The 60948-nt window shown below is 48.8% G+C and overlaps 2 protein-coding genes across 2 annotated transcripts; both read right to left on the bottom strand.

Annotated features, from left to right (window-relative positions):
• Nucleotides 1-24471: 24471 nt before the first annotated feature.
• DCANP1 (dendritic cell associated nuclear protein) lies at nucleotides 24472-25440 on the bottom strand. Its single transcript, XM_032626517.1, is given in 7 exon segments — nucleotides 24472-24566; nucleotides 24569-24639; nucleotides 24641-24779; nucleotides 24782-24898; nucleotides 24901-25066; nucleotides 25069-25180; nucleotides 25304-25440. Coding segments are annotated over 7 exon segments (837 nt in total).
• A 2111-nt stretch (nucleotides 25441-27551) lies between these two features.
• TIFAB (TIFA inhibitor) lies at nucleotides 27552-28145 on the bottom strand. The gene has a single exon (XM_032626516.1). It carries the CDS (start codon nucleotides 28143-28145, stop codon nucleotides 27552-27554), a length of 594 nt encoding a protein of 197 aa, XP_032482407.1.
• Between the last annotated feature and the right edge of the window lie 32803 nt (nucleotides 28146-60948).

Genomic DNA, 60948 nt, shown 5'->3' with positions numbered 1-60948 from the left:
CCATAACAAAATTCTATAGCCTGGATGGCTTAAACAACAAACTTTTATTTCTCATAATTCTGGAGACTGAAAATTCCAAGATCAAGGTGTCAACAGATTTAACACCTGGTGAGGGCCCTTTTCCTGGTCTGCACACCTACTTGCTGTATCCTCACATGGTGAAAACAGAGAAGGTTCTTGTCTCTTCCTCTTCTCCTATGGGTACCAATCTCACCATGGGAGCTCCATTCATGTCACCTCGTCTAAACCTAATTACCTCCCAAAGGCCCTACCTCCGATACCATCACACTGGGGAATAGGGCTTCAATACATGCATCAGGAGGAGACACAAACATTCAGTCCACAGCTCACAAGTTTTCGTATGTTGTATTTTCATTATTATTCAGATAGTTTCTCCTCTCTATTGTGATATTCTTTGAGCCATGATTTATTTAGAAGTATATTGCTTAATTTCCAAACATTTGAGTATTTTCTAGTTTGTTGTTATTGATTTTTAGCTTAATTCTACTGTGGTTAGAGAATATCTTCTGTATGATTTCAGTTCTTTGAAATTTGCTTTATGTCTCAACACATGCTCAATTTTGGCAAGTGTTCATATACACTTGAAAAGAAGGTACAGTCAACCCTTGAACAACCAAGGGGTTAGGAGCACCCACTCCGCATGCAGTCAAAAATCCAAGTATAACCTTACAGTCAGCCCTCCATATTCACAGTTCCACATCCTTGGATTCAACCAACCATGAATTGTGTAGTACTGTACTATACAGTAGGTGAAAAAAATCCACATATAAGTGGACCCAAGCAGTTCAAACTATGTTGTTCAAGGGTCAATTGTGTACTCAATCTCTCACTGTTTAGAGGTGGTAGTATGTATGTTATAGGTCAACTTTTTTTTTTTTTTTTTTTGCTGTACGTGGGCCTCTCACTGTTGTGGCCTCTCCCGTTGCGGAGCACAGGCTCCGGACGCGCAGGCTTAGTGGCCACGGCTCATGGGCCCAGCCGCTCCGCGGCATGTGGGATCTTCCCGGACCGGGGCACAAACCCATGTCCCCTGCATCGGCAGGCGGACTCTCAACCACTGTGCCACCAGGGAAGCCCAACATTTTTTATTTTATAGCTCGATTCTTTTAAATCCTGATTTTTTTCCTGCTTGTTCTATCAGTTGCTGAGAGAAGTGTATTTAATTCCCCTACTGTAGTTATAGATCTGTCTTTTTCCTTTTTAGTTTTATCTAATTTTGCTTTTTATATTTTGAGCCTCTGTTATGAAGTGCATACAAATTTGGAATTGTTATATATTTCTGGTGGATTGACCCTTTTAATATACATAATCCCTCTTTATCTCCAATAATACTTTGTTTTGAAGTCTACTTAGCTACACCAGTTTTCTTTTAGTTACTGTTTGAATTGAATGTCTTTTTCCATCTCCATGTTTTAATAATTTTGTATGCTTATAATTAAAGTATATTATTTAAAGAAACATTTGCTTAATGTTGTTGTTTCTAAACCTCCTCTAACTTAGACTTTTAATTGGAGCATTTTCTTCATTCATATTTAATGTTATAACTGATACTTAGGTTTCAGCATTACAACTTACTATTTATTTTCTATTTGTCCTACCTCTTTTATGTTCCATTTCCTTTCTTACTCTTTCATATTAAATATTTTTATTATTCTATTTTTCTTCTCTGTTGGTTGCTAAGTTACACATTCAGTTTCTATCATGTTGGTGATGAAACTAGAGATTCAACATGCATTTTTGATTTACTAAAATCTAATATAAATGAATATTTTAACAATTTCCCAGACAATACAAGGATTTTAGAACATCTTAACTCCATGTATCCCCATCCTTCTGCCTTTGAGCTATTGCTGTGTGTTTTAATTATGTACATGTTTTAATTATGTATGTAATCTAATTATATGTGTTTATGTTTATTAATATTTAATATGTATATGATTTAATTATAAGTGATGTTAAATACACGTTTATAATCCCACAAGACGTTATTATTATTCACGTTTTCACCAGAGAAAATTCATTTGGTTTAACCTATCTGTTTACTCTTTTCTTTTTAATAAAATTGTATTTTAGAATAGTTTTAGATTTACAGAAAAGTTGCAAAGATAGTACAGAGAGTTCCATATACCGTGCACCCACTTTTCCCTATTGGTAACAATTTACATTACTAAGGTACATTTGTAACAATTAAGGAGCCAACATTGGTACATAACTATTAACTAAACTGCATACTTTATTTGGTTTCCATTAGTTTTTCCCTAATGTTCCTCTTCTGTTCCAGGATACCACTCATATTTAGTCATCACGTCTCATCTGGTCTGTGATAGTAACAGATTTTCCTTGTTTTTGAAGACCTTGAGGGTTTTGAGAACTGGTGTTTTGTAGAGTTCAGTACACCCTCCCTTACACACGTTCTCCCTTCTGCTCTGCCCCACTCCCTTTCTTCCTCACTCCAGCTTCCCTGCAAGTGTGTTTCCTGGCAAAGTGGCAGCATGCAAGCTTTTGCCTCTGGCTCTGTCTTCTAGGAAATCTGGCCTAAGACCCTCTTATTCTAGGTAGTAGATCTTTTGAGATGCCCACTGAAAACCTGGGCCGTTCATCGTATCCTCTCCTGATTGGCAGGTCTCAGACTCCAATTTTTGTTCCTGCAACCTGGTGAGAGGCTGTCAAGAGTTCTTACTCAGCTTCTCAGCTGCCACTTTCTGATCAGCGCTTCAATCAAAAAGTCCAGGGACTTCCCCGGCAGTCCAGTGGTTAAGACTCTGTGCTCCCAATACAGGGGGCACAGGTTCGATCCCTGGTCAGGGAACTAAGATCCCACACACTGCATGGTACGGCAAAAAAAAAAAAAAAAAAAAGTCCAAACTTCTCAAGGAAAAGAGGGATGCCAAATATTGGGCTTAGATTCCTGGTTGCCCCTTCTCTCTGAGATCTTGCTTCTATAAATCTTTGGTTGCTCTTTAATGCCATTGAACAGTTTAAAAGATATATATATATATATATATATATATATATATATATATATTTCTGTCTTCTTTTCTAGTTATTTTCAGCTAGAAGCTTGGTCTGGAAAAAAGTTAGACCCCACCTCATCCCCCACCCATTCCAGGAAGCAGAACTCACAACCTTGGGTTTTAATAAGAAACCGCAGGGTATTGCTACAGAAACTGCTGTTTCCTTATAAACTCTTGCAGGCCCCAGGCCCAAGAGAAAACAAAATGGGACTCTGTCTCCTCATGTGCTTCTCCTTTTATATCTGTTTTTTTCCCTCAATGCCTCTTTTCTAACAGCTCTGCACATTTGTATGTTTTGGTGGAAGGTAGCTTCAGCACAGTTTTTCCTTACCTCGTGCAACAGGATATTTCAGCTAGAGAATTTTCAGACATGCAGGAAAATTACAGGCAGAGTTCGTCCTTAGAACAATTGCAAAGGAGATGGAGGTGGGGGACACATATCTGGAAGAAACTTTCCTCACTGTCCCCCACTACATCACGCAGAGACCTTCCACAATCCTGGTGTCAGCCTCCTGCCCCTTTCCATAGTTACTGACTCCATTTCTCCCTTTCATGAGGATTCAGTTATCATATGTGTATCAGCCATTATATAGTATTGCCCTCTGGTGGTACAGGACTGTTAGCCCTGTATTGAATGTGTCCGGAATGCTGCTGTTCTGAGCACTTTGTTAACAAAGAAGGAGACAGAACAATTAAAAAAAAAAAAAAAAAAAAAAAAAAAAGACTGACAACTCTCATATCTTATAATGAGTCTCCCCACCTTGACCTCTTGCCCTAACTCACCTGGGAAGCTGGTAAATGGTACCTATTACAACTGTTTCTGAATTAAAAGTCAATCGGTAACAGGCAAGAGGCCACTTTGGCTTCTCAGATTTTAAAAATTCTTTGGGGCTGGCTCTACATTGGGAAAATAGGGGTGATTTGGAGACCAGGATTTGCCTAATTTCAAAATGGTTCTTGTATTATTCAGGGTAGGCTGACTGCTGTAACAAACAAGCTATGCATTTCAATCCTTTACACAATACAGTTTATTTCTTGCTTGTGCAATGTCCCATCATAGGTTTTCCTGATGAGGCAACTTTTCTGCATGGCTCTCCTCCACATGATGTCACAGGGACCTGGGCTCCTTCTGTCTTACAGCTCTGCCCTCTTCTAGGACCCCAGAGAACTCTCCAGTTAGCCAGTAGATAGGAAAAGGTAATCAAGGGTTGTTCATGGGAGGGTTTATGGGCCAAACATGGAATCTGTATCCATTACTTCTACCCACTCTGGGTATTCCTTTGGCCAGAATCCAGTCACATGGCTGCCCCTATCTGCAAGGGAGGCTGGGAAGTATAGCCCAGTGCTTGCCCAGGAGGAAGAGGTAAATAATTTGTGAACAGCTACAAGTCTCTGTCACAAGTCTCATTTGTACGTGTATGTGTGTTTCTGCCTTCTGAAGAAAAAGTAAGAGGAATGTCTGTGCTTTTGCCAAAGAGCCCCTAAACCTTCTTGACTATTTCACTCCTCAGTTTTCTCAAACCCTGAGTTGACAGCAGCACTGGATATGGTTTGTTCAGGCTCTTAAGACTAGAAGGAAAATACTTTTCAGGGAAAACATGGACTATTTTCCTGGTACTGAGGGAAGTCTAATCAGCCACCATTGTTTTTATTTATTTCTTATTGAGGTAACATTGGTTTATAACATAATTTTCAGGTGTACAACACTGTATTCTACTTCTGTGTACCCTACAGTGTACTTACCACCAAAAATTTAGTTTCCATCCATCACCAAACAGTTGATCCCCTTTACTGATTTCCCCTCCTTCCTCCGTACCTGTTCTTCTGGTAACCACTACTCTATTCTCTGTATCCACGTTTTTTGTTTGTTTGTTTTTTTAGATTCCACCTATAAGTGAAATCATACAGTATTTGTCTTTCTCCATCTGACTTATTTCACTAAGCATAATACTCTCTAGGTTTATCCATGTTGTTGCAAATCAGCCCACATTATTTTTAAGTAAGCTTTTTATTGAAATTTGACGTAATATAAAAAATGACAGAAAAACCCATAAGTAATCAGCTCAATGAATTTTCACAGGGTCAATACAGCCATATGACTATCACCCAGATCAAGAAATAAAACATGAACATGACCACTATCTCAGAAGCTAACAAGTAAGGGTTCGGGGGGATTTCTTAGTGATGAAGGAATTCTAGGGGCACTAAGTTTGGGCTATGACACCTCCTCCTTTAAATGTAAGCTCCAAAGTTGAGGAGAAGATGAAGCAGCCTGGGTTCTGCCCCTACCCCCTTGATTCCAGCCATCTAAATTACCTTTGGCAGGTCACTTCCTCTCTCACAATCTCTTTCTCTATGCATACAACGCAAGGTTTAACTACCAAGCCATGAAGGTCTCTCAAGCTGGAACAATGAGGTTTTAGGACTTGCCAAAAATCCCAAGGGATGGGGTATGGTGGGGGAAATGCATGATGGACCTGGAAAGAATCCCTGGAGTAGAGAGATGCCCTACAAGCTGTCCCCAGGCCTGCTGGAAGCCCCTCCACTGAATTCTCCAGACTGGCGTCCTGGGAGCTGGTCACCACTGCTCTGTTACAGGCAGTGTCCACCCAGCTGGTATTCAATCTTTTTGCCTTAATCCAGCTGTGTGTATGCTGTGAGGGGCTGCCAGACCTTGGAGGGTCAGGGAGGTGTACACATAGCCAGGGGCTAAGGATTTCAGAATACGGACTTAGACAGACTTGGGTGCCAACTCTGACTTTACCACAGACTGACTGTGTGACCTCGGATGAGGCATTTAACCTCCCTGAGACTCAATCTCCTTATCTATGAAATTCAAAGGAGACACTCACCTACCTCAAAAGTTATTGTGTGGATGAAACGAGCTAATCTTTGTAAATATGCTTGGCATCATGCCTGGCATCTACGTGCTAGCATTAGTTGTGAGAACTGCCCTTCCATGCTAACCCTTCAACAAGGGTGCTGTAAATCTCCCCAGGCTGCAATGGCAGGGACTGAGGAACCTGTAGCCTGGAACAGAGATCTAGGAGGATATAGGTTTGCTCTGCAGCTAAGTCCAGACTAGTCACATTTACTTTCTCTTAACCACTTCCTCTGAACGCTCTCTCCACTGATACTTGAACAATTCATTTCTCATGACTGCCAGAGTAATTTTATCCGTAATAGTCTCCTGGCAATTTAATCTGAGATCTATAATAACCACCAATGTAATTATAATTAATAGGAACGCTTAGAATATGTAGAGTGCTTTTTCTCCTATATTCCCCAGAAAGCAGTGGGTAAGAACAGGCTTCATAGTCCTGCAATTTTAGGCTTAAGTAATGGCTCCACTACCTACTAGCTGTGTGACCTTGTACAACTGGCTTAACCTCTCTGGACACAACTGAAAAATGAGGAGGTGAGGCACCCTTATTCTCAATTCAACCCTCCTTCCTTGGAGAGCCTGGAAAGCTCCCCAGATACCCTTGCAACTAGAGTTTTGGATGGGAAGTAAGTCCCACTAGCTGGTGGTTCTCACGGGAGGTTTGGAGCTGAGGGAGGCCTCTTCCTCCTGCTGAGGCAAGCTTGGCTGTTGTGAGTTTAGAGGTGTTCAAGAAAGAGGGTCACCAGCTTCAGGCTGGGAGAGGTCATGTCACAGTAGCCATGGTGGCAGCTATAGCAGCTTCCTGATGTCTCAGCCATGTAATGGGTCCTTATAAACATCAGCTTATTATCACCCCTTTGCATAGGCAGCTCCTACCACAATCTGGTTGGCATTTGATTCCCAATACAAAAATCCCCTTTTGCTCGAAATACCTAGAAAAACCTGTTTCTTACACTGAACCTGGGATGATGATACTGTTTAGCTGTTAAAATTTGGGGGAAATCAGTTCTGTAAATTGCATCTTGCTGCCCACTGGTGTTAGAAGGATTCCCCGCCCTCCCCCCACTTCTTTTTCCAAGCAGTCAGCAGGCATCTATAACAAGAGGAAAAGGATCCTTGGCTAATGTCGCTTTCCCCTTATGTTCTTGCCAACAATTCATGTTGCCTTAAGAGATCAGGCCTTTTTATTGCTTGCCTCATTGCCCTGCTGTCTGCACCAAAGTTATGTCTTGGCTGGCTGGGCGTGTCCTTCTGATGGAGTCCAGGCCTGCTGCAAAGAGAGCAAGGGGGTTATTTGATCTCCTGACTGTGGCTCTTACAAGTCCCATTGAGAGTGTGCTTACCCACAGAGCTCTGCTATGCTAATTGGCCCAGTGTAGCCCAAGAAGCAGAATTCCACCTAAAGCAGTGAGTGTTTTTTCTGGCAGGATGTGGCATTTGTGAGAGGGCAGCCTCTATGGGGCTCAGGGGTCAGCACTTCCCAGACACTCAGAACCCCCACTGGGCAGCAGCTTCTCAATGAGGGTGATGGCTGGGGGCGGTATTGAGGGGCATCCCCTGACTCCAGAGAGATTTTCACACAGCCTGGACTAAAGTCCTAGAAAACAAGAAAACCTCTCTGATCGGATATGTCTCAAGATGGATCCAGAGCCTGATATCTTGCCCACTGAGCACTGTTGCACAGATACTGCTGGTGGGAACACAGAGGAGTTAGTCTCTCCACCCATGACTCACATGTTTTTCTTTATTAAAAAGCTGGATGGCGCTTTTCCCACTGTTCAGTCTCATTACAGCTCTTCCTAAAAGGCACAGTTATCCTACAAAGTCAACACATGAAATCACTAGACCCTGGAGAGAGGCTCAGACGCAATCCCTTCCACTGCTACGAGCTTCATGAGAGTGGGGGACTTCAGGTTTCCACGGCTCCATCGTCACTAATCCCGCACCTCTGCCCCCAGCTCAGTCACTATCTGCGCAGTCTTCTTAGATCTCAACCCCGCCCTCCCAACTCCCAAACTCTTCAAACTTGCTTCAGGACTATAAGGTGCTCTTGATGGGCCACTGAATTCAGCACTAGGAACCAGTGTTTGTTTAAAACAACAAAAAAGAAAAAAATTCTTTTTCTTTGAAAAATGACAAAAATCCCCTTCCCTTTACCTGAGTCCTTATCTCTCTGTTGAAAGTTCTGTCTTCTTTTTATTTAATTGAATTAAATTAATTAATTAATTTATTTTGTGGTACGCGGGCCTCTCACTGGTGTGGCCTCTCCTGTTGCGGAGCACAGGCTCCGGACGCGCAGGCTCAGCGGCCATGGCTCACGGGCCCAGCCGCTCCGCGGCATGTGGGATCTTCCCGGACCGGGGCACGAACCCGTGTCCCCTTCATCGGCAGGCGGACTCTCAACCACTGCGCCACCAGGGAAGCCCCTGTCTCCTTTTTAAACAGTACAGTTCTCCAGCTTTAGTATGCATGAGAATTACCAGAAGAAAACCACATGAGATACCAATTCGCATCTACTAGGATGGTATAATAAAAAAAAAAAAAAAAAGGAAAATAACAAGTGTTGTTGAGAATGGGAATGGAACACTCATGCATGGGAATGTAAAATGGAGCAGCTGGTGGAAAACACTTCGGCATTCCTCAGAAAGTTCAACATAAAGTTATCTTATGACCCAGCAATTCCACTACTAAGTATATACACCAAAAATTGAAAACAGGGACTTGAACAGATACTCAAAGACCAATGTTCACAGCAGCATTATTCACAAAAGCCAAAAGGTGGAGAATGAGTGGGTAAACAACATGTGATATATAACATATATAACATATATATAACATGTGATATATAAACATATATAAACAACATGTAAACAACATGTGATATATCGATGCAATGGAATATTATTCAGCCATAAAAATGAAGTTATGGTACATGCTACAACATGGATGAAACCGGAAGATATTTACTCTAAGTGAAACAAGCCAAACACAGAAGGACACATATTGTATGATTTCACTTACATGAACTACCTAGATTAGGCTAATTCATAGAGACAGGGAGTGGATTAGAGGTTACCAGAAGCTGGCGGAAATGGGGAATTATTGCTTAATGGGTACAGAGCTTCCGTTTGGGGGTGATAGAAAAATTCTGGAAACAGATAGTGGTGATGATTGCTTGTGATGTTGTGTTGATGTGATTAATGCCTGCCACTTTATTATACATTTAAAAATTATTTTGTTATATATATTTTACCACAGTTAAAAAAAAAAAAAAAAAAAAGAATTACCTGAAGAGCTTGCTGAGATGCAGATTCCTGAAATCCACTCCCAGAATTGACTCAATAAGTCCAGGTTGGGCCCCAAGATGTGCCTTCTTAACCGCGTCCTCTCTTCGGAGAACCTTAACCACATCTTGTATCTTTGCCGTAAACTCTTTCCCGCAAGCAGTTTTACCGCACCGCTTGGCCGTAAGGCACCTCTGCCGTAAAAGATAAAGTAACTGGGTGACGGTTTGGTTTCAAGGCCATAAAAGATAGTATAAAAGAGGCAGCTAGTGATTCACAGCACTCTTCGAGAGCATTAATTATCAATTCTTTGGCTAATTTAGATCCAAATTGTTCTCTAATGCCATCTTTACCAAATTTATCATTGCAATATTAGAAGTTGGAGGCAAAAGAAGAATCAGCACTTCCTATCCCCCCCTCCCTCGGCCAAATAAATGGTTACATGATTCCTGATGAGTATAAGTTTCTTGAAAACGGTGAAAAAAATTTTGCAATTTGATAGTGGGTAACATGATGGAGACAGAATTTTGGTATTTGGCACAGAATTTGGCTTAGATGATTTGGTGAAATTTTAAAACTGGGCATGTGGTGGAGCATTTAAATGTAGTCCAGATGTGTACTACCAGTTATATGGGCTACATATATTGGTAAGAAATATCAGCTTTACTTCCAGGGAACTCTGAAGAGACTTACAGCAGAGTTTTCTTTAGTATTGTAAAGAACTCACATACGCCTGACATTAGATCCTAAACCCTTAATGATCGACTTTGAGAAAGGACGATCTCTAAGATACATCCAGATACAATTGTAATCATGAATCTACACACATTTTTTTTTTTTTTTGCGGTACGCGGGCCTCTCACTGTTGCGGCCTCTCCCGTTGCGGAGCACAGGCTCCGGACGCGCAGGCCCAGGCCATGGCTCACGGGCCTAGCCGCTCCACGGCACGTGGGATCTTCCCGGACCGGGGCACGAACCCGTGTCCCCTGCATCGGCAGGCGGACTCCCAACCGCTGCGCCACCAGGGAAGCCCTCTACACACATTTTAAATGTATTCAAATAGTTTCTGCATTTTCATTTTCCACAATAAATTTTTAAAATTTTTAATTAATTTTCATGTTTCATTATGTCCTTTTTAATGTCCTCTTTTATTTTCACTATTTTATCTTTTATGTTATTTCAATTGGTCTTATGGCCAATTTGTTGTGTGGCGAAACGGCCAGCAGCAAAGATTTTTAGGAATTCTTAGGTGAAAGAAGACAGCATGACCAACTACAGGAGGGGATTGGAACCCAAATCACCCCCTGCTCCTGGCTTTTGCCAGACCGAGCAGAAGAGTCTGTCTGGGGAAGTGCAGGCTGGAGAAGGATGCAAGACAAGGCTCTAAGTGCTTGTGTGACACCTTTAAGCATGGACTATTTCTAGGCAGTAGGGAATACCAGAATATTTTGCAGTGTTGTTTGCAGTGTTTTCAGATTTGCAGTGTTGTTTTTTTTTTTAATGTATGAAAAATTTTGTAAAAAGTGGAGAGAATAGTATTATGAACTTCCCATGAACCCATACTGAAACTGAACATTTTTTTACACAACTACAGTGCCATTATCACATCTCACATAGCTTCTTAATATCTGATACCAAGTTCATATTCAAATTTCCAAGATTGTCCCCAAAATATTTTTGTTTTAAGGTTGATTTGTGTGAGTCAGGATTCAAATCAAGTCTACCATATTGCATTTGTGATTTTGTTTCAGAAAGATCACCAAAGAAGGTGAACTGTGGAAGGCTCAAGTGTCCTGGCTTGGGAGAAAGGCCAAGCTGCCTTGTTTTGGTTGAAAATATAGGTCTGGAGTTCAGGAGAGCAGGCCGGGCTGGGATCATCTCTGTGCTTGTGGGTGAGAAAAGGTGGGGTCCAAGCCCTGTGGAGGACCAGCCCTAAGGGGTGGCAGGTGCGAGAGTCTTAGGCAATCTTCTAAGAGAGATGGGGGAGGGGTGCCTGTGGCCAATGTGTCTGAGGGTCAGGTGACCCAGCACTGAAAAACAACTTTGATGTTTGGTTCAAGGGGGGCCTGTAGTAACTCTGAGGATAGTCTCAGTGGAATGGTGGGGGTGGGAGTCCTTCTGTGGTGCCCAGAGCAGTGGGTGGAGAGAAGGACGAGGGATGTGGACACCTCTTTCAGGAAGCTCTGCTGACAAAGCACGAGAAAATGGGCCACAGTGAGAGAGGGAGTCTTGGGCAAAGAAGATATCTTTAGGAATGGGAGGTCCATGAGTCTCTAAAGGTTGAGGCCAGAGCTTGTCACTAGAGAAGGAAGGATCGGGATGGTGTGGGTAAACAGAAACCACTTTCTGAAAGACAGACTAGCAATACATATCAAGCTCTTCAAAGTGGCCATAACATGGAGCTTGCCCACAGAAACTGATACAAAGGACATAATCAGAGGTGCACAGCATGATTTATCTAGGAAGTTTGCTGTTGCCTTATTAATAACATTAATTATTATTATTATTAATTATTTACAGGGAGTCTCAGCCTCAGCACTGTTGACGTTTGAGGTCAAATCATTCTTTGCTATAGGGGCTGTCCTCTCTAACAGCATCCCTGACCTACTAGATGCCAGCAGCCACCACGCCTCCCAAGTTGTGACAACCGAAAACGTCTTCACACATTGCAAAATGCTCCCTGAAGAGGGGCAAAATCAACTGAGGTTGAGAACCACTAGGTTAAAGCATGGTATGTTCCTACGGTGGCATGTTACAGTGTCATAAGGATAGTTTTCAAGAGGCATTAAGGACGTGTGCACAAATCCTTACAATATCGTATTGAGACAACAAAAGTCACACAGGCACTTTTAAGTTCAAAAATATGACTGAATGTATAAAATACACACACATCATACATGGCAAAAGGTGGGAAGGAAATAGACTAAAAAATAAAAAGAGGTAACTTAGGATGGTAGGATGAGGGATCTGTTTCCAAGTTTCTACATTAAAAAAACCATTTTCTACACTGAGCATGAATGTTTTATATTTGTTTTTAACACGGTGTTGCCAAGGACCTGGAAATTGATTTTAAGGAAATTTATTGTGAACTATAACAAAAGACACAGAAAAGCGCCGGAATCGTGAGTGTACAGCTCAGTGGATTGTCGCTGAGTGGACATACCTGTGTAACCAGTCCCCAGATCAAGAAACAGGACATCCGTCAGCAGCCCTTCGGAAGTTCCCCTGTCTTCCCTTCCAGTCACTACCACCCTCAAGGATGACCTGCTTCTGAGTTAAACACCACAGATTACATTTCCTATTTTAAAACCTTATACAAATGGAATCATGCAGTGTGAACTCTTTTTCTGTCGAGTTGCTTTTGCTCAACGTTGTTGATGCGATGCACCCACATTATGGTGTGTAGTCGTAGTATATTATAATAAGCATATATAGTTTTTAAATCATAAAACTATTTTTAAAAATATGGCGGATGGCAGCTGTCAAAAACCTGGATGTTTTCCACTTCCCAATGAGGGCTCTACAGTGCTTCTGCTAGGGAGTTGGTTATGGCCTCCTGCTCCCAGCCCTCTGTCCTGAAGTTTCTGTCTCCCAGTTGCTTCTCCAGGTCTCGGATGGATCTGTGCCAATCTCACCATCCCTTGGCTCACCTGCCATCACCAATGACACATATTGGTGTTTGAACCCCTCAAAGAAGAAACCAGTCAGACAGGGTGGGAAGGGGGCATGTGCATCTTGCACAAGGCTGAACGAGACCGGAAGTGGGGATGTGGGTGTCTAGGATGGGGTCAAGTCCTCCTGAAGGGCGAGTCTTCACCTCCGTTCCTATGGTGACCATGGTTGACATGCCACTGACAGAAAATCAGAAGTTTCCTGGCCAAAGCAGCCTCATCTGGTCTCCTGGCTTGTCACATTCCTCAGCATAAAGCACCTCATGGACATTCTTTTATTTCTCACACCAACCTTATAAAGGTGGGGCTATCATGATTTCCCATTTTATCAACCATGAGACTGAAACTGAGAGAATTTAGCTTGTGTAAGAGCACAATCTGGGCTTTGAGCCCAGGTCTGTTGTGAACCCCAGGATCACCCCCACAAGGCCGCTTCCCTGCCCTTTTCATGGCTGGCTGAGACGGGAAGATGGGAGTCACGACTCAGTCTTCAGTGATGGACTCAGTCTGGTGGCCTGGTCCCAGCCAGCTGTATGGTCAGGCAAGCCACTGTCTCTGACGATGATTTGGTTGGTTTAACCATACAACAGGTAGCTCAATATCTCTTCTCTTGTTCCAAGCCCTGCCTCCTCCAGCCGGTAGGAATCTCTGGAAAAATATTCTGGAAAAATGGAGGCATTTTTACAACTCTCTCCTCACCTAAACCTGCTGGGCCAGGACAGAGCACAGAGCCTTGGGCCCTGACCATTATCCTACACTTTGGATCCGGGCTGCCCCCGGCTTTGATGTTGTCTTGGTAAATGTCCCTGAATCACCGGTGGGATCTGATCTCTCCAGCACCTAATAATTCAAACAGCCTGGGGCAGTGAGCAGCTAATCAGCTGGGCAGCCCTTGCAGCTGCACAATGAGGTGGAGGGAAAAGGGAGTGCTTTCATTCTTAGGGTCTCATTCCATGACCTGATGGCCAAGGCAGACACCCCTGTCCGCTAGCCCAGGGGTGAGGTTAATTCCCGCAAGGACCCGGGCGGGGATCTGCCTGGCCGTGGTGGCGGTTACATGGTTTGAATCATGGCTGTCCTGGCCAGGCCATCGGGTGGGAATTAAAATTTAATTTAGAGAGTCCTGTCTCTGCGGCCCTGGTGGCCGTCGTCTGGGTGACTGACTGGCTGGTTTCTTTCACCTTTGCACGCCTTGGGTTTTTACTGGCGGAGGAAATGAAGGCTGAACTGGGGCAGGAAATTCCATGTACACAGGTGTTTCTGGTTAGCCCCATGCACCCCGCCCAGGGGCACAACTGGGGGCCAGAGATGCCTGTGTGAGCCTGGCGCCTCGGTGGCCCGGCAGCTGCGACAGCTTTGCATCTAGAGAAGGCTGGGCAGGCGCTCAGGCTGCCGCAGGGCAGAGAGAGGTGCCCGCGAATGGTCCCCTGCCAGGTCCTGGGAGCCCAATGACCGCCTGCCAGTGATGTGAGATCATACAGGCAACTGGGTGAGAGCCACCCAGGCCTCTGTGCCTGCAGTGGGCGGCTGGTGGCACCAGGCCCTGACCTGGGAGATTAGCAGCGCTCTGAGGTGGTGTTTACACATTGCGGCCAGCACTTCATGTGGCTGACCTGCCCCCATTTTCACATCTTCTGAAGGGCTTAGAGATCCAAAAAGCATGCCCTTCCTGGCTTAAAGGGTCCTTGGAGGGACTGAGCAGGGCAGTCTTGGGCTTGGCCAGAGACAGCCATCTGCAGGCTTCTTTCAGAGGTTGAAGAATCGACCTTCTTCATCCTATAATTATCTCCGTGCTGCCATCCGGGCATTTCCACTGTTACTCATTTACAGCCTTGGGCAAAGACACTCAGGTCTCCTTTTAAACCCAGGGTGCATCGTGAGGGGGGATGTCACATGCCAAGAAATAGCACAGGGAGATACCCACTCCACCTACCTCAGTTTTCTCATCTTAAAAATGGGAATCAGGAATGCACTATGCTGGGTTGGCACGTGGATAAGTGAGAGGCCATTCATAGAATATCAAGCCCACAGAGAATCTTCACACAGCTCTCAACTGGGCATCCAGCTCCTGGGAACATCTCCAGGGGAATAACTCAAAAGGAAAATTATTTTATAAATAGTTTAGGGTGTTACTTTGAACACAGTAAAAAAAAAAAAATGTAACCAATGAAAATGCTGCCCATAGATTGGTTATACACTGAGGTGTGTCATTGATGCCATTAGTGAATAGCCAATAAGATCAATATGACAAGTATGAAGCCATGTCAAATGCCCAGGAAATAACTGAAGAAAGCAAGTGTACGCACCCTGATTATGACTGTGGGAAAATGCATACCCTGAAAAAGAAAGACTGGAGGGAGATGTAATTGCTTATTTAAATATATTTAAGTCATTCAATATTTAAATGCATAATAAAAATGAAAATTAAATGAGAACAGAGATTGATATGAATGTGTCTAAGTTATCAAGTTCCTGCTAGGATGAGAGTCCATGTCATCAGTCCAGGACAAGATGTATGTGGTCACAAGGGCTGGAGAAAAGCCTGCAGCTGGGGCCCTGCCCACGCAGAGACTGTAGAAGCAGAGTCATCAGAATGCATGTGGACACCTGCATGAAGTTCCAAGGTTGGGCAGGGTGTCCTGGGGGAAATGGGGCTGAGCCCCCATCACAGTCAGCTTCCTTTCACAGCCCAGGACTCCACATACACCCCCTGCCCCTGTCAGTTGGAGAGGGACCTTGGCCCCTGAGGAGGGCTGGGAGTGTCCTCAGGGCTCTGACCGGCGCACGGCTTCCCCTAGCGGTAGGGTGAGGGAACTGCGTTTTCGTTGCCATTAAGAGTTCCAAAGCTGGGCAGCACTGCGGAGGGGACCTCCTGTTCTGAGTGAAGCAGAAATGAATGGCTGTTGTGTGTGACCGAGTGCATTGGAAGATGGAGGGAGCCTAAACCGAGACCCCTGAGAGCAGGCTTCCTTATCTTCGGACCCCTGCCTGGTGAGCCGCAAGACATAGATTGTGGGTGTCTCTCTCCCTCAACAGACTTCTCATCGTTCAAGGCACAGCTTTGTCCTCCTCCTACCGGAATCCTCTTCTGACCAGCCCAGCACTTGCCGCCTGAGCTCAGAGCCCTTCTAGAATCTGGATGTAGTCTTGGGTCCCTCACCCTTTCTCTGCTGCGCCTCCCTCTCCCCCCAGGCTTTCAGAACGGACCTCAATTCCTTCTTACTGAATTGCCACAGATGCAAAATAAGGGTTGGAATAGCAGCAATGATTTGTGAATTTCAATTCCTCTCCTAAAACCACTTGTAGATAGTTTTGCAGTTTGTCCCCTCCCCCTCCCTCCCTCCTCTTCCTCCCCACCCCACCCCTCAGACAGGAATTATGAGACAGTAACTCATATCCCCTCCCTTTGCATCTCCTGTTCCTCCTGTGGTTATCAGGATGGTTACTGCAGGGAGCAAGCCTGGCTGTGATCTACCTCCCCAGTGTCAGACCCCACAAGCACCATCAGATAGGGGTCTTGTCCTCTTGGAAGGAAGGGCAAAAAAGATAACTTCCAAATGTTGAGCCCTTGCTGTAGGTCAAGCCTTGTACTAAGGGCTACACGTGCATCAGCCCATTTCAACCTCCCAAACACCCTAGGAGACATGCATTTCTGCTTTACAGATGGAAGAAACTGAGGCTGGGAGAGGGAGTAAGTGATAGAGCTGGGATCCAGACGTTGACTGTCTGACTCCAAAGCCTAGGCTTTTCTTTGTTCTAAATCCCTCCACTGAACTTCTCTTTTGTGTGTGGAATTCTAGGAAGTGTCGGTTCTGTTTCTCATCAGCGGGGCTTCCTGCTCCCCACGGAGCAGGGCCTCTGGGCATTTGCACATCATCCCTAGTGGGGAACCTTGGGTGTGCAGAGCCTCATCTCAGGGTCCAGGATGTCCAGAACCAGCTGGAATCAGAGGCCTTCTGGCTCCTTTCCCCGCCACATGGAAATGTCATTTATAGTCAGCCGGCTGTAGTTGGAGAACTGCCTTTTAGGTGCAGAGTCAAAGGACCACATGGAAACACTTTAGCCTGAGCCGGCACTGGAGAAGCCCTGGCTCAAAGCCATGAATGGCGGCAGGTCCAATAATGCTGAGCTCCAGGCGTGCATGTTGCCAAGAAGCCAGAGAGGTCTGGAGACTGACCAGCTCCCTCAGCTCACGCCAAGGCCCTGCACAGTGCTGAACTTGTGGATGCTCAGGAAAGTAGCTTCCGGTTCTCTGTGAGAGAAGGGCCTCAGTCCTGTGGGCTGAGTGTCTTGATGATGAAATGCTCTGTTCTAGAGCCATCTTGGGGGGAAGGGGGTCTAAATCAGGGGACCATGAGGTTGTATGGAGGTTTATGCATGTTCCTGTGTCTGAAGAGGAGCCACAGCTTTCTTGGCATTTTCGGAGGCATCCAAGACGCACAAGAGGCCGAAGATCACACTATCCAAGAGACTGTAGCAGGAACAAGGGGATTACGCCATTCAGCACGCCCAAACATACAAGCCCACCCCTGGGGCTGCTGGTGGGGGGTGATATGCCAAGCTGGTGCAAGTATGTGAGGATGGGGAATGGCTACCCAGGTCAGGTTGGCTCTGAGCAGAATGGAGCTCCTCATGACTCCCTTCCCACTCAGACCACACAGGCTGCAGAGAGCATCCCCCGCTCCCACCCCCGGCCTTTGGGGAAGATGGCCTCCCCCACCATCATCTGTGAACCTCATCTCCAAGCTTAGGGCTTCCTCCCCAGGTGGTGTTGCCCCCTCTCTGAGCTCTGATTTCCCCATCAGCCTGGGGCCGTATATCTTCTCCTCCTTTCTCCTGGCTGCTATAGCTTGCTGGAAACACCTTCCTTTAGCACTTCGAAATGTATCACTTGAAAGCATCTTAATGTTAACCAACGTGATTCTTTTTTAATTTGAAGGGGCTTATTTCTCCGAATGGCTTTCCTGATCATATAGGAGGGCATGCTCCTTAATATTAAACTTTTTCTTCATAAAGAGCAAAAAATGACTCACATCTGTTTAATATTTAATTCAAATTGAATGGCAGGACAGGAACAAAATTACACTGCAAAAGGCCATAAAGCATGATGTTTAAAAGAGCCAAGCATACAAAATCTACATGTCAGAAAATTTGAAATGACACGGGATTGAGGGGACACGGCCTGGGCAATGAGGTGTCTCCTACCCAAAAACCAGAGGAGTAGTAGCCAAGTTGGGAGAAGGTGAGAGGTAGGAGAGGGGCTCACTTTGCTCTGGAGGAGGGATGGGTTTCTGCCACATGTGAGTTTGGGGTCTGGGATCCAAGCCTCAAGTGGGGGTCTTGGTGCCTTCTGGAATTCAATGCCAGTTGCTCTGGGTGGGGGGGGTAGCCTGTCTGGAGCCTCCCAAGGGGCTGCTGGGTAATGCTCACACACTGCCTGGGTGGCCAACCAGACATTGCCCTGCTGTCAGTGTCCAGCAGGCCTTGGGGTTTGGCTACAGTTCAGAGACTGAGTTGAAAGCCCCTCTGCTTCCTGCTGATCAGTAAACCAGAGACTCCAATATCCTTTGTCTAAGAGGGATGAGAGGTGGGGTGAGGCCCAGAGAGCTGCGCTTTCCTTCCTCTAACCGCCAGGCAATCTGTCACTGCCCCGAACTCTAAAAGAGTTCCCAGGAAAGAAGGGAGTGTGGTCTCTTACTTAACACCCCCGTTGCATGTTTTAAGCCAGAGGACTGATTCCAGGGCCCTAGCACAAGCACTGCCACTGTAAACCATATCTGGTGACATCTGCTAGACGGGCATTGACAATGTGACTCTGCAACCCAAGCTCGACCAGAGCTGATCAGCTGCCCTTCACCGAGTGTGCATGGAGCGAAGGGGGGGAGAAGAGCAAGGATCTAGAAGAAATCAGATACTGGCCCTCCCACTGACCTGCTGAGAGAATTGGGGCATTCATCCCCTCTCTGAGCCTTAGTTTCTTCTTCTGTTGCATGGGATGGTTTAAGATCTTCATAAGGTTATTTTGAATATCCACACATTCACTTTTAAGTAGCAAAGCATTATACAAGTTTCTTAGGATAGTTACTCTGACCCCTCTAGAGCTTCTGTGTACTAGCATCTTTATTTCCAAGGCATTTTCGCATTGGTTATTTTGTGTCTCTGGCCCACAGTTGAGCACGAGGGGCAGGCACTGTTTCCATACAGTGGCGTCCTGGAGCTGTCTCATGCTGTCTTGTAAGAGACGACTGTTAAGGCACTATTAAAAATTAAATTGTATGAACTCACAGTTAAACAAACTATATTAAATACAAAGTTAATAAATAATCAAAACACAGCTTCCTAATTATTTCACTGTATTTTACTGTATCTATGCTCTTGTAAATTGTGTCTGTATGGCAGAAATGCTATGAAAAGCTGTGCTCCCTCTGCATCTCTTTCCAAATCCAAGTTCAGTGATGTCATCTTGATAGGTTGAAATTGACCACAGTTGGAGAATTTACACCATGGAAATCGGAGATGGGTAACACTACAACCAGACTTCACGCACCACCCAGAGAGCCTGTTGTTAAACATTAACCAGCACGTCCCTGATTGTTGAGGCTGGCAAAGCGAGGCATGCGGAGCTTTTGGTGACTTTCTCAGTCTCACGGCCATGATGAATGTCTTTCTCTCAACCCGCTGCTCTCTCCATCAGAGTTAGCTGTTCAGCATTCCCAGGACCTCATGTCCAGGGTGTACAGCATTTCGTAACCCAGAACACTCTGGCCTGTTCTGAATGCCCCCTACCACTCCTCTAATGAGATCTCCTTGGCTTCTGTTTTTTCCTCTGAGCTGAGCCAAAATATTCACTCTGGTTTGTAAAGCATGCTGAGAATCTCAAGTGGAGGTATCTTCTCTCTAACTTTAACTTTTGCTCTTAAGGAGCAAAACTCACAGCTCATCATTACCCCATGGTTTTCTAACCAACACTTTACCTGGGGTGCTTGACAAAGCCCAGAGGCAGGCGTGTGCGTGTGCGTGTTGGGGAAGAAGTCAGACCGCGTGAGGCTTTCCTGATGCTGCAGCTTGAAGTCTGCACAGCAACCGCAGGCCCCGGGGAAGAGGAATGTAAAACCGAAAGACGAAAGACGGAGGCCCCTGATGATTAGCTTCCCTCTCTGGCCTCCAGCGAGTGCCACAGGGGACTATGTGCTCCTCAGTAATGAGGCCCAGCACTGGTGCTGGAAGCCTCCGACGTCAGGCGTCCAGCCTGCCTGCTTCCAGGGCTCTCGGGCCAGAGCTCCAGCGTGGGAGCCCTGCGCCTCGTGCGTGTGTTTCCAAGAGGTGAAGGGCTGGGTGGTTGTGTTGCACCACGGAGACGGGACTCATCTAGAAACAGAAAAACCTGCTGGCCTCTTCTCATTCCGATCAATTAGTTTTTTAAAGCGCACGTTAACCTTTTAACCAGCATCCTTGTTGTGGTGTGATGTGCTTCTCAAAGCCTCATTCCCCGAAGGTCTGCTTTCCCCCCCTCCAAATTCTTCCTCACAGTCAATAGACACTTACTGAGGACCTACTGTGTGTCAGGGGTTGTTCGATCTGCAGACAGTTTCCACCACCCCCAGGGCTCTGCTGGGGGGGAGTGCCGGCGTGATGCAGAGCACACGGCAAGTACCCATATGCCCAGCTGAGGAAATACCTTTTGTTCCATGGATCATGACTGAAAATCCGCTCTGAGTGTCCCAACACTGGTTTGGAGGTAGGAAGGAGCTGGCTTTTTGCGGGAAAAAGTCAAGGAAGCTTTCTGGAGGGAAGAGCATTTGGGGATGGGTGGGTGGTTCATGTTCAATAAGAAATGGATGGCATTTTTTGAGCATTTCCAAGGTAGGTGCTGAGATCCCGTACAGGTTGTGTGTTTCAGTCTTCACAGAGGTGGGGTAGGTACTAATAGTATCCCCACTTTATACACGAAGAAAAGAGGCTTGGAAAATGAAGTTTCAGGGTCAGGAAGTGAAGGGCAGGGGGGATTTGGACCCTGTTCTTCTGCCCTGCCTCTCAGGCGGGAGGGGAGGGCTGCAGAATCAAAGCAGACATCCTTGCAGGACTGTGTGGGCCAGGCCAGGCCACATCTGTACCTCACTGTCCTGCACTTGTCCTTTGTGCCCTCTCCCTTCCTTTCTTACAGATGCTGAAGGTCATACAGGCTGGGATGACAGTGGTAGAAGGGGATTTGTGTTTGCCTGTGGCTTCAGGAGGCCCCTGAGCAGCGGAGCCCTCTGTGCTGTGCATCCCCCTCCCATCTCTGCTCCATTTTTGGCGGCCACCCCAGGGCTTCAGGCTGGGACTGAGGGCACTGAGGTGGGCACACTCCCTGTGCTGGGTTTGACAGTTTGCCCTCAGAGCCCTCGCTCCCCCTTCCCTCCTCGGCTCTGTACTTCGGGGAGTCATCCCTGCAGGCTGCGTTTCCTAGGCTGCTCATCAGACGCCTTGGGCCGGCTTCGGCCACTGGGGGCCAGGAAAGGGGAGAAGCCAGGATATTTTGCCCTCTCTCTCAGCACCTTGGGGAGGGTCTGACAGCAGCTGCACCTCTTCTGTGGCTCCAGCTCCTGCTGGATGGCCTCTGCCTCCAAGGTCCCAGCTTCACGGGTAGTTCTAGCTCTGTGCCGCCCAGCACCCGCTCTGGTCACACGGTCTCCGCAGGTGCCCCTGCAGCCCCAGGGGAGGGAGCTAGCCGTGGTAGCGCTTCTTGTGCTTGCCGAACTCTGAATTGCATTGCCCGTGTGGCTTTTCGGCAACTCTATCACCTGTATACCCAATTCACTGAACCAAATTTTTGAAATACTTAGAGTGGTTTTTTTTTCCTGACTGGATCCTGACTGATATACTCCGGGCCACCGTCACCCCACCCGCCCCACAGGCAAGGTGACCTAATAGGGTCCATCTTCCTAGCCCATCTGCAGCAAGCTGCAGGTGAATGAAAGAGTGGTATCACGGCATCCCCATCCCTCAGAGAAGCAATTATGGAAACCCCATGTCTGGCTGCCTGGCTGAGCTCTCCCTCCAAAGGCCCCCGTCTCTGCTTTATTCTGAAGACTCCCCACCCCCTCCCCCCGGCGTGCACATCTTTAAAGGAAAGTGAGGCAGACATCCCAGCTGGGGCTCCTTCCAGCAGTTAAAGTGCTTGGCTCAGAGCCTGGGGCGTCCTGATGGCTTTGCCTAGTACCTGCTCTATGTAAGCTCTGTGTTAGGTAACGCAGAGAGGATCGGAGAACAGGGGGGAAGGAAAGCCCCCTCCAGAACCCCAGACCCCACGGTTTCTCCCTCCTCCCTGGACTGTGATTTGGTTTTGATTCACATCTGCCCTTTCTCAGACTCCTTGTTTCTTGTTCCCAAATGTCTGGAGCTGCGCACTCTGGTGATGGTGCCCCTTAAAGAAGTGGGTGTCACGGGGAGGTGGAAGCAGAGATAGGAACAGCTCAAGGATGCTGACATTACTGCGGGACACACATTTTTGTGGTGCAAGGCCCCTGCCAAATGGCACCTAAAGCCCTTTCAACTCATGCTCCTAAAGAAGGAAATAATGAAACTCTTCTGTTGAGGATCACCTGGCTCCCCACATCCACTCACTTAGGCTGTTTTGTTCCCACTGGAGCGTATGATTGGAAAACAAAGGTAAATGAGAGCAATTTATTCCCGGATCATTTTTTTCCCCCAGCAGCATTAAAGCTGCCTCTGGTCTAAAGAGTTTACAAACTCTAAAGAGAGATGACTTCCCTTCTCACGGCCCGGTCATGGGGAGGTAATGCATGTTTCCAATCAGCTGAGAATGTAACTCAAATGGTAGATTTTATTTCACTTTAATCCGCCTGTGAGTTCACTTTCAAGGTAAGAGGGAGCACAACCTGCAACGTGAATAGAGTTGATTAACCCCAAAATCTCCTCCTAAAGGTGGAGGAGCTGGCCTAGCTCCTCCTTGCCTGGCTTCGGGGCCTGGTGTGGTAGTGCGTGACTGGGGCACGGGGTGCAGGGAGAGCTGCCTCAGTGAGGGGAAGCTGCCTCAGTGATTCAGAGACCCACTCACCTGATGGAGGCACCAGTACCAGCAGATGCCATGGAGTGGAAGCAGAGGAAGCAGAGGACACAGAGCAAAGCTGGACAGCCAGACTCACGTAGCAGATACAGCAGGAGGCGGGTCTCCCGGCCCAGTCCGGCGGTGGGAGGAGGTTATGGAGGCAGCAACGAACCATTCACCTGGCATGGGGGCTCCCTTGCTTTTGCACATCTCTTTGCTGACTGCAGCCTGGCCACTCAGTGGACTGCTGGGAAAGAATCCCTTCTCAGTTCGTGTCTCAGCTGTCTTTGGTCACAGGGCAACCTTGAGCTAGCCCCTTAACTCTGTCTTATTCACGTTTACGAAGTAACCTCGATTTGAGGGGAAAAGGAAAATGTTTCCTTTATCAGCCTATGGTGAAAACTTCAATGTCGCTCTTTCCACTGGGTAGGCATTGCCTTCTCCAATCCTTTCTTTGAAAACGCAGATGCCTCTAGCAGGGCCAGATCTTAGCATCCTATACCACAGGAAATCTCTTTAAGAGACAGTCTTGTTTCAGGGAGGCTGTGTGCTCCTAGTGTATGTTTGCGGTAGGTGGTCTCTGTGGCCCACAGGCCTAGACTCAATCCAGCCAGCCCAAGCCCTGATTGCTGTGGCTGGGAGCCCTCCCAGGGTCTCCCGGGGACACCGACGTGCCTCTGTTTGGGGCAGGAAGTGACTGCTTCCCTGACCACGCGTGCCTGTCTGTCCGTCCCGGCTCTGCCCAGCTCTGTGATGGCCGTCAGGAATACAACAGCAAACCACCCAGGGTCCTTGTCTGTGTGGATCTTGGTGTCTCACAGGGAGAGAGACATGGAAACCGTGGGCTCAGCGTCCCGGTGCCGGGAGGGAACGGCCGTGCACGGCTGTGGCCAGGACTGCGCTGCCTGACGAGTCTGCCGCCGCGACCTGACGGCGTTTCTTTGTGCCTCAGAGCCCCACGCTGGGGTTGTTGATGGAGCTTTCTCGAGTCTCCCTCAGCACGGGGCTCAAGCGAATGCAGTGACTCACAGACAGGTCGGGGGGACTCCCATTCTTAGAAGAGCAGAGGAATGTGGGGTTATAATGCCTGAAAGGGCACAGGGAATGATTTCTAAATTTCCAGATGTCCTCTCAGAGAGTTGTAGCGCTCTGGGGTATGCCTGAATATAATTGATGTAGCTCTTTGTAGCAGATGTGTGTGTGTGTGTGTGTGTGTGTGTGTGTGTGTAAGCTGAGTCCATGTGTCTATATGCATTCAATTCATTCCACTAAATCAAACAATGAAAGCAACCCTATTGAGCACTTCCTGTGTGCCAGACACTGCACCAGGTTCTTTATATGCAGTGCCTTATTTTACCTTCTCAAAGCTGTTATTTTCCCCATTTCCCAGAAGAAGAAACTGAGGTACAGGGAATTTCAGTCACTTGTCCAAGATCCCCGAACTTGTAAGTGTGGAGCAAGAATTCTAACCCAGGCAGCAGCCCGACTGCAGAGCCCCTGCTTGGAGCCACGACAGCGTGTGTGCGCGTGTGTGCGTGTACACCCCTCAGCCACATAGGCTGCCCTGTGTATGCGAGCTGAGGGAATGCAGAGGACATTGTTGAGAGGGACTCACTGCCCTGCTCAGTCTGTCTGAGCAGCAAAGGAAAGGGGTATCAAGTTCATGGACCAGGGCCTGAAGCCAACCTGATAATTCTAACTTCTGGGCGAGAATTGGAGGGTGGGTGTTGGGGTCTGGTGATTTAAATGGTTTTCTACCGAAGAAAAATGGAGCCTTGCATGGAGTGGAGCTTTGCTGTTTAGGAAACATGTATGAGGCAGGCGGTGAGTTTCCGGAGGGGACTTTATGAACAGGTAGAGTCTGAAACAACAAGCTGGGTGTTTCCTGGCTCCCTTCTGCCCTGTCTCTGGTTTGCCCTCCTCCCGCGTGCTGCACAGTCCATCCTGGGGCCCAGAGGGCCTCCCAGACTTCACCCCGAGTCAGAGACACCCCCAGGGAGGAGGTGGGCTGCTCCCTCTCATAGGCCCCCAGCTAGGTTGGGTTTGCCCCTTCCTGGAAGGAAGAGGACTCTCGGTCTATGGCAAAGGTTCCCTGGTGGAGCAGGGGAGCTGCACCCTGGGGGCTCTGGGGGGCCACCAGCCAGCTTCCTCTCTCCAGCCTTTGACGTTCAGGTTTAGTCTTCAGGCAGCGGCTTTTCCGTTCTGCGTGCAAAGGGCTGCTGCTCCCTAATGCATAGTTTGGGGAGCACTTCGGTCTGTGGAGGGATCATTGTGTGAAAAATAAAGGCAGTCCCGAAACAGTGGGCCTCATCAGACCACAGCACACATGGCTTCTGCGGCTCACCCGCCCTTGACCGTGTGTCTCTCATTCTACAAACCCTGAATATTGGGCCTTCTGGTGCCAACGTTCACAATAATAAACCCCCTCCTGACTGCCCACCAGGTCCATGGCTAAGACAAAATTCTTCATCAGGGAATCACAGAGTGTGGCTGAGCCCTCAGGCTCCAGAGCCATCCCGCCAGGCTCCCAACCTTCTCTCACTCCATATTCCTGTCTAAGGTGAGCCCTTGGGTCAGGACCTATATGTTTCCCTCTCTCAGGTCTCGCGATAGTAGCTGATACTTACTGAGTGGCTGCTGCACGCCAGGTGCTGCACTAAGTGCTTTATATGTGCCACCTCCTAAAACCCTCACAGCCCACTGGCTGGCTCCAGTGGGGAGCCCAGCGGGCTCCAGCAGGGAGGTGCTATCATCTTGCCCATTTTCCAGAAGGAGAAATAGAGACCAAAGCAGCCTAAGTCACTTGCCCAAGATCACACAGCTAGTGAGTGGCGTGACGTCGGGCAAGATACTTCACTTTTCTGAGCCTCAATTTCCTCGTCTGTACAATGTGGTTAATACCGTTGTCTATCTGGGCATTGTGGAGATTAAATGGGGGAATGTACACAGCACCTAGCAGAGCGTGGAGTACATGGTCAGCACTCACCAGACACGGCCACTTAATAGTAGAGCTGAGGTTAACACCAGCATGAAGAGAGAGAAAACACAATGTCTCTAGCACTGCCCACAGTGATCATCTCCTGAATGCATGTCTTTCCTGAGTCCCAAGTAAGCTCCCTGAGAACAGGGCCTTAGTCAACCTGTTCACTGCTGGTTCCCCGGGCTTTGCACAGCATCTGGTACAAGGTGGGTGCTTGGTGAAAGTTGAGTGAAGGACTGCTTTGGTGGCCCCATGGGCCATTCACAGCTTTGGACAGCCCCTTCTTCTCACATCCCTTGCCCTCCTCTGCTTTGTGGCTGTGACCTGAGTGTATCTGCCTCGTTCCCTATCGGATGGAATCTTCCCAAGTCTGGGCAGTCTGGGTCCCGCCCACTGCTATCTTCCCCAAGGAGAAGATGCTCAGGCCTGGCAGTGCGGTTGAACTTCCTTGCAGCCTACCCTGGGTGCAAAAGGATCTCTCTTCTTGGGCGGGAAGTGAGGGGTGTTGAAAGCCTTGTTGGAGGTGGTTACAGACCTTGAGATGTGAGCCAGCTAGTGGGCAGCTTCAGTGCCTTGGATATCGTACAGCACGTTCAAGGCTGGTGGCAACCGTCCGGGTCTGAGGTCCCTCCCTTCATTACACAGGTGAACATGGTTTCTAGACCACACTCCCCCTCTCTGGGGTGGCATGGAGCGTGGCTGCTTGGGCTCAGCTCCCCAGCACATACCTCCCAACATGCACCGAGAAAATGAGCGCACGCTCGATCCCCCACTAGTCCACCCCCATTGGCACACGACCCACCCTTGAGTGAAATAACTGCTGAACTATATTCTGTCACAACCTCCCAGCCCGCCCTCTCATAGAATTAGTCCTGGAAGAGCCCATTGCTCTGGGAAGCTACCTTCCCCTGAAGACCTTTGCCCTCTGGTCAGCCGAGGCTTTGATCCAGAAGTGAGAGTGGGGGAGCATGAGGATGAAGAGAATGGCAGTGACGATGAATTTCTGGGCAGGCCCAGCCCCCAGCTCCCCATCCCCAGGAAGCCCTCAGCTCTACCTCCATCCTTTTCAGAACCGTGAGCCCCCGCCTTGCCAATTTCCTCTTACGCCTCTTCTCTATTTCCCGCCCCTGCCTCTGCATGACGATGTGGCATACAGGCGGCCCATCTGGGGATCAGGGGATCCTGCTGGGTATGCCAGCTTAATGAAATGCTTGCAGTTTATTAAACACAGGCTTCCCTAAGCCCCGAGTGCCTGTGGGTATTTGAAAGCCCAAGGTAACCCCAAGCTACCACAAACGTAATTGCTACATGTGTCCATGCATTCCTGGTGCAACCTCAAACTCCAGCTCTTAAGCGGCACACAAAATTAGCAACATAAAGTAACTCCTAGTCAGACGAGAGGGGGAAATGTGGGGAAACACTGAGAGAGGCTCCCAGAACCCCTCAGGGCCTCTAAAAGTATATGAAGTTCCTGTTACCTTGCATAGCTGTGGATGTGGAGGGCACTCCCCTCACCCCTGGTGGTTCACGCTTGCAGAATAGGTTCATTATTACGCCGCAGGCCTGGCTTGTCAAACTTGCATGATGTAGCTTGACTATTTCAAGCCCCATTTCAGCTAAGGCTTGCTCCGGGGTGGCCGGCGGGGCTAGCAGAGCGCACCATCTGGGGGCTCCCTCTGGAGCTGTATTTCTGGTGCTCCTCCAGGCCTGGGCTGGGAAGGGCTGTCAAGAAACCCCAGGTGACCCGGAGCCTGCTTCCCTGAACCTGAGGGAGGCTGCTTCTGGGGGATGATTTCCCATTCGTCGGTCTCCTCAGCCTGGAGCCTGTAAATCAGGGGCGAGGGGCTGAGTTGGAAGCAGCAGACAAAGGCCTCCAGGGAGGTGCCTCCCTCGATGTGGACCACCATCTGCATGCCAGAGAAGGCGACCCTGTTAACGGTGCTCAGGGGCATCTGCTCCAGGAACCTCAGCGTCAGCCCGTTGACCCACACGCAGCCCTTGCGGCTCAGAACCTTCAAGTTGAAGGCCAGCCGGGCACCGCCCTTCTCCAGGTAGGGTTCCAGTGACAAGTGCCGGCGGGAGAGGCGAGGGAGCTGCAGCCGGAGGTGGGCATCCGGGCCCCGGCCCACCAGCAGTGGGCTGGTGTCGTGCTCTAGCTGCGGAGGGACATTGGCGAAGGTGGCAGGGCCTGGCGTGGGGTGGTGCAGGCTCACCCGCAGGACGGTGAGGGGCCTCTCCATGGATGATAGCCTAAGAAAGACGGAGCACAGACACACAGGCGTGGGTGGAGGCAGACACTCCTCTGTGATTGCCTGAGCCCAGACATTCTTGCCCACCTCAGGGGCTCCCAGCCACCTCTGGCCAAGCAGGGCCGGGCACTGAACGTCCATGCAGTCATTCTGCTCCAGCCGGGCTGCAGCCACGGCCAGAGCTGGTGTGGAAGCTCAGGCCCGCTGCTTCTAGCCTCAGCTTCATCCCTAACACACCCTGAGTGAGGCAAGCTACTCACTTTCCAAATTTTAGTTCTCTCTTCCGTGACGTAGGAATGTTGATCCTTGTCTGTGCGTAGGCCCAAGGCGCACCAGCCTGTGTGGTGGGGTTTGGGTGGCCTGTTGGCATTTGGGGACAATTTGCCCTGCCTCATGGAAAGGGAAGGATGGAAGGTAGGATCCACCTTCCCTGTATCCGACAGTCACACAACAATTGCCTGCCAAGCCCTCTGCTGAGCCAGGCGCTGACCAGTGGCTGGGGACGAGCTGATCAACAGGGACGCCCAGCTGGGAAAGGAGAAGGGGTTTCTAGCTCCCGGCGTTGTGGAGTGACACAGAAGAGGGGACCCCCGCCTGCTCCTGGGGGATCAGAAAGGCTGCCTGGAGACCCCAAGGAAGAACAAAAACATCTAGCACATTCTAAGTGCTCCTATGCACGCGAATGCCACAAGCATCCCCTCCTCACTGTCTGGGGCAGAAGGCAGATGCCGGTGATGAACTTGGAAAGAGTTGAGATCTCTCAGAACTGATGGGGCTCCATGGAGGCCAACAGGCCATACATATCTGCCAGTATGCAATGCACATGTCACTTGCCTCTGTAACTCCATCTCTAGAAATTTGTCCTTTAGAATCTCACTGGCACGTGCAGGAAGGCTCTGTTCCTGCATGGATTTGAGGAACATAAACTCTCTGGCACATGTACCAACCCCATATGGCCCAGGACATGCCAACACCTTCTACAGGAACCAAGGACTGAGTGGGTCTGAAGAGCTAAATGTACACTTTCCCAGCACCAGGCTTTTGCTTACAGTATTTTCTCTCCTGAGAATGCATCTTCTATCCCAAACTGCTCAAGGCCCGGTTCAAAGGTGACCTCTTCCATGAAGCTCTTTTCCTCTCTCTGCGCCCAGACCCTCACAACAAGGAGGCTCCCCCCACCCCGGGGCTGTTCCATTCAGTCCCTTTTCCATTATGTGTCAGTTATGTGGGTCCTTGCCCCATCTTCCCTGGGCTCTTCTCCTCCTCTCTTCCCTGAGGCCTCCCGACGGCACAGCTGCCTCGATACCCTGTGTCCCACTGCCCGGTCCAGACGGGGCCTGGCCACAGCAAGTGTCTGGGGGGCACACCTGCCAAATGGCTAAATGAGAAGAGGCTCACACATGTGAAAATCATGGGAAATCAAGTCCAGAGAGACCCCACATGAGAGTCCGGTCCTTAAAGGCTGTGGGACAGGCTCCAAGTCCCTCCAGACCCTGGACTCCCTATCTTTTGGGTGAAGTAATGGTGAGAACCTCCCAATCTGATCGTGAGCGCAGAGCCCTTAGGGCACGCCCTTTTCTCTCGAGCACACACGCAGCCCCACACAGACACACCACAACCGCACCCCGCTTCTTGCCCCAGCCTGCAGAAAGCCTCTCCCTGAGGTGTGTGTAAACTAGGCCCAGGACAGCTGAGCTGGACAGCCAAGTCCTCAGGCCTGGCCAGGAGCTCAGAGTTCACTTCCAGGAACCAATCCCATGGCCCAGGGACCCTAAGAGAATCCCTCAGAAAAGAAGGGTTCAACACTGCTCCCGTGACCTTACTCTCTGCTCTGCTGAGTCCTCCAGAGCTGATAGAAATCCCCCTGCTGGCGCAGAGCCCCTGCAGAGGCCTTCTCTTTGCTCCAGGACCCCAGTTGTTCCAGGGAAGCGGAAACTCAGAGGAAGACTCTCTGGGGTATGTGCCTGGTGAGGAGCCAGCAGGGGCCCCCTCCCAGTCCCATCAGGCCTTCTCCCCTCACTGTGAGTTCCAGTCTCTGACCTCCACCTACCTTATTTCCAGGGTCACATCTGACTCCGGCACTGCAGCTGTGAGCTCTCGGGAGGAAGTGGGTCTAGGCCGGGGCGGGTCTGGGGATGGCAGCTATGGCTGTGGTTCGGAGAAGTGATACGTCAGAACGCCCATCAGGTTTGTTGCTTTCTTCCTTTTTCCCTTTAGGAAAGAAAATGGAAGTGTAATTTCTTGTTGCAGAAGTGCAGCCCCACTGCTAAGAGGTTGGAAACCCCAGTCTGAGACCCTTGCTAGGAGAGGCCCCTGAGTTCCCTCCCGGGTTTCATCTCTGCCAGTCTCTACTGCTCTGTCCCCAGGGACCTATTTCAGGGTATGAACAGTTCCTCCTCCCCCCTGCCAGGTGGGTGGGGCAAAGGCATCCCAGACCTGTTAGAAAGGGGAGCTCTTTTGGACAGAGGGCCAGTGAGGGGAGCTCCCACTGCATGTGGGAGACTGTGAGGGGGCCACTGTGGCCGGACCAGGGGTGGCCAAGGGAGCTATGGGCAACACAGCGGTCCACTGAGTGTCTCAGGAAAGGGCAGGGCCTCAGGGGAAGGATAAAACAGCTACTCACAGAGGGTGGCCTCTCCAGCAGTAGGACAGCAGGAAGGCCACCTTCTACGCCCACCTCTCCAGGGCTCTGCTGGCCTTCGAGGGCAGCCTGGAAGAGACCAAGATGGATGTGTGTCCAGCACTGGCCCCAGATGATCTCAATCTCTCTTCCCTAACTGCCTCCTAGAAAAAAAAATAAATACTTGCTATAAAAAGTTAATATCATACAGAGCCTCTACAGCTTCTCATTAACAATCTTCTACAAATAATAAAAAAAGTACTAGGCATGCTAAGCTACAGGACCAACTGTCAAACAAGAGAAAAAACCAACAGAAACAATCTCACTATGTACGTCCACAAAAAGACCTGTACAAGGATGTTCACAGACGTGGATGGATCTAGAGACTGTCATACAGAGTGAAGTGAGTCAGAAAGAGAAAAACAAATATCGTATACTAGCGCATGTATGCGGAACCTAGAAAAATGGTACAGATGAACCGGTTTGCAGGGCAGAAGTTGAGACACACATGTAGAGAACAAACGTATGGACACCAAGGGTGGAAAACCGCGGTGGGGTGGGGATGGTGGTGTGCTGAATTGGGCGATTGGGATTGACATGTATACACTGATGTGTATAAAATGGATGACTAATAAGAACCTACCTGCTGTATAAAAAAATAAATAAAATTAAAAAAAAGAATGTTCCCAGAAGTTTTATCCTATTAACCCCAAACTAGAAACAACCCAAATGTCCATTAAGAAAAATGGATAAAAATTTGTGTAATATGTATATACAGTGAAACACTATACAGCAGTAAAAAAGAGAATGGGCCAATGATACACAGAACAATGGAGATGAACCTCACGACCATTATGGAGAGCAAAAGAAACCAGGCACAAATGGTATAGACTGTGTGATTCCAATTACATGAAATGCAAGAACAGATAAAACTAGCCTATGGTAATAGAGGTCAGAGTAGAGAATGATCTCTGCAGAGAGGTATTGACTGTTGTATTCATTTACTGGGGCTGCCATAACAAAGTACCACAAATGGGGTCGCTTAAATAAACAGAAATGTATGGTCTCAAAGTCCTGGGGACTAGAAGTCCAAGACTGTTTCAGTAGGATTAGTTCCTTCTGAAAGAGAACCTGTTCCAGGCCTCTCACCTAGCTGCTGGAGGTTTGCTGGCAATCTCTGGCATTGCTTGGCTTGTAGAGGCATCACCCTGATCTCTGCTTCCGTCATCACGTGGCATCCTCCCTACATGCAGTGGTTCCAATGGCAGCATTTCAGGCGCGCTGGTTGGCTTATGAGGGGGAGGGGCCTGGGGCAGGCGGTCAGGCTAGACCTCAGGGCTCTTGCCGGCACCAAACCCCCCACTCAGCACAGACAGCTTCACCTCCCTGATGGACGGATGGATAACCAGGAGTCCAAATGGCCACTCTGAGGAGCTTTAAGGTCTGCAAACACACCAGGGCTGAGCCTGCTGAGTGGAAGGTGGCTGGCCACGTTCCAGAGACCTTCCTCTCGGCCCATGGGTCTGCCTAGCCCAGACTGCCGGCCAGCTGCATGTCTCGGAACGATGGTCTTCCCCAGGGCCCCTCACACACACTGCCTTCCCTTCTAGGTGATGCTCAGATATTTCCTCCCATCTGCAGAGAAGGGCAGTGGGCCTCAGGCAGAAGCCTGGCAGGGGCTTTGTTGCCCCTAGGTGTATGACCTTGGGTAAGTCCTATCTCCTCTCCATGCCTTAGTTTTCCTCGCTGGGGCATGGGACATCCCTCCTCACTGCCCCCTGGAACCAGGCCTCAGTGAGAGGAAGGCTGTGTCCCCACTCCCAGCCCTGGCCCGGGAGAGCGGGTGGGCGGAAGAGATGTGTTTGTGGTCCCTGAGTTCCCTCATAACTCAGTTCCCAGAAGTTCCCAGCAAGAGAGGGAACTGAAACAGCCAGGGAACTTATCTGACAAGAGGAAGAACTGCCCAGCTGCATCTCCCAAGGGCCAGCAGGAAGGCGGGCTGATAACTGTCTGGCCTTTCCCCGGGGGCAGGGGGAGAGCCAGGGGAGGTGAGAGCAGGGGGAGTGAGGTGCTGGCTTCTCTCTGCTCGGCGCCCTTGGCTAGGACGGCCTCCTTTGGCTGGTGTCAGGACGCTGGGGAGTGTACATCAGTGAGCAAACGCCCCCAGTCGTGCTCCTTCGAGAACTCAGGGACAGAAGGACAGCTTCTGGGGCTCCTACAATGGTGGGCAGCCAAGGACTCTACTGTTAGATAGACTCGGGTCTGAGGCTTGGCTCCTTCTTTTGTAGCAACTGTGTGCCCTCAGACAAGTTACTCAGCCTCTCTGAACCTGATTTCTGCTCTGTAAAGTGAGGATGAGTTGTTGCTGTGTGAGGGCTAAATGAAACACGTGCAAAGTGCCGAGCACGTGGGGAGCGTTGGTAGTCGAGTGCAGATGTACCCTGGGGAGAAGGGCTGGCAGAGCCACTGACAGCCTGCACAAACCCCAGATTCTCGGAAGCCTTCAGGTTTTGCTTAAGACAAACGTAATTCTGGAGCTGAATACATAATTTGCATGAGTTCAATAGAAATTCCATTTTTAAATGATAATGAAGTAAAACGGATGCTCTAGAAAGAATCTTCACGTTCTGGCTGGGGCAGGTGGCCCTAACCCAGGAGGAGAAGGCTACTCAGTAGACAGGAAAGGAAGCGGAGGCTCACAGCAATCAGTCGACTAATTAAGATCACATGTCTGGGAAATGTCCGAACCAGGATTTGGGCCCAGTCTGTTGTACTCCTGGGCCTAAACATGAAGCTGTCGTGCCTCATGGGTGGTGTTCTGTGCGGTCCAGCTGCCTCATCTTCTCCAAACGTGCGCTCCGCTGGCTGGCTGGCAGTGCGCTCAGCAGAGAGGGCGCTGCTTCCAGCCTGCCAAGCCAGTGTGGCCGCTTACCACCCGCATCCCCATCAGGACATCCCCCGGTGTCCTGATAGCCTGTGGCCACCAGGTGGCAGCATCCCTCAACCCGGTGGCTTGCTCTTCTAGGCGGAAAGGGGCAGACGGTGAAAGTCTAGGGGAGCCATTCCTGGGACTGCTGGGGAGGGAGGGCGACAGGGTCCTTGTTTGTCTGACTCAGAATGCCCTGAAATGGCCTAAGGTGAATCTACAGCAAATCTCACCAGAGGACACCAACTCCAACCGTGGAGACAGAGCAGGAAGCCAGAGGGTGAGGCCCCGCAGAGCGGCGGGTTGTTATAAAGGCAGGTGCTGGGGCAGGCATGTCCCTGCCCAGGGACAAACTTAGTACGCAGCACAGCGAGGGTGAGAGGCCAGGTCTGCTTCCTTACCTGTAAGATGGAGTAGCCATGATCCTCTCCAAGGAGGGGCCCCCTTGGAGGAAAGGCACGCACCGCACTCGGCCCAGGCCAGCACTTCGTGCTCACTAAGCGCTCAGGATGTGGATCCAGCGGTTGTTACCATGATCATCAGGACAGCGTTCCCTGTCCCCACTGAGCCGTCAGGTAAGAAAAAAATTAGCTGTCACTTGTAGAGATGGTGCTGTGATGGGGGGATGCCCAGTATATGAACCCAGGAGGGGCACCTAAACTGCCAGGGGTGGGGCGCACCAGGAAGCACTCTGGAGGAGGGGACCCTGTGCTGACCTGTGCAGAATGACTAGGAGCTGGCCAGGTGGAAGCGATGATAGGTGGGGTGGCACTTGGCGGAGGAAGGTGGCGTCAGCTGCCCGGCTGCTGGAAGGGCTCTCCCACGCTTTGCTCTATGCCCTTGGCTAATAAGAATGGTAACAAAGACAGTGACGGTGCATTTGAATTTTAAAACAAAAATGAAATGAGCGTTGAGTGAGTCCTGACTCTATCCTGTGTCCTGTGCTAAGCCCTTATGTGAACTGTCTTATTTAATCCTCACTACACCTGTGGGAGAGGTTCCACTATTAACTCTGTTTCGCAAATGAGAGAGCAGAGGCACAATTAAGTAACTCACTCAAGATCACCCACATGGAAGGTCACGGAGCTGCCTCTCAAACCCAGGTCTGATCTTCAGACCATTGCCCTCAACTCCTGCGCTCCCAAGGGGCAAGCCCTTTCCCCTCTCTGGGCCTTTGGTCCCCAACTTCTGATGGCTGGGCTGGGCTGGGTGAAGCAAATGGCCATGAGGGACAGCCCTGGCTGCTTATTCCTGCTGCGTTCCCTCCCAGAGCACTGGTGGGGCCTCCTTGCGCTGGTGGGGCCGGCCAGCGTGGCCCGGGGGGTGACCTCCACCTGCTCCAGAGGCAGAGATGGTGAACATTCTGCCCATGCTCCCTCCCCTATTCCAGGGGTCATTGCTAAGCCCAATTTCATTCTTGTTCTGTGTTCTTAATATATGTCAGTTTTACTTTATGCTAAATCCAATAATGGAGCCCTGACCAATGCCTGGGTCAGGCCCCGGAGCCATGGTGCCTGGGAATTCTGAGGCCTTCTGGGCTCTCACCTTGGGGTGGGGTAGTCAGGCCACGTAGAGCCAGTGCCAGCAAGCCCAGCAATTACCTTGTGCTTTTATTTCCTTTTTTCCCACTGAGCTAAGGGCTGTCCCTTAGGCTGCCCGGGGAGGAGAGGCTTGGGGAAGGCAGAGGCAGAGGCGTCTTGCATCCTGGCCTGTGTGCTGTCCCCTCCCACTTCACCCACAGCATCCAGAGCAGCTGTGGGCTGGAGGGCAGGGAGGGAGCCCTCACCGGGAGCCCAGCCTTGGCTCTGCCATGGACATACTTTGTGGCAAGTTGCTTTTCCCCTCTGGGCCTCACTGTCATCATCTGTAGAATGGGGATAATCGTGCCTGCCCAACCTCCCTGGCCCTCTAGCCAGTATCTTCATCTAACACTTGGAGAGGGATCAGCTTTCACCTGGTCGAAAGGATTTGCCAAGGGCTTCTTTCTTTTTCAGTCAAGAACCCATATTGAAGAAACAGCTTGATCTTATTTAAAGAATGCAGCTGGCCAGGAAAGATGGCCCCAAACACAGCACAACACATATCAAACATGGGGGTTTTGTTTTTAATTAAGTGAGGTAAAAGCCTAGCATAAATACTTTAACTAAAGTTTAGGAATAAAATGTATTCTGAAATTAGCATGTCTTCAAAGGCAGATTTTTAACATACCATGTAAAAAACCTCTGTGTGGCAATTTAGGTGCCTAGAAGTACTCCATGTAGATCTGACAGCAGGAGGATGGAGGAAAAAAAAAAACTAAACTGTTCCTCTGCAAATAGTTATCTTTCTTTAAATTGTGGTCAAATGCACATAACAGTTGTCCATTTTAGCCATTTTAAATGTACAGTTCAGTAGTGTTAAGTATCTTCATGTGTTGTACAATCTCCAGAACCTTTTCATCTTGCAAAACTGAAACTTTAAACCCATTAAACAACAGCTCTCCATTTCGCCCTCCCTCCAGCCCCTGGCAACCACCATTCTACTTGTTTCTGGGGGTTGGACTATTCTAGATACCTCATATAAGTGGAATCATACAGTATTTGTCCTTTTGTGATCGGCATATGTCACTTAACATAATGTCTTTACGGTTCACCCATGTCGTAGTATGTGTCAGCATTCGTTCATTTCTGAGACTGAATAATAGTCCATTGTACGTATATAACACATTTTGTTTATCCATTAATCTGTCAATGGACATTCGGGTTGCTTCCACTTTAGGCTATTGTGAATAATGCTGCTGGGAATACGGTGTATAAATACCTGTTTGATACCTTGCTTCTAGTTCTTTTGGATATATACCCAGCAGTGAAATTTCTGGATACGTTAATTCTGTGTTTAATATTTTGAGGATCTGCCCTACTGTTTTCGATAGTGGCCACACCATTTTACATTCCTACCAACAGTGCAGAAGTGTTCCAATTTCTTCACATCCTTGCCAACACTTGTTATTTTCTGTTGTTGTTGTGTTGTGGGTGTTATTTTATTTTATAGTAGCTATCCTAATGGGTGTGAGGGGATATCTCACGGTGGATTTGATTTGCACTTCCTTAATGATTCCTGATGTTAAATATCTTTTAATGTGCTGTTGGCCATTTGTATATCGTCTTTGGAGAAATGTCTCCTTTAAGTCCTTTGCCCATGTTTTAACTGGGTTCTTTGTTTTTCTGTTATTAAGTTATAGCAGTTCTTTACATATTCTGGATATTAACCCCTTATCAGATATGGGACATACAAATACTTTCTCCCATTCCATGGGCTGCCTTTTCTCTCTGTTGTGTCCTTGAACGCACAGAAATTTAAAATTTTGATCTAGTCCAATGTACCTATTTTTACTTTTGTTGCCTGTGCTTTTAGTGTCACATCCAAGACATTATTGCCAAATCCAATGTCAATGAAGTTTATCTTCTAAGAGTTGTATAGTTTTAGTTCTTACATTTAGATCTTTAATCCATTTTGAGGTAATTTTTATATACCGTGTAAGGTAGGCATCCAGAGACCAACTTCATGTGGATATCCAGTTTTCTTTCAAATAACTATCTTAAGATAAGGTTTATGATTGATGGTGACAGTTTACCATATTTGGTTGAATAAAATATTTTACATACCTTGGCTACAATACAAAACAAAAAGCATTCAAATTCACCTTGTAGGTTTTGTTAATTTCATGTTCCCATCTTTATATCTTTTAACAGAAATACTCTTTGTTAAAAATAACACGCTGTACTCTCAGCAGTGTGGATTGTTTTCCAACAATATACATTTCGGGGAGGTGTTAGTGGGCAGATCAATGAATCATCCACGTGGTGGGTCACTTACCAGGCTCAGCGCCTGCCCTTTCCTGCCTGTGAGCAGGATCCTGTGATGCTTGGTCTCTGCACTTTCCCGGTGTTCCTGATAGCACAGATTTTAAGGGTAAGGGTTGGTGTCATTGTTATGAAAGCTCCGGCCAGACAGCCACCACTGAGCACCATTTTTTGCAGGTTTGGGCCCCGGACTCAGAGCCCACGAGCAGAGTTCTGAACCCCCAATGCAGTAGACACATAAAACGCAGAGATTCAAAGCACTTCCGAAATTTGATTTGCTCATGGTGTAAAGCTCCTCCTAGAAGGCTGCTTCTTTAAACTGCTGGATACTTCCCACAGGGAAAACTGGTCTCCAATACACAGAGTGCCACCCGCAGCAGGCGTTTGAGGGGCCCGTGCTACCCACGCTGGGTGTCCACTCACCCCTGCCGCCTCTCACACCTCAAGCCACCTTCCTCATCTGGAATAGTCATCGTGAGCTGGAGGAGGACCTGAATTTCCTGGGAAAATGCTAAATCGCGGAGGTTTCTGGTGCCAAGAAAAATAGCCTGGCCAAGATTTGGGGCTGTGAGCCTCAAATGCCACCTCAGGAAGCAGCCACCACCATGGGTAGTGCAATCTGGCTTGATTTTGCCAAAACAAAGGAAAGGCCCTCCAGCAATTTCTGTGGCTTTGTTTTGCAAGATTAAATTGCCTGCCTTTAATTCTCCTTTACCGGCTTAATAAAACTTGGAATTTCAAAACCAGTGAAAGACAGAAATCTCACTTTGGAGTGGATGTCAGATCCCACATGACCTGCATTTCAGTCTGGGACAAAGAGATGGATCATGGAAACTTCTGGGGAGTGGAGGCTTTGGTGGTAGTAGGATTCCCTAGGCTTTGGAGCTCCTGGACCACCCCTGTGTGTACATGTGCTCGGAGCCCATGGGGACTCATAGCTGTTTCCACACACAGAACAGAAGCTTGCCAGACTTCCCCACTTCAGGACCCTACCCCTGCATGCCTCCAGAGCCAAGTTCCAGCTCATTTATGTGTATTTCCAAGTGGGGCTTCGGGACCTCTTCCCAAGGAGCAGGCTGGGCCCAAAGGGAACTGGCCTCCTCTGCACCCAGCCCTGGATGGGCTCTGCAGCGGCCAAGCATATGAGACTCCCCGCTACCCTCAAGGAGGTCCAGGCACATGCAGAAGACAGGCTCTCAGACAAGTACCACCCAGTGGGACCCGGGAGGGAAGCATGAGGACAAGGGAGTCCCAACAACGTGTCAAGACCAGCCTAGGGGGATTAGGAAGGCTTCCTCAAGGAGATGATGCCAAGGCCGGTCTTGAAGAACCAGCAGGAGTTGACCAAGTTAGTAAAGGAGAAGCAGGCGTCTCAAGAGAGGGGCGTGCGTGAGCAAAGACTCACTCAAGTGTGAGGGAGCCAGACGTCAGAGAACTATAGGAGAACGAGCGGGCTGCTGCTTCCTCAGCCTCTGCACACACACCGAGCTTCTGCTGTAATCACTGCCCCCACGTCCTCCTGGCTCTTCCCCTCCAGTCTCTCCCTTGATCCTGTCAAAGCCCCAGAGTTGACTGGGTCTGATGGGGCATGTTGGCCCTCATCGCTTAGCTTGTTTTCCTATCTCTGCTGTCCCGTTGAGTACCCTAAGCCACAGCCCCTCATGAAGAATATACAGTCTCTGCCCCCACAATGTGCGAGGCCACCAGAGACAGAAGGTCCAGCATCCAGTCTGGATGGTGCCATACCCAGAGAACCTGCAACCTGGGTCTTTGGAAGGTAGCGTGGCTCTCAGGTTAGGTGGACTGAATCTGAGTCCCACCTCCACCGCTAATGTATCAAGGGACTTGGGCAACTCACATGAAGCTCTCGGAGCCTCGGTTTCCCATTTCCAAAATGGTGAGGGAGTGAAGATGCAGTGAGATTGAGGTCGTGCATGTAAAGCACAGAGCATGGAGACGTCAGCTAGCATGACTGTACTGATTGCCCGAAACTAGATGAAGAGAGGCAAAGTGGTGATCGCCTATCTTGTCTTCTCCAGAATTCCCACATTAAGTTTTTCTCTACATTCTCTCTCCCTCTCTTCTCTCTCCAGTGTAATGAAGGTTTGGCTGGTTTAACACAGATCTAAAGCAGTGGCTTCAACAAGAGACAAATATATTTCTCGCTTACCTAATAGGCCAGGGGTAAGCAGTCTAGGGCTCCTAATGGTGGTTCCACAGTGTCAGCAACCTGAGTTCTTTCCAGCCTGTCACTCTGTCAACCCCAGAGCATTGTCCTCATCCATGTGGCTCCAAATGGCTCTTCCCTGCCATGTCTGCATCCCAACCAGCGGGACTGGGGCAGACCAAAAAGCACGTGGCACATCCTCTCCCTTTAAAGGCACGACCTGGAAACTGCCCGCATCACTTCTGCTCACATCCTTTCGGCCTGGCCTTAGCCACGGGCTAGACCTAGCTGCAAGGGAGGCTGGGTAGCTGTGTGCTCAGTGACCAAATGACGGCTGTCTTATCATAGACGAAAGGGAAACCAGATATTGGGAGACAACTGAGTCTTCTTTTCTCAGCCTGCTAGCCTACTCCTCAAGGGTGTGAAAGCTCAGAGCTGGGCTCCACTGCTATAGATTTATTCACATGGAGGGAGGCTGACTGCTAACCTGACACCTCGGAAGTGCTATAGTGAAAAGCCCCACGATCAGCCCTCTGCCTTCTTAGAGAGCGGAACAAGAGACACAGCCTAAAACAGCAGCAGCAAGACTGCAGCTTAGCTGGGGGAAGGCTTCCCCGAGAGGGGGGATTGTTCTCTGTAGAAGCCGCTGGGCTTCTACACACAACTTGGTACAGGCCTCTGTGTACTGGAGGGTGGCTGATGACCAGTCGTTGGGTACAGAGAAAGTGGTGGCTAGAGGGAGGAAGTCTGAGATTATTTTCTAGTCAAAAGATACAGTATTTCTCTGAAGGTTGTAGTCTGTTCTGAGACACAGCCTCACAAAGTGAAAGGCTTTTTGTTTGCTTTATTTTTATGTACTGTTTTTTTTTTTTTTCCTGGTACACAGGCCTCTCACCGTTGTGGCCTCTCCCGTTGCGGAGCACAGGCTCCGGACGCGCAGGCTCAGCGGCCATGGCTCACTGGCCCAGCCGCTCCGCGGCATGTGGGATCTTCCCGGACCGGGGCACGAACCCGTGTCCCCTGCATCGGCAGGCGGGCTCTCAACCACTGCGCCACCAGGGAAGTCCTATGTACTGTTTTGAAAAGTTTATATATTCACATTGTTTACAATCTTTGGAAAGATAAAAAGGAGTAGAGTTCAAAGTCCCTCACCCCTCCCAATAAGGAAGCAATGTCCTGAGTGCCTTCCTGATACTCTTTCTGCAAGTACAGCAAACATGAACAGACAAGGCCGCCGTGCCCACCCACCTCTTTTCTAAACACTGTCTGGTGCCCTGCTCTGTGGATGTGTCCTCAGGGCCAGCCGCTCACGTTCTTCCCAGCTCTCTGTCCTTTGATATTTCACAAGAGTAGCCCGAGACATGACAACAAATATTTCACACCCTCCACGTATGCTTTACAAATGTGCGTCTTCACCCCGAATCCAGTGTCCTGGGAAACATGTCTTTTCCACATGGCCACTAATATAATATAAAAAGCATTTTCCCCTTCCTTCAGCCCCAGGGTGGAGCTATATCATGAAAATGGAAAAGTGATGAGAAAATGAGAAATCCTGCCTAGAGAGCTCTGTCTCCAAGTGGTTTTCCAGAGGCTCCCTGGGACTGCGTCACCTTGTGAAGCGTAAATCACCAGCTAGGCCTGCTGAAGCTGTCACCCAGGGGCCCGGTGCATGGCTGTTTCTGTTTGGTGGCCATTGACCCGAAACGTCCCTGCTGTGTGTGGTCCTCTGCCTGTCCACCCACTTGCCTGCTGTCAGCAGGCCTGGCACTGGAGTGGGCACACACTCCCTGTGGGCCCATCTGCTTGCAGAACTGCAGAGTTTCTAGGTGAGGCCCGTGACCACCACGGTTCAACCGTTTGGAGGCAAACCCTACTGCTGCCGGGCTTGCAGCAGACCATGGGGTGCCTCCAGTGCCTTCCAATAAAGCCCGGGGCCTCTGCGCTCAAGCTTGGCAGCCTTTGCGAGCCTTCAGCACAAGCCCCGGCCTGGAAACCCGGGAACCTGGCGAAAACACCAGGGCCAGGGCTTGGTAAATGCCAGCCTCAGCCTGCCTTTCCTTCCCTCGCCCTGCCCTTCCCTCTAACCCCTAACACACCCAAGCGATCGATAAGTGCAGCTCAGAGAAGCAAAATTTCCCCTGGTCTCTTGCTCTCTGGTACTTCCAAAAAAACTCCAAGCCCTACTGGCTATAAGAAAGTTCACAGTTCGTGGTTGCTAGGGGGCGCTGTCGCGCAACATTTGTGCGCTCAAAACGTCTTGCCTGCATTTTTCAAAAACGAGGCATTCTTTTTTAGAACAGGTTGAGGTTCAGAGCAAAAATGAGCAGAAAGTACAGAGAGTTCCCTTATACTCCCCTGTGCCCTCCCCCATCCCAACCCACAGCCTCCTTCACTGTCAACATCCTCCACCAGAGTGGCACGTGTGTTACAGTCTGTAAGCCTACGTTGACACATTATTATTGCTCAGATTCCATAGTTTACGTTAGGGTTCACTCTTGCTGTTGTACGTTCTATTGGGTTTTGGCCGATGTATAATGACAGGTGTCACCATTATAGTATCATACAGAGTAGTTTCACTGCCCTATAAACCCTCTGTGCTCTGCCTTTTCATCCCTCTCTCCCCTCAATTTCCGGAGGCCACCAAAATTTTTACTGTCTCCACAGTTTTGCCTTTTCCAGAATGTCATAGAGTGGGTATCCCACAGTGTGTAGCTTTTTCAAATCGGCTTCTTTCACTTAGTTACATACATTTAAGTTTCCTGCATGTCTTTTCATGGTTTGATAACTCATTTCCTTTTAGCGCTGAGTAATATTCCATTGTCTGGATGTACCACACGTTTACTTACCCATTCACCTACGGAAGGACATCTTGGTTGCTTCCGGTTTGGGGCAGTTATGAGTAAAGCTGCTATAAACATCTGTGAGCAGGTTTTCGCGTGGACGTAAGTTTTTAACTCGGTCGAGTGAATTCCAGGGAGCACACTGCTGGATTCTTACCCTGAGCGTCCAGAGGCAGGATGTTCAGTGGGGTAGGCTGTCTTATAATCGGTCAGCTCACAGGGACCCCTGTGGAGTCTCACATCCTTGAGGGCCAGAACACTGACCTCACTCTTTCAGAGTCCCTGCTCCCTCTTGGTGGCAGAGATACGCCGAGAGGTGTGAGTGGTAGGCCTGCCTCTACCCCTGCCCTCTCTCTTTCATTCTTTACTCCACAAAGTTGAGGGTCTGAAGATTTTTCATTATGAACTGAATTTTTTTTTCCAACACCAGCATGTAAGAAAATCAAGTATACAACTTTTCATTCATTACCGGTATTTTGCTGTCATTGTTGGAGTGATTAATGTCATACCTCTTATTTGTTCTGTTTGTTGCAAACATACAGCTGCACTGACATTCAAATTGGTTATGAAACAAACTAATAAAGAAGATGGGATATATATATATATATATATATATATATATATATATATATATATGATGGAATACTACTCAGCCATAAAAAACAATGAAATTGTGCCATCTGCAACAACATGGATGGACCTGGAGGGTATTATGTTTAGTGAAATAAGTCAGACAGAGAAAGACAACTACTGTCTGTTATCACTTATAAGTGGAATCTAAAAAAAAAAAAAAAGAATATAACAAAAACGAAACAGATTCGCAGATGTTGAGAACAAACTAGTGGTTACCAGTGCGGAGAGGAGGGGGCAAGATCGGGGTAGGGGATTAAGAGGTACAAACTACTACGTATAAAATAAATAAGCTACAAGGATATATTATACAGCACAGGGAATATAGCCAATATTTTATAATAACTATAAATAGAATATAATCTATGAACATTTTGAATCACTATGTTGTACACCTGAAACTAATAAAATATTGTAAATCAACTATACCTCAATTTTAAAAAACGGTTTTGGTGCTTTACCCCAGGGAATCTAATTCCCCCATGGATCTTTAGGGAACGCTGTCCTAATTTTCAGGCACCCCAGTCTAAGCTGGGAGCCACCAGGACTTGGCACCTCTGCTTCGTGGATTCTTTGTCCTCGAACAAGAAACTGGTGGCTAGTTTGGGCTAGTTTAGAGTATGATGTTTTAACCATCTTGTCTAAGTTGTCAACATTTTAAAATCAGGACCTTGGAAATAGAAATCTTGTTTGCAGCTTCTCTTGAAAAGTCAGAAAATGAGGCCACCTGGGACTTCTGTTCCCATAGGGTACCAGTCTGTGCCCTCGAGATGAGCTGGACGCTCAGTCCCCTCCAGCCTGTCTCACCATCTGTTTTACATGCGACGTTCCTGTAAGCCTTTGAGTTTGCAGCCCTTGTGTGAGGTGTGTGGTAACCTCCAGTTAACCAAGATGTGATTTTTCTGTAGTACATGAGTCCCCACAGGACCAATAACAGAAATCACCATGAAGGCGCAAAGGTCTACCAGTGAGTAGGGGGCAGACATCCCAGGGGGGTCTGTCTAGACTGGGGTTCCTTAGGGTCTCTGGTCCTGATACTGTGTGGTGGGCCCTGCTATGAGTGCTTTACATGTATCCAGTAATTTGATTCCTTCAGTAACCCTATGAAGTAGGGATTGTTATTACCCTCATTTTACCGATAGAGAAACTGAGGCACAAAGGAGTTAAATCACGCATCCGAGGATGATAAATAGAATCTGTCTTCAAAGCTCCTGGGGCCTGATGGGACCCCCCAGGAAAGGTAGTCCTGGCCCTTGGGAATGGAGGGGAGACATGTAGGGTCTCCCCAGGAGCCTAGACTGGAACCCCTAGACAGGGGTTGCTCCTCGGGACTCAGATCAGCTGCCTCTCAGTGGGAGCACTGGAAGGAGCCTGGATGCTGCTGGAGGAAGACCTTCTGGCCCTAGACCCCTCTGGCCCCCAGAGCAGGCCGACTTACTTCTCGCCTGCCCATGCATTCATCTCAGTCTCCCATTTTACAAAGGGCTGCCGTTTACTGCGTGTTTACTACGTGCCAATCCTCTAGGTTCGTTGTCTTACTGAACCCCCTTGATGACAATTTTGTGTCAACCTGTGTCCCCATTTTATGGAGGAGGAAACTGAGGTGTCGACAGGTTCCCTCACTTGCCTGAAGTCACAGAGCTCACCAGTGACGAGCAGGCTATGAACAGTCATAGACGGAGGTGCTCGGACCCCCTTTACTTCTCTGCTCTCTCTGAAGCTTACCCCTTGCCCTTTGCACTCAGTTTCCCCTCCTTTGCTCTGACTTCTGGGCCCAGCTCCAACCCCCAGCCCCCAAGTGGCCCCTGCAGTCTCTTCTCTCAGCCTCTGATCCGTGGCCTGCCTTCAGCCTTTTGTCCTCATGCATTCATTTATTAGATCCAGCTTCTAATTGTGATGTTCACATCTACCATCTTACTCATTCATTGCCAGCTTGACCTATTCATTTTTGAGAGGAACAGTACAATCTCCTACTATGATCATGTTCTCATCACTTTTCCCTTTTAATTCTGTCAAATTTTGCTTTATCTATTTCCAGATTATGCTATTAGGTGCCTACACATTCCCCATTGGTAATCCTTTGCCTTGCTATCTACTTAGGCTCATAAGATAGTGGTACTGTAGTTCTCTTGTTTAATGTTTGCCTGCTTAATTTTTTTTTTATCCCATTTATTTTTTGATAGTTTTCTTTAGGTGTAGTTACTTTCATTCAATAATCTAACACATACTTATCAAGGGCCTACTGTGTGCTGAGCACTGGGCTTGGCCCTGAGGATTCAGTAGTAAACTAGTGTGTTGGTGCATTAGTTTCTTTTTTTTTTTTTTTTTGGCTGTGTTGGGTCTTCATTGCTGCGCACGGGCTTTCTCTAGTTGCGGTGAGTGGGGGCTACTCTTTGTTGCGGTACATGGACTTCGCATTGTGGTGGCTTTTTTTTTTTTTTTGCGGTAGGCAGGCCTCTCACTGTTGTGGCCTCTCCCGTTGCGGAGCACAGGCTCTGGACGCGCAGGCTCAGCGGCTATGGCTTACGGGCCTAGTCGCTCTGCGGCATGTGGGATCTTCCCGGACCGGGGCACGAACCCGTGTCCCCTGCATCGGCAGGCGGACTCTCAACCACTGCGCCACCAGGGAAGCCCTGTGGTGGCTTTTCTTGTTGTGGAACACGGGCTCTAGGCAAGCAGGCTTCAGTAGTTGCAGCATGCAGGCTCAGTAGTTGCAGCACACAGGCCCTAGAGCATGTGGGCTTTAGTAGTTGTGGCACGTGGGCTCAGCAGTTGTGGCTCGTGGGCTCTAGAGTGCAGGCTCAGTAGTTGTGGCGCAGGGGCTTAGTTGCTCCGTGGCATGTGTTATCTTCCCGGACCAGGGATCGAACCTGTGTCTGCTGCGTTGGCAGGTGGATTCTTAACCACTGTGCTGCCTGGGAAGTCCCCGCATTAGTTTCTTATGACTGCTGTAACAAACTACTACAAACTCTCAGCCCGTGCACTTCTGGAAACCAGGAGTCTGAAATCAGTATCACGGGGCTGAAACCGAGGTGTTAGCAGAGCCATGCTCCTCCCAGAAGCTGTAGGGAGGGCAACCTTTCCTTGCCTTTTCCAGCTTCTGGTAGCTGCCAGCATTTCTTGGCTTGTGGCTGCATCACTCCAATCTTCAAGGCCAGCATCTTCTAGCTCTGCTCCCTCTACATGGGGCCTCCTCCTCTGTGTGTGTGAAATCTTCCTCTGCCTCCCTTTTTTTAGGATACTTGTGATTGCATTTAGTCCCACCCAGATAATCCAGGATAATGTCACCATCTCAATATCTTAATTTAATCACATCTTTTGCCATATAAGTTATTGTTCATTCTTTTGCCATATAAGGTGACATTCACAGTTTCAGGATTAGGAAATGAATATGTCTTGGGGCCATTATTCAGCCTACCACAGTCAGGAAGCCTTCCCTCAGGGAGTTAGCATTCTAGAGAGTCAGGAAAGGAAGGAGGAGTGATGGGTGTGTAGCTGGGGTTGAGGGCAGCATGTCAGAAAACCAGAGAGACTCTGGTTCACAGGAGACTGAATGAAGTGAGGCTTGAGGCCTTAAGTGCAAATGCCCTGAGGCAGCCAACTTGGCTGGTCGGGGATTGTCTGTGAGCTCCGGAGGGGGCATGGGGAGGAGGCTGGAAAACCAGGTGGGGGACCGACAGTCCCTGAAGGGCCATGTAGGCCATGGTGATGGGTTTGGATTGTATCCCAAGGCAATAGTGAGCTGCGAGAGGGCTTCCAGCAGTGGAGGGATGTGAGCTATTGAGCTGTGCAGAGCTAACAGATGCCTCTTCCTCACAGATCCTTCCCTGGGCAGGTAAGGGACGACACAAGGAAGCTGCCTCTCAGGCCACACCACCGCCCAGCTACAAGACTTTCAGGCCCTGATCGACTGTCCCTGATGCTGGGCACCTCCCGTGCTCCAGACATTCCAGTGAGCACTCGACACCCATGTTTGTAACAGGGCGCTCCAGGTGATACTGGACTCGGTGCTTTTGAAATCTCAGATGGCTAGAAATGGGTAGGGAAGGGGGAGACTTCAGGTCTCATGCTCTGACCTTGAAGCAATGCTGCCCACTTAAAGCTTTAAGAAGCTAGACTGTCTGGGTCTGAATCTGAATTCAGACACTTACTAACTATGGGACCCTGAGGGTGCGTCCCTGAACCTCGTTATGCTTCGTTTCCTCCTCTATAAAATGGAGACCAAATGCCTTCCAGTGTCCGTGTGAAGATTCAAAGAGATAAAACAGGCAAAGGGCTTATAGCAGGAGCTTAGATTAGGAAACACAGAATAAATGTTAACTGTTGTTATTTGATTTTTAGTTCCTGTAGGAGACAACTTTGAGAGCAAGCTATTCCTTTGTTGTTTGAGAAGAGGGAAAAATAACTAACAGGGCAGTTGATTTTATACAGAAAAAGCCAAGATGCTCTTCGGGGATGGAGAGCTTCTAGGCAACAAAATAAAAACACTTGAGAGTTTTGTTTTGTATAATTGCATGAAAGGTTGTCTTCATTCAGGGCAGAACTGTGCCTCTTGCCGGTTTGCTTGCAGAAATAAAAAGGAAGCGATTTTCCTCTCAGGCTGCAGGAGGCTGGGGGTTCTTGGAGATGGGGGAGAGCAACATGGCCGGAGCTCCCCCATGTGGAGGGGGTGATGGCCAGGGACCTCAGGGACAGTGGGTCAGGCGGGGCCTGGGGCCACCGCTGGCTTTAGGACTTTGAGCCTGCTCGCACCCAGGAGCTAGCTTGAGGTTTTCCATCATGCTCTGTGGTTCTCTCCTGTTATTTATTTATTTATTTATTTATTTTGCGGTACGCGGGCCTCTTACTGCTGTGGCCTCTCCCGTTGCAGAGCACAGGCTCCGGACGCGCAGGCCTAGCGGCCATGGCTCACGGGCCCAGCCGCTTCGCGGCATGCGGGATCTTCCCAGACCGGGGCACGAACCTGTGTCCCCTGCATCGGCAGGCGGACTCTCAACCACTGCGCCACCAGGGAAGCCCCCTCCTGTTATTCTTTCAGGCGAGTCTGGTCCTGGTTGGGTTTGGGAGTATTGGAGGAGCGTCCCCGGCCACATTTGGGGTGGGAGACTCGGGGGCTCAGCAGGGCCTTGGAGAGCTTGTTATGAGGTGGCAAGAGGTCACTGGAGAAAAGGAGAGCGGGCAGCTAGAGTCAGGAGGTGAAATGAGAGCTGCAGCAGCAGCTAGGATTTGAGGAAGGCAGACTCAGCCTGCAGACTCCCAGCAACATCGCAGAGGGGAGCCTGATGAACGTGGCGATACCGTAACCAAGTAGGCTGAAGACTGGGTCTTTAGTGCTAGGTGGGCACAAAAGGGAAGCCTGACCTTTGGGAACAGTGAGGATCTGGGCATCTAATTATAGATGATTTTTCATCTTTGTAGTAACCCTATAGGGTAGGTACTGTCATGTAGCTTGTTTTTCAGGTGGGAGAATTGAGGCACAGAGAGGATAAGTATTGAGTCCCCAGTCACACAGCTAGTAAGGAGCAGAGTTGGAATTCGCACTGGGTCTGTCTGACCCCAAAGCCTGCTGGTTCCTCCAGGGAGCAGGCCCTTACCTCTGCTCTGCAGTAACCGCAGTCATTGAATCCTGCTCAAGTCCTCCCAGTGAGGAGAGTTTCTGGGAAATTCCTGCCCTGTAGGAGCTGGTGGAAGAGAAGCCCCTTCCTGAGTATTCTCAACGCAATTCAGGACTTCCTACTCCCTCCCGGGCCCCATCCTTCTTTTCTCGAGGAGGAGGCCAAGGTTACTGGTGATTGCAAGGCAGTGTGTAGAATGTTTGGAGCCTGGACTGAGGAGCAGCGTCACAAACCTCTGTTGACATCACAGGTGCTGGGGCAGCACTGGCGATGCCGGGGATACCCGGCGGGGTTCAGCTCTTTCCCGCCGGTCTGCGGAGCTGCCGGTAGATAGCGCTCCGACCCTGCCCCCTGCTCTGCGATCTGCGCTACTGAGCTTCGTGCTCCAGATCCCAACGTCCGCCCTCCCGTCCCAGGCTCACCAGGCAGCGCCCGCACTTTCAGAGCAAGAGCTGTTTATTCACTGTCCTTCTGTTAACAGGCACTGATGTGACGCCTGCTGAGTACCAGGGCCTGTGCTGTGTGCTTTGTGTTCAGCGTTCACGGTCCAATGGGGAGGACAGACGAGGCTGTTGCAATTCACTGTGACCACCACTAGGTCAGGAGGGACCTGGGCAGGAGTTTGAGGGCTGGGGGAGTGCTAAGCTCCTGGACTGGGCGGCCTCACACTGTCTGGGTGGAAGGCTGGAGTTGGTGTTCTCATAGAGCTGTGCCTGGGGGAATATTTGGGACCAGGGACCCCAGGCACACAGTTGGTGCCCCAAGAAATGAAGGAGAGTAGGTGAGGACATTGCGGAGTCTGTGCAGAGAGCGGCCATCAGTGGCCCTGACCCTGACACGGCAGCAACACCGGCGGTGGCAGCAGCAGCAGTGTGCTCATTTCCTGGGGACTTCTCAGCCCCTCATAGTTTCACGGTGGACTCTGGGCACCCTCTCTGAAACTGCTGTCTCTGTGGGTCTCAGGGTGTCCACCCATCACAGCCAGGCCTCAGGGCTGCACCCAGGCTTGAAGGGAGATCCATCCGGAGGGCACCTGGGGGAGAAGCCTGCGGGGAAGCAGGGAATGAGAGGAGGGGATTGGGCTGATGGAGAGAGGAAATACTACCCTGCATTCAATACGTATCATGTGACGGTACTGTCCTGGGCACCGTACCCTGTATTATTATCCTCACAGCAACTTTTTCAAGAGCCATAATCTCCCCTGTTAGGCAGATGGCATCATGGAGGTTCAGGGAAGGAAAGTCTCAGGTCCAGGTGTACACAGGGCGAGTGACAGATGAAAAGCTGTGCTGTTGCCACATGAAGTCAGGTGCCTGGGGGAGACGAGGGCCAGCACCGTAGCCCCACCCCTGGCTGGTGTTGAGGAGGGGTCTGTTAGTGAACATCTGAGTGCAGAGCTGTGAGTGCCTCTTCCTGAGTCAGGCCGGCTCCCAACTCATGCCCCCGGACTGGCTCTGGTTTATCACCTGGGTGCCTGGCCACCAAGGCTCCCTGCCTCTGGGACCCCAGGGTACAGAGGGTAGGACCTGCAGCCCTTCCTGCCCTCATAGAGGACCTAGGTCACCTGGCCCACCTTCAGGGACTCCTGTGTTTTCACTTGCCTGGCCCTGGTTCCTGGTTGAGGTTCCATGTGCGGCTTGAATTCTGAGCCCAAGTCAAGCCATAATGATCACAGCCTATGCCGTCTCTAACCCCCACTTCCAAAGCGACTTCTCAAAACCAGCCCCTTGAATACTCTCCCAGCCGTGTTTGATCCCCAGTCTCTCTTTTCTCTTCCTTCAAACAGTTCATTATTTTGCATGGAGATTTCGCTTTTCTTTGACTTTTTTTTCTTCATATATAACCTGATAAAAGGGCTCCCGTTATTTCAGAATATATTCTGTGCCCTATTCTGTGCCCAATTACACACCATCTATAGTTGATTTTCATGAAATTTAAATAACAAAGAGGGACGCTTATGTCATTTCTTCCTTATAAAAATACACCCTCGAAATCCTCTCTCATTGGAAAGCTGCAGCGTGTCCACAGTCTAACAGCTTGTGAGAGTGTGCTGCCTCATTAGAAGTGCACACAGAGTGAGGTGTGTCCTGGTAACAAGAGCTAAATTTGCACTCACTGTCCCCAAGTGGAAACAGACTGCCCGGAACTCCAGGACCTGGCAACATCTGCCAGTCTCTGCAACAGTGTCAGCCCAGGGCGACCTGACACAGGGAGGTCAGAGATCCCATCCTGTGGGCGATGGATCCAAGGAGGGCGTGTGTCGGCAGACGCTCAGGGGGACTGCAAGTGGACGGGCAGGATGTCTCGGTGGCAAGACATTAAATACCCGAACTGAGCTTACCCCTCCCGAGCCCCAGATGGCAGTCTGCATGCAGCTCGGGGTCTGCGTGCCTCATAGCCAGGCACAGGAAGGGTCTGAACACTTGAAAGTGTGACTGAAGTCCTGGAGCTGAAGGTGATAGCTAAGACACCGGAGGGCTTGATGGGACCCTTGTCATGGGGCTATTCTGTTGAACTATGGGGTGATGATACTTGACATCCAATTTTAAGTTTCCCTCTTCTGGATTGAATTCCTCATATGGGGCCTGGCAGAGAGGAGAGAAGGGAGTTCGTCCCTGGATGGGGGGCTCTAAAGGGCTGGTGATAGGAGAGGAGTCTGGATTGGGGAGGAGGGGGGTCTGCTCAGACCTCAGCCTTCATTCCTTGCATCCCAAAGCCCTGCCTCAGCCCCTGTGCAAGTTTTTGTGCCAGTTTCACAAAAACATCCTGCCTCTAGGTCTCCCCTTAAGGAAGCTGCACAGGGGCAGAAGGGCACCTACAGTCACAGGAGCCATTCCAGGTGACACTCAGGGGTCTGGACATGACCTCCTTGGGCCCAGCCTGTCATCCTAGCCAGACTGGAGGAGTGAGACTTGGGCTGGGCCTTAAATATGTTGATGCCTGAGAGAATAGACAGGGGATGTCTGAGAGGAGGGAAGGCGTAGACAGAGGCCGGGAACAGGCAAGTACAACTCAAGTTTGGAAGCAGGGAAGAGCTGGTAAGTTTGGAAAAGATAGTTTGGAAATCTCCCGTAAGAGTAAATCAAAATAAAAATATGTGTTGTTGTGGGATTAGAAAGAAACATAGAACTGCACCCTAAATCCCCATATTACCTGGGCCCACACCTGAAAAAGAATTGTGATGATAGTAGTTAAGGGTTCAGTCTCCCTTAAGTCAACAATAATAGAGGAAACACTAAAATTCAATAAACATCACCTTAACCAGGAGTTTCAAGTTAACATCACCAATGTCAACACTACCAAGGTTGCCCCTGGTGGGACAGGTCAGCATCAAGTCCTTCCTCATACGATGCAGTGAGAACACATTACCTCCGTGATGTTTCTGCCAAAATGTCAGTCCTCAGTCTGATTATGAGGAAACATCAGAAAAGTCTATACTGAGGGACATCATGCTAAACAGTTGGCCTGTACTCCTCCAAAATGTCAAGGTTATGAAAAATAGAGGCTGAAGAACCATTCCAGACTAAAAGAGATGAAAGAGACATGACAACGAAAAGCAATGTATGATTCTAGCTTGGATCTTGGCTTTGAGAGAAGATAGGTAAAGAGGACATAATTGGGACAACTGGAGAAATTTGAATATGGACTGGGCATTAGATATTAGCATATATCAATGTTAAATTTCCTGATTTTGATAATTATACTGAGATTATGTTTTTAAATGTCCTTATTTTTAGGAAATACACACTGAAGTATTTAGGGCTAAAATGTTATGCTGTCTGCAACTTGTTCTCAAAGGATTCAGCTAAAAAACAGTGTTTCTTTCTATCTATCTATCTATCTATCTATCTATGTACCTATGTATCTATCTAGAGGCTGGCAGAATGATATAGCAAACGGGGGAAAATAAACATTAACAATTGGGGAATCCGGGTATTCAAGAGTTCTTGCAACTGTTTTGTGCGTGAAATTATATTATACTAAAAAGCCACCCCAAAAAGGAAAACATGTAATTCACACATACAAGAGTGTAAGCTCTTAAAACTGTTAAACAGAGATCATATCTGACTCTGAAGTAGGTTGGGAGGAATGGATGGCACTTTATGAGAACTTAATAAATGAAACAGGTTCTTATTAATAATGTCTACTTTTACTTACAGTTATTTACAAGGAGGGCTCACACCTTTTCCCCTCCATGGCATCAAGGAATTTGTGCGATATTCCTGGTCTGGTATCTGGACCCCCATAAGAATGTCCCAATTCCTCACCATCGCACCATCGCTGGTACTAAAGTCCAGGGCATATGCCAGCAACCTGGAATAAGGCTGAAATTCTCCCTGATCAGTCCTTTGCAGATGCCGTGGAATGAGTCCAAGGACATTTACCTTTGACTAAGACCTCAGCACCTGATGAGCAGCTTTACAAATGAATGGTGTGAAGGTGCTTAAAGGTGAAGATTGTCTTAACTACCGGTTCTTAGCACTTAATGTGAGGGACAAGTAGACAGAGCAGGAGGCTGGTGTCAAAAGCCCAGATAGCCCCACATTCTGCTCCACCTGTTCCTAGGTGGCAGACCCTCCAAAGAGCCAGGCCACCGGCTTCAACCTGCAAGCCCATCCTCTCTTGCCCCACCCATTTTCAGCCCACCCTTGCCTCTGGGCTGGACAATCCCACTCCAGCTGCCAGTACTCTCAGCATGCGTTAGCTCAGTGGCTCTCAAAGTGTGTTCCAAGGACCCTGCGGGGTCCCGAGACCCTCACATGGGGTCTGCAAAGTCTTTGCTTTTCTAGCTGCATATTTGTTTGAGACTCCATTTTCGTATACTTCAACAGCATACCAGACCAGCTTCAATGCAGAAGTAGATATGTGAATCTAGTGGTCTTCTATTAAGTCAGATATTAATGAGATTTGCAAAAATGTAAAGCACTGTTACCTTTCTCACTAATTTTTTGTTTTGAAAAATACAGTTATTTTTCATTAAAATGTTCTATATTAACATGAAAAGGGTTTATTATTATTCCTTTTATGTACTTATTTCAGCTTCATCGAGGTGTAATTGGCAAAACTGTAATATATTTAAAGTGTACAACTTTAAAGTGATAATTTGATATATGTATACATTGTGAAAGAATTCTCGCTATGGAGTTTAACACATCCATCACTGTATATATATGTAAGAAAACAAGTTCTACTCTCTTAGTAAATTTCAATTATATAACTGAAAGGTTATGCCCTTTTTCCCAGCCTCTCCCTATTTCTCTCACCACACCCCTCAGCCCCTGGCAACCACCATTCCACCATCCTACTCTCTATTTCTATAAGCTCAACATGTTTTTTTTAGATTCCACATATAAGTGATACCATGCAGTATTTATCTTTCTCTGTCTGCTTATTTCACTTATCATAAGTTACCATATCTTGGCTATTGTGAATAGTGTTGCAATGAATATGGGAATACAGATATCTCTTTGAGATAGTGATTTCATTTCCTTTGAAAATATACCCAGAAGTGGGATTGCTGGATCATATGGTAGTTCTATTTTTAATTTCTTGAGGAACCTCCTATATCTCCATCTTCCTACCAACAGTGTACAAGGGTTCCCTTTTCTCCACATTCTCACCAGGATTTGTTATCTTTTGTTTTTTTGGCAATAGACATCCTAACAAGTGGGAAGTGATATTGTAGTTTTGATTTGCATTTTTCTGATGGTTAGGTGATGTTGAGCACCTTTTTGTGTATGTGTTGGCCATCTGTATGTCCTCTTTGGGAAAAAAGTCTATTTGGGTCCTCTGCCTATTTTAAAATTGGGTTAATTGGATTTTTGCTATTAAGTTGTGTGAGTTCCTTGCATGTTTTAAATATTAAAAATATTAACCCCTTATCAGATACGTGGTTTGCAAATGTTTTTTCCCATTCCACAGGTTGCCTTTTCAGTGTGTTGTTGATTTCCTTGCTGTGCAGAAGCTTTTTAGTTTGATGTAGTCCAACTTGTTTATTTTTGGTTTTGTTGCCTTTGCTTTTGGCATCAAATCCAAAAAAATTATTGCCAAGACCAATGTCAAGGAGCTTAACCCCCCTATGTTTTCTTCTAGGAGTTTTAAGGTTTCAGGTCTTATGTTTAAGTCTTTAATCCATTTTGAGTTGATTTCTGTGTATGGTATAAGATACTGGTCCAGTTTCATTCTTCTGCATGTGGATATCCAGTTTTCCCAGTACCATTTATTGAAGAGACTATCCTTTCTCCATTATTTATCCTTGGCTCCTTGGTTGAAAATTAATTGCCCATATATGCCTGGATTTATTTCTGGGCTTTTTATTCTGTTCCTTTGATCTATGTGACTATTTTACAGCAATACTGTACTGTTTTGATTTCTATAGCTTTGTAATGTAGTTTGAAATCAGGACATGGATGCCTTCAGCTTCGTTCTTCTTTCTCAAGATTGCTTTGGCTATTTGAGGTTTTTGTGATTGTACAAGCAGCCTACTTTTTTCTTGGTGGCTCCTTGTAGTTGATGTCATGCCAGGACCCATCAGTGTCCCAAAGGGGAGGAGGATCACAGTCAGCCCCTAGATGGAGGCTGGTTTGAAGCGGGACCCTCAGGCAGCTGCTTGTAAAGTATGTAGTCAAACCATCCATCAGGCAGAGGTCTTAAAAGTTGGAACACTAGATGTGGGGTCCAAACCTTTTGCTCCTGAGGGAGAAGCTGGGATTGGGAGTTCCCTCCTGGTTGTATGGCACTCTGCTGGGAGTGGGGTTTATGGTGAGTGTGCGTCTAAGTCTTTCCTACCCATTTCTATGTGGTTATTTTGTCATTCAGTCTATGTGTAGTAGTCACTCATCTAGTTTCTGGATTTCTCTCAGAGGAAATTGCTCCGTGTGCAGCTCTACATTTTGTGTGTCCACGGGAGGAGGGAAGTCCAGGAGCCTCCAAGGTCTCCATCTTAGTCCCTCCTCTATTATTGTTACTTTAGAATGAATTAAATATTTCTTTTTTTATTTCTAAAAAGGCAAGCATCAATAGATGAAATTCACATAAACAAAAGCTCTCTGGGGTTCTGAATAAATTTTTGAGAGACCAGAACATATGAGAACCACTGTTCTAGCCCCTGATTGTGTTTTAATAAGGATGGTTGGTCTAGGCTCTATGGTGATCATAACTCATCGTCCCTCAGGGAATAGGCTGACTGCAGCATTGTGGGTCGCCATAACAGAGGAAAGGAGGGCTATAAAGCCTTGAACTAGCAATTAAATGCTGCAGCCCGGAAGTGGCATATATGGCTTCCACTCAGCTCATTGGCCAGTACTAGTTTCATGGCTCCACCCAACTGCAAGGGGAGGGGGAATGTGAGCCTCTCCTGTGCCCAGTTCCCTGAAAGAGAGAAGGGTGGTAGTGGCTGAGCACCAGAAGTCTCTACCACACCCTGCTTCATTTTTCTGCACAACATGGCCTGACAGTCCTATTAGATATTTAATTGCTTACTGACTCTTTGCCCTCTGGAGGGAGGGTAAGCTCTTTTTTTTTTTTTAATTAATTTATTTATTTTTGGCTGTGTTGGGTCTTCGTTTCTGTGCGAGGGCTTTCTCTAGTTGTGGCAAGCAGGGGCCACTCTTCATCGCGGTGCGCGGGCCTCTCACTATCGCGGCCTCTCTTGTTGCGGAGCACAGGCTCCAGACGCGCGCAGGCTCAGTAGTTGTGGCTCACGGGCCCAGTTGCTCCGCGGCACGTGGGATCCTCCCAGACCAGGGCTCGAACCCGTGTTCCCTGCATTAGCAGGCAGACTCTCAACCACTGCGCCACCAGGGAAGCCCCGGGAGGGTAAGCTCTTTGAGGGGAGGTCCTTTGTCTTGCTTTGTTCACGGCTCAATCTTCAGTGCCTCAAACTGAGTCTGGCATATTGTATGACCTTGATAAAGGGAAGTACTGGATGAATGGAGTAAGAGTGTTGACCGTCCTCCCGGGCTCTCTGAGGGGTTGTAGTTTCAATTGGGGGCTGCATCTCAAAGTGCCTCCTGAGACTGAAAGTGCGGGAGACGCGTGCGCTGAGCCTGCACATAGGGCTCCTTGTATCTAAATGACGACATACACAATTCTAGGCGCTGGTGCTAAGCAAAGCCAGCTTGTGCCTGGAGGTGGGGTCTTGTTCCAGGTGAGTGGGTGAACGATTCCCATGGTGAGGACCAGGGGTGCGGCCCACTCATGGAGAGAGGATGGCTGTATCTGGTCAGGGCTCCCTTTTCTCCTGGCCAGTCCTAGCTGTGGGCAAGACCTGGGCTGCAGTTTCTGTGAGGGATACTCCAGAACCAGCCCTGGGGATTCCTGCAGAAATGACCCCACGTGCATGACCTCAGGTGAAGTCTGTTAGGTACACAGCTCTGCCTTTTCCCTCCAGAACACTGGTCTCATCAGCCAATCCCACTGGATCCTTACATCTGACTTGGGTCGGGTCAGGGTGTCATTTCTTTTTTTTTTTTTCTTTACGCGGGCCTCTCACTGTTGTGGCCTCTCCCGTTGCAGAGCACAGGCTCCGGACGCGCAGGCTCAGCGGCCATGGCTCACGGGCCCAGCCGCTCCGCGGCATGTGGGATCTTCCCGGACCGGGGCACGAACCCGCGTCCCCTGCATCGGCAGGCGGACTCTCAACCACTGCGCCACCAGGGAAGCCCCAGGGTGTCATTTCTAATAGAGAGCTTAGCCTTGCTGGGGAGTCGGGGGAAGGACCAGGTCATTTGGTAGGGACAGTTGGCACTTGGAAGGGAGCTCAGTGCCAAGCCCTGAGCATAGGCAATCGTGTGGCTTGACTGACCTGTTCCAAGGTGTCCTGAGACAGAACTTGTTTGGGGATTTTCATGCCCTTGTTGGAGGAACTGGCTCAGAGTTGGGAAAAGATTCCTGAGAGGGGGCCGTTCCCTCACATCCCTCAGGCTCTCGTGATTCTCAGAGTTTTAGGTCCAGCAACTTCCTTTTACAAACTCTGGGGATTGTGGCTCAACATAAAATTTCTGTCCTATTTCCAGGATAGGAGAGAGAGTTTGGATGATGTAACACTAGGATTTCTGGACTGGGCAGAAGGTTCATGGGAATGACATATGGAATATAGTACGTGAAATCAAGGTCATCCGAGGATATCAGGGATGGGTGGTCCCTACTTTTTCAAACTGATTCTTTACCACTACAGGGATTTAGGAATGGGAAAGACATATATGCCCATGGGAGAAACACTGGGAATTCTCGGGAAGATAGTCACACAAGCACAGACAACGCATTTCAGCCTGGCTTCCCTGATTAACCAAAATGCACCAGATGCTGACTAATTAGGAAATTCCTGAATCTTAGAGCACTTGGCTAGTGAAGCTTCAAAAAATTAAGTCCAAATATCTAGTACTTTGTCTAAACACACATGAGAATATTGATAACAACAACAGGACCTCCCTGGTGGTCCAATGGTTAGGACTCCGCGCTTCCACTGCAGGGGGCGAAGGTTCGATCCCTGGTTGGGGAACTGAGATCCTGCATGTTATGCTGAGCCACGCAGCCAAAAATCAACAACAACAACAAAAAAAAAAAACCCTCCAAACTGCTGAATGATTAATCCATCTTTAGCCTGACCTGGGAAGAGAAAGGGTCTGGAGTCAGCAGGCCTTGGTGAAGCCCTGAGCCGGCCCCAATCCAGCTTCGATCACGGGCCAGTTCTGCAGAGAACCCTGGGGCCTGGATCACACATGATGTTTAAAGCAAACGAAAACACCCGGGGCTTGAATTTAACATGAAGCCAGGCATCATTTCCTAAGGATATTAGACGTCATCATCAGGATGGTCTTTCAACTGCATCTTCCTGGGAGTGAACTGATATTTCATTTCTCTGGAGCCTCCTTTTTGGAGTAAGAAGGAAAAACAGGAAAACAAAAGAAAATTAAAAATAGAATCACCATGTGATCCAGCAATTCCACTTCTGGGTATATACCCAAAAGAACTGACAGCAGGAATTCAAACAGATACTTGTCACCCGTGTTCATAGCAGCATTTTTCACATTAGCCAAAAGGTGGAAACAACCCAAATGTTCACCAACAGATGAAAAGGTAAAATATGATGTGGACACACGCAGTAGAATATTATTCAGCCTTAGAAAGGAAGGAAGTTCTGACATATGCTACAACATGAACATGAACCTTGAGGACCTTATGGTAAATCAAATAAACCAGTCAAAAAGGACACATACTGGATGCTTTCATTTGGATGAGGTACCAAGAGTGGTCAAATTCATAGAGACAGAAAGCAGAAGGGTGGCTGCCAGGGGCTGGGGGGAGGGAGAAAGGGGGTGGTACAGAGTTTGTACTTAGTGGTACAGAGTTTCTATTTGGGATAATGACAGAGATCTAGAGATGGTTGATGGTGATGATTGCACAACAGGAGGATGTACTTAATGCCATTGCGCTGTACGCTTAAAAGTGGTAAATCTTATGTATATTTTACCACAATAGAACAAAGCAAAAAAACAGGAGCATGCCCACTTAGCCTGTGGTCTGTAGAGGTTCTTATCCATAAGGGCAGCGCTGAGCTGCCGAGTGCGTGTCCTGGAGGGGCGCCTGTGTCCCAGGCTTGTCACCTGATGGCTCTAACTGGGCGCAGGCGACAGACACCCAAGGGGGGGGGGGGGCGGGTCTCCAGAATGTGGACTTCCTTTCACCTTCTTGGGCAGAGCTGCTACCGCACTGATCGCCATCAGAGAGCCAGGGGAACAAAGCCAAGAGGGTAATTTAAAGGGGCTCTGAGCCCTGGAGCACCATTGTACTGGGCTTCTCCCCCTTTTTTTTGCCAGGCAGCACCAATCATGTAAATGCGCCAACAAAGGAGGCCCTGATCCTGTCCCAGCTCTCCAGTTGGGCTCCCGAGAGTGGGAAAGAGGTAGGTCCTCAGATGAGCCAGGCAGAACTCACGTGTCCAACTGGGCAGCACAGGTCCCTGGAACTCACAGCAGCCATTATAATGATCTAGGGCAGAAGGTCTTATCACACAACAACTTTCTCACCCCTCAGGGGGGTGGGAGGTGGGACACCCTCTCAGCCACAGGGACTCGTGTCTTCATTCCTTATTTTCCAAACAAGTCAGTCGAAAATTGAGGTTTCTGAGCAATTTTGCAGATTCATTACCACTCAAGATGTGAGCCCACATAGCCTCCCCAAGCCCAAAATTAAGACACTCCCCTCCCGCCTTCTCTTTAATAAGAACCTGTAGTAAATATATTGAGCAGCAAGAAAGAGAAAAGCAGAAACGTAAGCAACCTTCCCTTTCCAGCATAGCAACTCTCCTTGCAGCCACACCGCCCGGCAACCCCTGGATTAATCTTTCTTTCTTTCTTTCTTTTCTTTTTTTCCTTTTCCTGCTCAATGGATTGTGGTCAAGGCCATTGTAACGTGAGCAGTGCCTCGGAGGGGATTGGCCAAGGGGGCTGCGAGGGGCCCCTTTCACAGAGGGCTAATTGCGTTTCAGACCACCAGTATTCGGGAGCTACAGATGTCTTCCTTCATTTGCCTGGGAAGCACAATTGGACCCATCTGTTGCATTTATTCCGCCGGCTCCCCTGCCCGCCCCCGTCCGCCTCCACCCCGTCACCCCCATCCCCTCCCTTCCCTTGTCTGCGGGCCTAAATTGAAAACTCATCAAAATGTAATCCAAGAGCAGTTTGGCTGCCGAGCTGCTGAGAAGGGGCTCAGTGGGAATAAAGGCCCCCCGCCACTTTACACACGGGCCAGAGCCTGGGGAGCCGGGTCACAGGCAGCCTTAGGGAGGAAAGTGAGAAGTTAGCCGGCAGATGGGCTGCTCCACGCGGCCCTATAACCTGATGCCTCGGAAGAGGGGCCCTAGCAACGGGCTGGCCCAGGCCAGAGGATGCCGCTGCCCTGGAGGTGGTGACCCCACCTCGCAGGCCTCGCCCCTGGCCCAGGATGCTTCGATTTCAAACGAGGCTGGGGCCGGGGCTCATCACTTTCTGACCCCCATCTGCCCTCTCGAGCTCAAAGGGATTTCCAAGGCAGAGAGGGCAGGGATGGGTGGCCTTGCAAGGCCTGGGGAATGTGGCACGGGGAAGGCAGCCTGCCTGCCCACCCACCCTCCTGCACAGCCCAGACCTTCCCTTCATCCATTCCTCCCTCC

This window comes from Phocoena sinus, chromosome 3, assembly GCF_008692025.1.
Source record: "Phocoena sinus isolate mPhoSin1 chromosome 3, mPhoSin1.pri, whole genome shotgun sequence".
NCBI lineage: Eukaryota > Metazoa > Chordata > Mammalia > Artiodactyla > Phocoenidae > Phocoena > Phocoena sinus.
This window is presented reverse-complemented; position numbering and strand designations above follow the sequence as displayed.

Excerpts from the sequence above, each read along its gene's own strand:
- TIFAB (XM_032626516.1), bottom strand. The coding sequence starts at position 28,145 with ATGGAGAGGCCCCTCACCGTCCTGCGGGTGAGCCTGCACCACCCCACG.